Source organism: Juglans microcarpa x Juglans regia, chromosome 8D (assembly GCF_004785595.1).
Source record: "Juglans microcarpa x Juglans regia isolate MS1-56 chromosome 8D, Jm3101_v1.0, whole genome shotgun sequence".
Lineage (NCBI taxonomy): Eukaryota > Viridiplantae > Streptophyta > Magnoliopsida > Fagales > Juglandaceae > Juglans > Juglans microcarpa x Juglans regia.
The window spans coordinates 7,601,929-7,674,017 of record NC_054608.1 but is presented as its reverse complement, the minus strand read 5'-3'; the positions used below and the strand labels follow the sequence as shown (position 1 = coordinate 7,674,017).

Below are 72,089 nucleotides of genomic sequence, written 5' to 3'. Positions count from 1 at the left end.
TTCACGCCTCCCCCCCCCCCCCTAAAAAAAAATCATTTCTTCTTTTCATCACTTTTCCCCAATTCTTCGTGAGAAACCCTAAGCGCCGTGAGCCGTAATACCCCCTCCATCTCCTCCGTCGCATCAAGCTCGCAGCCGATTGGTACCCTCTCTCTCTCTCTCTCTCTCTCTCTCTTGACTGGCAGTCGTAGCCCCTAAAGCCGATTGTTTGGAATATTTGATCTTGAATTCTTGATGTATTTGTTATTTATTTTGTATTTGTTTAGAACTTGAATGTTGATGTATTTGTTGTTAACTTGTTATGGTTTTTTATCTTGATGTATTTGTTTTAATTTGTACTTGTATTTGTTGAATCTAAAAACTAGGGGTGATTTCTTCACAAAAACAATATTGTAGATAATTTGTTTTGATCCCACTAGAGGAGAAGATGAAGAACATAGAAATGATTGTATGAAATGCTTGTAACGAGGAATGCAATGACTGTAATAAATGAGATGAATAAACGGAATGAATATTCTTGTGTTTCTGTTGTGGTGTTGAATGTGCTGCATCCGTGTATTAAAGAAACCAAAGAAATGTAAGGAAATGTTTCTATCTTGATTGGTTGTAATGATGGATGTAATATATTGTAAAGGAATAATGTATGGAGAAGGAATGGGGATGCATGGGAAGTGTTTGATAAAAAGCTCAAACCCTGGCTAATTTGTACTTGTATTTGTTTTTATCTTATTTTCACTACATGGGTATAACAGTTATGATCTCATTTGAACATAGCCACTGGAATTTATTCTTAAACATAATAGTATAATAGTTTTGAACAGAGCCACTGGAATTTATTCTTGAAAAGAGCCACTTTGTATCCTTAACTTATAATTTCATGTAAAATTACTTCATATGTTGGCAATTGAGTTGAATTGATCTCATTTGAACAAAGCCCAATGGAATTTATTTAGATACTGAATTCTCATTTATTTTGATTTCATTTGAATAGAACCCAATGTAGTCTTCTACAAATGATGTACAAGAGTCAACACAACACATGCCTCCACCCCCACCCCCATCCAATGTAAGTAATAAATCGTTTGGAGGGTCACAAAGTGGTAGAGTTAGGTCAATGGTTTGTGATTATTGTGGTGCTTCGTATACATGTGATACGAAGACCAACGGTACGAAGTCCATGAAGTATCACATTGAGAAGTAATGTAACTAATGTCCGTTTAAGAAGATGGATAAGTCCTAGACGACTCTAGGTTGGAAGGTGGAGGGAGGAAGTGGTAATGGGGGACTTGTACCCATTTCATTTAGTGTTGATGCTTGTCGACAAGTCTTAGCAGAGATGATTATTGTTAATGAGTTGCCTTTTAGGCATGCTAAAGGGGAGGATTTCAGGAAGTTTATGCTCATGGGTTGCCCTAAGTGGGTAGGAATTTTATCCCGTATGACGGTTGCCAAGGACTATTTTAGTTTGTTTTTGAAGGAAAAATAAAAGTTGAGAAATGCTTCGAGGGCAGCAAATTTCCCTCACCACGGATACATGGGCATCTATGCAAAATCTAAACTATATGTGCCTCACAGCACACTTTATCGATGATGACTGGAAATTAAACAAGAGGATTCTTTCATTTTCTTTGGTTGAAAATCACAGGGGTGATACACTTGGTAAGGGCATAGAGATGTGTTTGCATGATTGGGGGGGGGACCAAAAATACTTGTACTCACTCTTGATAATGCAAGTTCTAATAATAGAGATGTTTTGTGTTTGAAAAAAAAAAAAACCAAGTATAGGAGATACATGATCTTGGAACATGAATTCTTGCATGTTCGATGTTGTGCCCACATTTTGAACTTAATCATTTGCGAGGGGTTGAAAGAATATGATGCGTTTATTGTGAAGGTGAGGGGTGTTGTGAAGTATGTTAAATCCTCTCCTCAAAGGTGGACTATATTTAAAAAATATGTGGTGTTGGAAGATATTCAATCCAAAAGTCAAGTTTGCCTAGATGTACCGATTAGGTGAAACTCCACCTATCTTATGTTGGAAAGGGCTTCAAGATTTAGAAAGGCTTTTGATCGGTTGGAGGAAGATGATCCGTGCTTCCTTGGTAGTATTGGAGATGACGATGATGACAATGTCGATGATGAAGATGTGGTGAATAGGAGAAAGTCAAAGAAGTTAGGGCCTCCCAATGCATCCGATTGGGATAAGATAAAGTTGTTTGTGAGGTTTGTTCAATTATTTCATGATACAACTTTACACTCCTCGGGAGGTGAATATGTAACTTGCAGTATTTTTTTTTCCGGAGTTGGTTAGTATTAAAGATGCTATTAACATGGAGTGTGAAGAATGAAACTCCGTGGTGGGATTAATGGCTACAAATATGAAGAAAATATTTGAAAAGTATTGGGAGAACTTAGAAAATCAGAATATGTTGCTGTTTGTTGGGGTTCTTCTCGATCCTTGCTACAAGATGCGATATTTTGATTTTGGGTTGGGACAAATATATGCACATAATCAATAAAAAAAATTGATTTTAGTTGGAGGGTGAAAAATGCATTTATCTGCATGTATAAGGCATACAGGGAAATGAAGGAGAGAGTTCTCCTTAGAGTCGGCGTGCAAGTTCCCTAGATGAAGATGTAAATCCTTTGACTAACAAAATTACGAGTAGAAAGGCACATTTGATGGCTCAATTTAAGCAACAGTTATAGTCAGAAGACAGTTTGTAAAGTAAATCAGAGGTTGATAGATATCTAGCTGAAAGATGCGAGGATCAAAAGGATAGTTTTGACCTTCTAAATTGGTGGAAGGTGAATTCAGTTAAATATCGTGTACTTTCAAAGGTTGCATGCGATGTACTTGCAATACCGGTATCTACTATGGCCTCTGAATCTACATTTAGCACTGCGGGTCGTGTACTTGACCCTTTCCGAAGTAGTTTAAATGCGATGAGTGTTGAAGGTCTCATATGTGCACAAAATTGGCTTCATTCTTCTTCTACTCCAATAAGCCTTAGGACTTTAATGGATGAATTGGAGGAATTTGAGAAGCAGTTGGATATGGGTATGTAATGCATTTACTTTTGATATCTTTTGTATTTTATTTTGTTTTGTCTTCTATGTTATGTACTTTATTTAACTTGTTTTGTATCAAATTTTTATGGATAGAACTTGTTGGAAACTTTGCTGATTTTATAGAGGCATCAAATACAATGTCTACCGGCCCTTCACCCAATGCTGATTAAAGACTAAAGATGTGAGAAGATTGTTGGCTAGTAGAAGAAATAAAGACTGGTCTAAAACTTGATTGAGAAATGGTGATTGTTTAAGTAGATTTTTCTGTTAGACTTGGAAGTTTTGGCAATGAGTGAAACTTTGGCTTTGGCTTCCCTCTGCGTCCATACTTTAGTAGATGTGCACCTTTTTTAAGTGCTGCAATGGCTTGTGTTTAAAAAAAACAAAAACAAAATTAGGTAATTGGGGAAGAGCATATTCCTCAAATTCTCCATCACATGGACAGCAGCAAAAAACACCCATCTTTATGCTTTTTCTAATAAATACCAAAGTAGTGATTGTTAAACAACAAAACCAACCAATTGGGAAAATCATGATTTAAAACAAATTATGAGAAGTTGAGAACATATCACAGAACAAAGTCGAGAAATCAATGAAAGCAGCATTTCCTCAAAATACAAACCCCAAACCAAACCAAACATACATATCCCTCCATTTTTTTTTTTTTTTTTTTGGTATTTTGCTTATTTGTTATAAATTTACTATAGGAAGTTACCATGGATTTTAGTATCTTATTTCATTCAAATTCAAGAGGAGTAATCAAGTACAACTATTTGTTTCATTCAAATCCTGATGCAGAGAGTATTCTCATATTCAAATTCTGTATCTTTTTCATTCCCCTCTTCATTCCCACCACGAATTCTCTCTTTCTCTATTGTTTCTAATTGTATTTGTAGTTTTTCTAAAGCTAGAGAATCTTGAAAGCCTTTATTTGCAGGGTTCAAATAATTGCCTAAAGAAGCAAATGAATGATTGAGAATGAGCACTGAATTTAGAGGTTAGCAAGGCTGCTGGTGCATATATTGCATGCATATATTAGTTTAGACTTCAGATTTATATAATAATTGGATGCATATATTGCATGATCTCATTAATTGTTTCTTTTTGTTTTATTAAAAGCTGACATGATCTCATATATTATTTACTTTTATTTTGTATAGAACCATAAATAATAAAAGGTTTTCCCATAAGTTTATAACAACCCAGTTTTTACATGCATAAGTTCATAATAGCTTTAAGCCTTTAACCTCTTGTTTTTTTATAGGTAAACTGTAAACGTTGAAGACTTAAGTGATGGAGACTTGGAGTAAGTTGTGATTGTTCAGCTGTGCTCTTACAGACTTACAGTGATGGAGTAGGGCTGCAGACTGCAATGCATTGTTATTTGTTTCTTTAATATGACTAATGTAGTAATGTTTAACTAATGTTTTTTATATTTGTATTAATATGACTTTTCGGTTTATATATTTTTGTGTTTTTTTATTGATGTAATCATGTAAATATGCCTTTATTTTTTTTCTTTTTTTATTCAGACTTTGAAATTTGGATAAATTGGAGGATTAGTTATTAGTTATTAGAGATTTTATTGATTAGGGATTGTTTTAAATTTCTTTCTCTCTATTTTTTTTAATTTCATTACTATGAATCATAGTCTCGTTTCAGTTGTTTGGAAGAATATAGAAAATTTATATTATTTTGTAGTTAATCCTTTTTATTCAAGTTTATTGTATATAGATAATTTTCTTTTTATAATTATTTTTATTTTCCTTTCAAGTTCTTTTTTGGTATTTTTGGACTTAAAATTAGATAAAATGTCAGTGGGTTGAAAAGTTAAAATGACTGTTGGGTTGAAAAATATAGGATTTAGGATTGGGCTATTGGCCCATTTGGTACTATGGGGGACCGAATGGACCAATCGAGACCGGACCGGACCAAAAGGGACCAGACCAGTCTGGTCCCAATGTCTATTCGGTCTGGTCCACGGTGGAAAAACCTTGGACCGAATAGGTTCGGTGTGGTCCACAAAACCCCCTAGGGACCGACTAGACCGGACCGAAATCACCATGACAGGAAATATTTTTCTTTTCTTATTCGGATACAATGAGTAATGCAGAAAAATGATTGAGATTGTTTCCAATGTTCCATAACAAAATATGCAAGTTTTTCAAAAAATTAACTTTAGTCCGTTTTTAGGCAAACTCTATCACTAAGAACACCACTTACCTGACTCTTGCACTGCATTGTCTAAGCCTTGAACTTGAACTCTAGTAATATCAACACCAAAATTAGAAAATATTCACTGACATATTACCAACCTATATAAGCACAAAACAAATCCAACTAACAGAATTTACACGATCCTAACAGTAGAATAATGCAAGCCCATAAACAACTGAGTTCGTAAACAATCCATAATTAGCAATTTATTCATCATAGTACCTTGGACTTCTAAAATCACTAACGCAAGTTCCAATAAACAATGCATTAATATTTTAGTCCATCCTTCTCAAATTCACTTCACCATTCACAATACACAAGTCCACTAAACAACTCACACGTTCAAAATCAATTACTCTCACTTTATCAAACAATTAACTAGCCTACATTGGCCATGACATGTCCAACAACCAAACAGCCACACATCAACTCAACCAGCCATAAGCTAACCCGGCCCGAACAGCCGCACATCCTTCATACATTCCACTGTCCACCTCACACAATCAAGAGACTTTCCAAAAGAGCAACCCAACAAGAAATAACAACCTACAAGTTCTATCATTCAAACATAACATGATAAAATTCCCGCAATCACCAATCATTCATACCACATACGTAGCAGTGCAAAAATGCGCCTAATACTATGGGAATCTTATGTAATCTCGTGTAGTGGCCCGTTGTATTAGAGAGAGAAGCGACGTTTTCCAGGGATGTAACTACTACCCTGTGATCCAGCAACAACACCAATATTTGAGTTTTGAATTTAGGGATATCACATGATGGAACAAACTCAAATTGAACAAGCGAAAGGGAAAAATTACTTTCGTAGTGCACGACGGCCGAAATCGAAACAAAGACAAGGGAGAGAAACAAGAGAGAGAAAGAGAGGGAGAGAGAGACATGGACAAAGACAACGGGGCTTACCGGCATGATGAGGGGCAACCTATGGCGGCGCCTAGACAATAGTGATGCACAACAGGGAGGAGGGAGGGAGCGATCTGTGAGAGAGAGAATTTGTGAGAGAGAAATCAGAGAGGGTGTGAGAGTGTGTGAACAGAGAATGAGTGAGCTCGTGTTTTAGCAAGATGTAAGAAGAGCTTGCCAAACAAAAGTTACACATCTGGTCTATATGCCAACTGAAAGATAAGAAGCGATATAAGTCAGAGAGCCCGGTCAAGGCCAATGATTCTGCTCTAAAATGAGTCAGTGGGCTTCTGCAGAGTACTCGACCTATGAGCAAAACTCATCCACGAAGCAACCCATGCATGGGAAAAGCGAATGGTAGGGGCAGATGGGACTTGCCGCCCTGACACCTCCCCGATGACACCCTACTCCCGTGAACTTGCTTAGGCAGGTGAGTGAAAAATTTGGAGAACCCTTGATCTCCTGACAGCAAGCATAAAAGGTCTTAATAGGGAACGTTCACAGGGTAAAGTGAGTCAAGGAGTTACGCCGCATTAAAGGCACAATTACCCGAACTCCACACCGTATTAATGATGCTGCCCCATAAGCTACGCCGCATTAAAATATTCTGACAAATGAATGGTAGAAAGGACATAAGTTCCTCAAAATCAGGGATGAGTTATCTCCCCACCCAAAACCTAGTATAAAAGCCAACCCCCAAGTACGAAGAACTCTCTCTGATGCCTTTAAATTCAAGCACAAACTACTAGGGAGCTATACTGACTTTAGCATCGGAGACTCCCTGCCACCACCAAGGCCTTCATTCTCTGTGCTTGCTTAAAGTGTGTATTTGATAGCCTAAAGACCCGAGTTTCTAGAATCCAGCCCAAAGGCGTACAAAACATGACGTTAATAGTGGCGCCGTCTATAGGATCTCTATAAATGAAGGGGAAAGAAACCCAGAGGGAGAAATAGAGAGAGTGTTGACCTGGGGGAGAAGAAACAATAGGGTGCTTTGGGCTTAACTCACAAAGCGCACTATTTTGGTGCTTTTGTTTTCCTAATATCAGAGGGCTGGGTTTGGGTTTTGGGGCTTTGAGATTGGGCTGAGTCATGACATGGTAAATGCTCATAAATTTATTACTTCAAACTTATTATAAATCCGTTAGTAAATATTTATGACAATTTCGAGTTTTGTTTAAGAGAAATTTTATTCTCAAGCCTTTCTGTAGAGCATATCTAGTAAAATGCTTATATGACATAATTTGATTTAGAAGATAAATTTTAAATTTTACAAATCAAATTATACCATACATTTAAATAAGGTGGATATAAGTGTGCTCTACACACCGTTTTGAGAATAGAATAACTCTTTATTTTATTGTAAACATGTATTAAAAAAAAGTACGTATATACTTAATCCATTCCAGCCAAGTCAAATTGATGAAAATTGATTTGTGACTTGATAGTTTCTTACCTTTCCTAATTCTTGTTGGTTTGTGAATTCCGGCCTAATAAAATATGTGTTTTTTTCTTGCATTTTATTTTTCAAGCTTTTAATTTGATTGTGGAGGTGTCATTCCTTGAGATACATGATTCTTGTTTGAGAATTAGCATTTGGCAATTTAGAGTTGGAGTATGGGGACTTGGGATGAAGTTTATAATCTAGATGGGTAGGCGACATCAAGTTGAACAAAAATATGAGAATGGCGGCTGGATAATGGGAAATGGGTTCTTTTGGACAATGGTTAATTTGTAGTTTTTAATATTATAGTTTTGTAACTTACTATTTTTTATGTCGTGGATTTTACTTAGTAACTTAGTGCTATATATAGACTATAGTTCTTTATTTGTTTGTATTTCTTCTTATCATAATTGTTATATTGTTTTTTTTAGTGTTTGTATTTCTTTTAATGTAGATGTTTTGTAGTCATCATAGGTAAATAGGTATATAATGTTTAAATTCTTTCCATTATAAGTTTGAATCATCAACATGTGCAACAAACCAAGTTTAAAAAAAAAAAAAAAAAAGGATGTTGAATTCATGTTCTTGACAAGCCTTAAAATTGGAAACATGTCCAGTCCAAGAGGGCATGGACTAGACAGTTGTTGCCCAGAGTGTCTACAAATTCAGTATCAACAATGTTATAAAAAATAGTGCAATCGATGCATGATTTTAATATACCTCTAATTGTACCATTAACTAGTATGTAGTGTATAGAAGTACGTCTCACATATAGCTTTGGCCTCCCTTGGAGCTTTTCAAGAGGGACTTGAACTATAACGCCTATGATAGAATCAAATGGTGAGAGCATATTTCAACCAAAAGTGTGAGACTTGAGATGTGCCACCTATTATAGAATAACTTTTAGAGTATGAGTGTAGGTGGTGTCTGGAATTTCACGTTACTCTTTTTAATGACCCTAACATGGTTCAATTGTACTATCTCTTGGAGTAGGGTCCTGATGTAGATTGGACCTCTCTTGAGGCATTACAAATGCTAAGGCCAAAAATTAGAACAAATAGTTAGTGAACCCAAACCATCTTTTGTATGTACATTCCTTTTATCTCATGTCAAATCTATATACAAGGAAATTGGATAGGACATTTTCAAAGCTCCCAATTGGCAACCAAGATTACTTGTAGAAGAAATTCAGTACTAAAAACGATCTGATACTCAATTCTCAAGCAAAGAGATTTATAGCTTTGCTCTATACCAATATTCTCTTCTTCTTCTTTTCTGAAGAAAAAAGGGAAAGATTCGATTATTTGTGCCAGATTGGTGCTTAGAGTGTCTACAAAGCCAGCATCCAAGTGCTATAAATAGCTTTGCATAAATTAAGGTCTTTCAAGCTTCTGGTCTTGCTAGCTGTCTCGGGTATCTATCAAGCATCCATTGAACCGCAAGCTACAGCAACGTCTTTCACGTGGTGACCATGATCAGTCAAGAAAATAGTAAACAGGCATACAACTAGATGTGTAATAAAAATGTAAATTTACATTAAATTTTATTTAATTTTAATAGTTCTGAATTTAAGAAATAATAATAATTACTTGATAAAAAGTTGTAGAGTAGTTGTCTACTTAATTATCACCTCTCTTTAAATGAAAAATGACATCTTTAATCTTATTTTTTTATCATATAAAATAATTAGACATATAAAATCATTTAAAATATGTCATATAGTAAGTGTACGTAAATGAATAAAAATATCAAAATTCCAAAGGACTGGAAATAATTTTAAATGTTAGGATAGCTAGGTATACTTTTATGAAAACTCTATTTATCATTCACACACACCACATACTATACTTATTTTTATTTTTTTATGTTTTTCTCTTACTAAATTTGTGGTATATGGATGATGAGCTCAATAATTCAATAAGTTTAAGAAGAATAAAACCAAAAAAGAATTTTTAAAATTTTTAAAAACTAACAAAAGTGTAGTATGTGGTGTGTGAAGATGATGAGTAGCAAAACTCATACTCTTATAGATCACATTTTTATGCGGATCGTGGCTGCTAAAGCTAAAATGACTATCTTTTATTTATTTATTATCGACATAGTACTTTAACCCTTTATTTTGTTTCGCTTTAAATTTCAAATTGTTTAGGGTATATTCCAAATTGTTTTGGCAATGAGTTTTGCTATGTATAGTCATTTTTACGTACTCGTTATGCACTCTACTGATGTGATTAATCTAAATAATTATTTTATATTAAAAAAATGATGCAGCCAATTACTTTATTGAAGTACACAAAAGTGATTGTACATAAAGTTTTTGTTTGACAATTTCATCTCGAAATTATGTCACAATGGCATCTATTGTAATTTTTGTAATTCTTCTTCATTTTTGTAGTTTCTAAGTTTCCTAATCTCAGCTCAACGTCTACAAATAGCAGCTCCCTTTCTCCCCTAGTACATGATCTCTCACTCTCGGTGTCCAGTCCTTCACTCCGTGAACGTGGCATGCATGTAGCTAGCAGTCTGTTTTAGGCAACCAGAGCTTAACAAAAGGGGAAATCAAAGTATGTTTGCTAATTTTCTATTATTTTAGCTCAGTGTTTATATTTAGCTCATACATTCGCATTTTAGCTAAATCAGTGTTGGGTTTTGATCTTAACTTTCATAATTTGTTTCTTTTTTTTATTTATTATTATTGATCCGGAGATATTTTTTGTTGAGATACGATGCAGATCTATATATTTTGGTTGTATTAAAGGGATTTATTATGTATCAGCTACTATTTACTCAAACACTCGCTTTTTCATAGAGTATAAGGTATTTTTCATAGGGTGTGGGGTGTGGGGTTGTGAATAATGACTAATGAGAAAATTTTTCTGTATTAAATCCACTAGTAATTATTGATCTTATCGTGTACGTGCCATTTGCATGTTGTCTTTTCCTATTCTTTTTGCAAATCGATGTGTATAATATATATATTTTAAAAAAATAAATTTATAAATTGATATGACTTGAGGTGATACGTTAGATTATAAAATTATTTTTAATATAAAGTAAATTTACGGTATCATATGAAATCTGTAACGTCCTAATGGAAGGCCTAAACTACATGACCTATACTACAAAAGGATTAATCAATGATACAATTGGAGCCTTATTAGAATCTTATAAAGAGCAAGAATTTCTCATTCTCAAACAACGTATAATCCCATACACACCTACTTTTATCCTTATCATATGGGATATCACAAAATCATATTAGTTCGTATTTACTTTTGTAGGATCTTTTTGTGACCATAACACTTGTCTTCTTATATGCTTCCTTACTCTCCGTATTGGTATATATGTTTATGAGCTATTTCCGATGTACAAATTAAGTTGTTGGAAGGACTCTCCACAAAATCCACAAGTTTTAAGGCCGATTGGAACACTCCGTAGCGCAATGAGCAGTCACCAAATTACAATTTGGTAACATGGCCTCATGCATAAGCTCTCGCCATCCCTTCTATTTTACGTGACGTACCTAGGGGGAAAAAAAAGAAAGATAAAAAGGCTGTTGAAAGACCTGTTAGATACTCCAACACAGTCACTGTCACTACGGAAAATTAGAAAATAGAGATGTCTCTCACGCACAACATAATGCAGGTGGCGTCATTATAGATTGACTAATATATAACTGAGATCAGAATCACTTCCTCAATCTTCTTATTGTTTCCTAGATTGTTAAAGGAAGTGATATTAACAATGAATGGTCTGATGTGATGAGTGATCCGAATTAGATGCTGAGTCCTGATAATCTGGTCATGTTACTGCGTGAAATAGCGCAACGACATGTGAATCAGTCTCACATGCAAGTTAATTAGGCCATTGCTAGGCGAGTCCCATGCATGCGCTAATCATTAATTAACAGGAGTGGTAACCAAGGAAAGGTAATACGACAATACAAGGATATTCACTTACAAATATTTGATTAAACGGTACGTTTTCCTGGTATATTTGATTAGTCACTGCACTGATTTCTACCTTTGACTTGAAGAGGATCTGCTTGCTTTCTCTCCCAAAACCCCTGTTGATACAATTATAGTTAAGATCTTCTATAGACGTTCTTTTCATGATTTTAGCTAAAAAAAAGTCGAGATATGGAGTGCATGTTATCTCCTTTTTTAAGTACTGTTCAAGTCTTATAACATTAAATGACTAGTTTCATATGTCTGTTTCTGTTCCATCTGTTTCATTTTAGATCGAACAACAATTCCAAGTAATTTTTCATCCTTGATCCTAAAAAATCTACTTTTTATGTTTTTAAATCCTCCAATGTTTTTCAATTGAATAAATCTGATGTCCCAGTGAAAAAAAGTTGTGTTTCTCACTAGTTGGCAGCTGTAATTTCCTTTTAAGGCTGTCTCGAGGAAAGAAAGTTGAAAGTTGTCAAGTAGAAAGAACTGCAGCACGACCTTCCATTCGTTTGGTTCATTTTTCAAACCAGAAGTGAGTAGAGGGAGGAAAAGTAACGAAAAGGAGATATGGTCGAGGTCATTCCGATCAGGCTGCAGAAGACATGGGAAATATGGAATGTCAGGGGAGTCATTCTCTTCAGCCTTTTACTACAAATCGTACTGTTTTTGGGTGCTCCCATGAGAAAACGCACAGGAAATAGGCTCTACATCCTGATCATGTGGGCATCATACTTTCTAGCCGACTGGGCAGCTAGTTTCACTATCGGGCTCATCACCAGCAGCAGGAACTCATCTAAGATTGTTGAAAGGAGTGACCTTCTTGCATTTTGGGCACCGTTCTTGTTGTTACATCTTGGTGGGCCGGACACCATAACTGCTTTTGCCCTGGAGGATAATGAGCTCTGGCTCAGGCACTTCCTCACCCTGATATTCCAGGTTTTCGCCTCTTTTTATGTCTTCCTGGAAACACTACCAAGCAACAAGCTATGGCTCCCGACTTCCCTCATTTTCCTGGCAGGAGTCATCAAATACAGTGAACGGACACGTTCTTTATATCGTGCAAGCTGGGGTACATTCCGAGAAACCATGCTTACAGAACCAGATCCTGGACCAGAGTACGCGAAGCTCATGGAGGCATTCTCTTCAAAGAAAGTAGCCAGACTTCCTACAACAATGTCACAAACAGTAGATGCTGATATTAGAGCATCCAAGTCCGCCTTCTATTCTTCTCAACCGAGAGAGAATCAGGATTTAGATGAGTTTGAGGTGGTGAAATATGGTTACCACTTCTTCAAAATCTTCAAGGGACTCATTGTTGATCTCATTAGCCACAATGATCGAAATGAGAGCAGAGTATTTTTTCATGGGAGAAGTCCTGAAGATACGCTTAAAGTGTTGGAGGTTGAACTCAACTTCATCTACGAAGTTCTCTATACCAAGTTCGTTGTGATACATGATCGAATAGGATACCTTTTGCGCTCTGTAAGCTCGCTTTCGGTTTTGGCGTCCCTTGGGGTCTTCTTTTTTGTAGACTGCAAGCATGGTTTAGATAAGTTTGATATTGGAGTTACCTACACCCTGCTGCTCGGTGCCGTGAGCCTGGAGGCAATAGCACTCTTCAACCTCATTTTCTCTGATTGGACAATGGCTAATTTTCTCGACAAGAGGAATATAAATCCAAGCGTCCAGGCCATCTTCGAAAAATATCTCAAAATTAGAAGGTCAAGGTGGTCTCCAACCAAGGATAAGCTGCTTGGAACCGAGTCAAGGAGTACATCAGTATTACTTCGCAGGTGGTCTGAATCCGTGGCAGGATTTAATTTGATAACATACTGCCTCAAGCAACTTCCGAAAAAATCCAATGAAGAAAATGCAGATCAGTGCTACCTTGGCATTTTTAAGAAGACTACTCATTTGTTGCATCATATACGGAAATGTTGTCGCAAAAAAGTGGTTGAACCGTTGGGTGCTAAGGATTTTCTAGATGAGTGGAGATATGCGTCCAAAAACCCCTTCACAAAAAATCTATGGGAATTTATCTTTGAAGAACTGTTGGAGAAATCTAAAGAAGCAGATAAACCAGAAAATATCAAGACGGTAAGTTCAGCTAGAGGTGCTTACGTTCTCGAAGAATACAAAATCGAGCACGGAGGGGAAGAAGTACTTTTTGAAACACTTAAAAAAGATTATATTGAAAATGTTACCTATGATGAGAGCCTTCTGCTTTGGCACATTGCTACTGAACTCTGCTATCATGGAAGTGAAGTCGATCCCCAGACAAAAGCTCAACCTGATGAACACAAAGTCGGCCATCATGGAAGTCAAGTCGGTCACGATAAAAAAGACTCTGATCCTGAAATAGTAGCTCAAACGGTATCTAAACATCGTCGACTGATCAGTAAGCTCGTTTCAGATTACATGCTATATCTTTTAGTGATGAAACCTACTATGATGTCTGCTGTGGCAGGTATTGGGCAAATTAGATATAGAGATACATGTGCTGAGGCTAAAAGATTCTTTCGCAATAAGGGACTAGGACCAAAGATGGTAAAGGATGCTTGTGAAAAGCTCCTTGATGTGAATACAGATGTTAAACCTGTTCATGTGAAGGGAGATAGAAGCAAATCTGTATTGTTTGATGCATGCATGCTGGCCAAAGAGCTGCAAAAATTAGAGGAGGAGAAGAAATGGGAGGTAATCAGCAAAGTGTGGGTGGAGATGTTGTCATACGCGTCAAATCATTGCCGACCAGATGCTCATTCTCAGCAAGTAAGTAGAGGTGGACAGCTTATCAATCTTGTTTGGTTGCTGATGGCTCATTTTGGCCTGGTTGAGCAGTTCGTATTCACTGCCGGTTTCGGCCCTGCAAAATTGATTGTGGAAAAGTAGTAACTTTTTCGTTATTCATGCTATATATGTTTATGATTGGATCGAATTTGATGTATTTTTTTCGATATATCTCTAGTCTCCTTGGCTTGGCCGAAAATCAATTGAATTGGGATATATATATCCAATCTCCTTCCGATAGGAAAATTCAGCTTTACTCATTGACCTTTTTCATACAAAGAACATGAAGTAATTATCGGTATATCAAGAAAGAAAAACTTTAAAGACGTTATAATTTCAAAAATTTGAAGAGAAAAACTACCACGCTTGTATTTTGTTTTTCTTAATTACGAAAAGCAAATGGTTACATCATGTATGAGATTCTCAAACACTACTTGTTTCTTGTATACCAAAATAGAAGGTCCGTGGCATTTGCCACAGAGATGAGCAAATGGTAAAGGTCCCCTCTGTAACGTCCCATACCAAGATGGATCTTGGTTGGAGAATTACCTGTCACGTATAAATCAGTCTCCCAACACATCTAAAATCTCCAAAGATTTTGAAAAACAATAAACAATCTCATATTTTCCAATTAGACACATAATAATTACCACAAAGTCATTACTATGATAACAACATAAACCAAGGGGTCCACAATCTCCCAATAGTCTCAATATAATAAAATGATAAATTTTTAAGTCTTATTAAACCAAATACATAAACCTATCTCATAGACATCAAAAATCCTTCTGTTAACAGTAATACTCTAAGGTACTCGACACTCTAATATCATCAGATTAGCCTTGCTCACATTTTCTTTTTTCTATTCCTAATTCTCAGCTGAACCCTCCACATAGTCTGAAAAATATTTTAAAAATAAGGGGGTAAGTTATCAACAACTCAGTAAGCAAAACACATACACTAGTGTATAGAGCATGAGCTTTTTCACAAATTTTGATATGCAGGAAACAAAAATATTTTATTTTCATATGCAGATCTTAAAACATATTAACAATATTTTAGAGTAACATTTCAATCTTTTTCAAATTTCAAAAACCAACTGTTCATATTAAAAAAAACGTTTTGACATAACATAACTAAACATCTTCTTCTTATCATATCATATCGTATCGTATCGTATCATGTCATAACATATACTATGTTTAACTCCTGTGGTAGGGTTGTGCTATCTCCGACGGCCAAACTAGACAGTATTATATTGTGAAATTTTTTTATTCATTCTCAGAGCTCCAAGTGTACACACAGGAAAGAACACATAAAAGACCACATTGTTTCCAAAGTGGGTGCACTCATATCATATCATATCATATCATATCATATCGTGTTGGTATCAACCATATCACGTAAGCCAGTATCATCATATCTAAATCAGAGAAAAAAAAACAAATAAGTCATGCCAAAGGTTTTTCAGATGAATATCATATCAAACCACGTGCTGAACATATTCATATCATTTTCATATGATCAAAAACAGATCCAAAACATTTTCATATCATATGTACAAAATTCTCAGATTTCATATTCGCTCTTTTGCACATTTCATAAACATGTTAAATATTGCTCATTTCTACATTATTCATGTCAAAAAATATTTTTCTCTTTTATACAAATTTCATGAGTGAATGCAGAACACATAACTGAGATTGTTTTCACATTTTCTTTTAAAACATAACATGCACATTTTACAAACCAATCTCAACTCATTTTCCTTTTTATGCAAATCTAGCATAGGAACCCCGCTTATCTAACTCTTGCAGTATATTCTCTACATTCTGGAACTATAATTTAGCTGTGTCATGATAACCTATATTATAAAATATTTGTTCACAAGCTAATACTCTCACTTGCACTTAGCTTAGCTAATAAAAATTTCCCACCTTCATAAGAATAGAATAGAACAAGCTCTTATCTAGTCAAGAACATCATATAACCAACAACACTATCCACATGTTACTTGTAAACTAACAACAACATAATAAATCCAAAACAGTTTATCATCAACAATTATAGACATCATATAACCCAACAACAACCAAAACAATCACCCCACAAACCTGAGTATCCATTTAACGTATTGCACGCCCAATACCATTAATTCAAAATCAAGACCAATCCAACACAATAAGCCCACATGCCACATTCCACGCCAACTACACATCAACCATCACAACCAACTCCATATCTAACTCAACCCGCAACAACCATTGTTAATCTATCAATTAACGTTCAAACCCAACAATGGCCAAATAAAAACAAATCCAAACAGTTCAAACAAATCATACCCATCAATCCAATCTACCACCTAGCAATCCACAATACAACATTTCAGCAGACCACTCCCTAAATGACTCAAATAGCCAACAATTTCACCCGACTAGCAACATACAAGAATTCAACACCATTCATAGATTCTACCATTGCAACATGACCCAATAAAAGTTCTAGCAACTTCCAAACATTTTATCATACACAAAACAATGTCAAAGTGTGTCTAATAATGAATGAGGACTTTACCTTGCAGCACTTATAATCGAGATCGCACTATGCCACCCAAGACTACAAGTTTGATTTTTTGATCAAGTGCTAGAATTTCAAAAACTAGAAATAAAAATATAATTAAACTTAAAGCAACCCTTCGTCACCTCTAACAGTCAATATACAGTCCAATTAACCACGTCAAGCCAGCCCATCAATATATAAGCCCCAAAGCTAAACGATGTAAAATGCAAAGCGGAAGCTTAAATTACGATACCTAGAAGTCATGCGAACGAATTTGAATACGATGTGATGCTATCTAGGTCGTTGGCAATGAACTGTGTTACCACATTACTAATGTCAAAAATCCAACTTCATATAGTGAACATCATACCGATTTGGCTAAAATTTAACAACATTTGAGAGGGATTCTTACCAATGCGATGAAGAAAACTCGAATTGATAGTGGGCAACGGCAATGAACTATGGAAATGGAGATGCTCTAAAATGATGCATTTGTACAACAATATAATGTGTGTGAAACTGAGATAAAATAAGGAGAAAACTTTTAGAAAGTTGCAGATGCGGCAACGAGAGTTACCAATGTGATGGCATGCAGAGGTGTACGGTTCCTGTAAGCAAGGAGAGATGAGAGTACTCCACGAATGTGCTACTGTGACCACAAATCGAAGATGAGAGGGGAAAAAAAGAGAAGATGAAAAGGGAGAGAGATATGTGAATCTCAGAGAGAGAGAGAAGTTCGTGAGAATTTCTTCGGCTTGAGAAGTTCTCAATGGCACCAATCTTAAAATCCATCAAAATCACAACACCAAAGCCACACTAAAATCACAAGAGAGCGAGAGAGAGGACGTGAGAGGGATTCTGTTGTGATTGAGATAGAAAGTGAGAAAGTAATCCAAAATATAAAATAACAGGGGAGAAACTGACGTGATCCTAGGATTCGAGGAGAGGTATTTTCGAATGAGGGGAAAAAATGAAAAATCTAAGAGGAAGGGGAAAGAAACTATCAGGTGAAGGAAAAGATGATTACTAGAAGGGAAAGACTTTACCTGCCTAAACGCGTCGTTTGGCTCCTTAGATGGGAACTAGGTCTGGGCTTGGGCCTAGGAAGCGAGCCTGGGCCTTACATCCTCCTCCCTTATAAAAATCTTGTCCTCGAAATTTGTTACAAGTTATCAAAACTCCCATTGAATAGTCGTGGTTGCTTATCTCGAATTTCTTCCTCAAATTCTCAAGAACCTTCATTAGTAGCATGATGATTTTACAATACCTTAACTAGAGGGATAGTTCGAGTCCGTAACACCTGTTCTTTCCTTTCCAAAATCTGTACTGGCTCTTCCACATAAGTCATATTGTCCTGAATCTGAAATGGCTCCTAGTTAATAATGTGAATGGGATTAGGTATGTACTTCCTCAACATGAAAACATGAAATACATTATGGATCCTCGCAAGTGCCAGTGAAAGTGCTACCCTATATGCCAATGGTCCAATCCAATGAAGAATCTCAAAGGGCCTGATATATCTAGGGCTCAGCTTGCCCTTCTTTCCAAATCTCATAACTCCTTTCATTGGTGCTATCTTAAAAAATACTTTATTTCCAATCACAAACTCTAACTGACGGCGACGATTATCAGCATAACTCTTTTGTTGGCTCTGAGCTATTTTCATTCTAACCCAATTGATATCTATCTTTTCTGTAGTCTTCTAGATAATCTCTGGTCTCAAAATTTTCCTTTCCCCATTTCATCCCAATACAAGGGAGATCTGCACCTTCTGTCATACAATGCCTCGTAAGGTGTCGTTCTAATACTAGCCTGACAACTATTATTATATGTAGTCTTCTAGATAATCTCTGGTCTCAAAATTTTCCTTTCCCCATTTCATCCCAATACAAGGGAGATCTGCACCTTCTATCATACAATGCCTCGTAAGGTGTCGTTCTAATACTAGCCTGACAACTATTATTATATGTAGTCTTCTAGATAATCTCTGGTCTCAAAATTTTCCTTTCCCCCATTTCATCCCAATACAAGGGAGATCTGCACCTTCTGTCATACAATGCCTCGTAAGGTGTCGTTCTAATACTAGCCTGACAACTATTATTATAAGCAAATTCAACCAATGGTAGATGTCGTATTCAAGTCCCCTTGAAGTCCATCACACATGCTCTTAGCATGTCTTCTAAGATTTGAATAGTCCCTTCTGACTGTCCGTCAGTCTAAGGGTGAAAAGCAATACTAAAATTTAACCTAGTACCCATGGGCTCCTAAAATATATCATGCACCCTCGCAAGTGCCGATGGAAGTGCTACCCTGTATGCCAATGGTCCAATCAAATCAAGAATCTCAAAGGGTCCGATATATCTAGGGCTTTGCTTGCCCTTTTTCCAAATCTCAGAACTTCTTTCATTGGTGCTATCCTAAAAAATATTTTATTTCCAACCTCAAACTCTAACTAGGAACGACGATTATCAGCATAACTCTTTTTTCAACTCTAAGCTGTTTTCATTCTAGACCGAATGATATCTATCTTCTCTGTCTGTGGTCTTCTAGATAATCTCTAGTCCCAAAATTTTCCTTTCACCTCACCCACTTCATCCCAATACAAGAGAGATCTGCACCTTCTGTCATACAATGCCTCATAAGGTGCCATTCCAATACTAGCCTGATAACTATTATTATAAGTAAACTCGACCAACAGTAGATGCCGTATCCATGTCCTCTTAAATTCCATCACACATGCTCTTAGCATGTCTTCTAAGATTTGAATAGTCAGTTTTGACTGTCCATCCGTCTAAGGGTGAAAAGTAATACTGAAATTTAACCTAGTACCCATGGCCTCCTATAGGCTTCACCAAAACCTTGAAGAGAAATCAAGATCTCTATCTCATACAATAGATACCGGTACCCCATGCAATTTTACTATCTCCTACACATATAACTCAACTAATTTCTCCAACTTATAAGAAATTTTAATGGGTACAAAATGAGCCATCTTTGTCAAGCGATTCACGATCACCCATATTGCATTATGTCTACTCAATGTCCTTGGTAGGCCTGTCACAAACTCCATGGAGATATGCTCCCACTTCGACTCTCGAATCTGAAGTGGTTGTAACAATCATGCTAGTCTTTGATGTTCTGCCTTCTCATGTTGACAAGTTAGGCACTGTTCCACAAATTTGAAAATTTCTCTTTTTATACCATTCCACCAAAAAGACTCTCTCAAGTCCCGATACATCTTGGTACTCTCTGGGTTGACTATGTAGAAAAAACAGTGTGCTTCTTCTAGAATTACCCTTTTTAGTTCATCATTAGCCGGCACACACAATTTGCCTCTAAACCTTAACACACCATCATTAGAAATGCTAAACTCAAATTTAGTCCCTTTCCTGACTTCTTCTACCAAACTCACGAAACCAAAATCCTCTTTTTGGGTGCCCTTAATTCGGTCTACTAAGGCTGGTTGAACAACTGGCCACAAAAGCCTGTTGGTCGCTAGTGATAACCTCAATACCTACTCTTTCTAAGTCTATTAACAAATGGTGTTGAGTGGTAATAGCTACAACTATTGGTCCCATTGACTTCCTACTTAGTGCATAATCTACAACATTAGCTTTTCCTGGGTGATAGTTAATGGTACAATCATAGTCCTTGATCAATTCGAACTATCTCCTCTGCCTCATGTTTAATTCATTTTGAGTGAAAACGTATTTTAAACTCTTGTGATTTGTATAAATTTTGCTCTTTTCTTTATACAGATAATGTTTTCAAATCTAAAATGCAAAAAAGACCGCTGCTAACTCTAGATCATGAGTGGGGTAATTCTGTTCATATACTTTCAGTTCGTGTGAGGCGTATGCTAAAACCTTCTCGTGCTACATTAACACGCATACCAAACCCCAGTCTTGATGCATTGCTATAAACCACAAATCCTCTTCTGACATGGGAACTGTTAACATCGGGGCTATCACTAGTTTCTGTTTCAACTCTTGGAAGCTTTCCTCACATTTTTCTGTCCACTTAAACTTATTATTGTTTCTAGTGAGGGTAGTGAGAGGGACTGCTATTTTGGAGAACTCATCAATGAATCGATGGTAATATGTCGCCAACCCTAAAAAGCTTCTAACCTTGTGTACATTGACATTCTTCTGTGCCGATCAATTAACTACTGCTTCCACTTTCCCCGGGTCTACTAAAATACCTTTTTTAGAAACCACATGTCCCAAAAACGTGATTGATTCTAGCCAGAAATCACACTTCTTTAGCTTAGCAAACAATTTTTTTATCTTTGAGTGTCCCGAGTACTAATCTCAGATGCTCTTGATGCTCATTGTTGCTCTTGGAAAATATCAGTATGTCATCTATGAATACCACCACAAATTTATACAAGAAGTCGTGAAACACCCTGTTCATCAAGTCCATGAATACCGTTGGGGCATTAGTTAGGTCAAAAGGCATGACCAGAAACTCGTAATGGCCATATCTAGTCCTAAAAACTGTCTTGGCCATGTCTTCTACCTGATCTTTAGTTGATGGCATCTAGGTCAAAAATCAATCTTAGAAAATATCAAAGCCCCTTGAAGCTGATCAAATAAATCTTCTATGCAGGGTAGTGGATATTTATTCTTTATAGTCACCTGATTAAGTTCCCTGTAATCAATACACATTCTTATTGATCCATCTTTCCTTTTCACAAAATGAACAGGAGCTCCCCAAGATGAAACCCTTGTCTAGCAAATCTTGCAACTGCTATTTGAGTTCAACTAGCTTAGATGGCACCATCTGGTAAGGGACTTTCGAAAGCAATGTCATGCCTGGGACTAACTCAATGGCAAACTCTACTTCCCGCTTGGGTGGTAGTCCAGACAAGTCTTCAGGGAATACCTTCGGATATTCTCTCACGATAGGGATCTCCTCTAACTTTAACTCCTCTTTTGGTACCTCTACCACACAGGCTAAGAATCCCCGACAACCATCACGCAATAACTTCCCAACTTGAATGGCAGATATCATCGGTTGGTGTAACAGCACCCTCGACCCTGCAAACCGAAATTCATCTCCTTCTGGGGGTTTAAATATCACTTCCCTTTTAAAACAATCGATGCTAGTATGGTAGGAAGCCAGCCAGTCCATGCCCAATATTACATCAAATCCAACCATGTGAAATACTATTAGATTAGCTAGCATTAGTCTCCCTTCAATAGATAATGGGCACCCTGGTAGAATTTTATCATAAATTATTGAATTCTAGTTGGGGTCGAGACAACTTACTTGTACTTCAGCTTTTCACTTTCTAAAGTACAAAGCTTAGAAAAGTCGACATAAACAAAGGAATGTGTAGCTCCAGAATTAAACAATATAGTAGCGTTATTGGAAAACAAGGAAAGAGTACCTATGAATTACATTCAGCATCATTCATGAATTAAATAACCATAGACTTATCAACGAACAACAAGTTAATTTCTTAGAGGAGAAAGATGAATGAATACGTACTGGTGATCACGTCATTTCTATTCTCACCATAAAGGTCACCAATTCTGGAAACAAGTATTCTACAAGACTAAGTATGACTATAACATCAGACCCTAAATCTTTACCTACAACCTCGAACACTTTGGTATAGTTCTCCAATCTTTCATAAACTAAGTCCTCAAATATCCTATAATTAACTTCCTATAATGTATTTGTGAAAACTGTACACAGTAGCATAATCATCTTCTCCAAATTCCAAAATCTTAAAATCCACAGATATCCTACACCTCATATAATATAGTCTGTAGAACAGTAAACCTGGCTCTAATACCAACTGTAACACCTTGTACCCGGATGGGTAGGAGAATTACTACCTGTCATTTATAAACTTTTCTTCCAACATATCTAAAATATCCAAAGATTTCAAAAAAACAATAAACAATCTCATATCTTCCAATTAGGCACATACTAATCTCCACAAAGTCATCACTACAATAACAACATAAACCAAGGGGTCCACAATCTCCCAATAGTCTCAACACAATAAATTGATAAATCTTTAAGTCTTATAAAACCCAAGTACATAAACATATCTAATAAACATCAGAAATCCTACTATTAGCCTTGCTCACATTTTATATTCCTGGTCCTCAACTGAACCCTCAACATCATCTAAAAAATATTTTGAAAATCAGAGCGTGAGTTATTAATCAATCAGTAAGCAAAACACATATATTAGTGTGTACAGCATGAGCTTTTTCCTAAAGTTCAATATGAAGGAAACAAAAATATTTCATTTTCATATGCAAATCTCAAAATATATTAACAACATTTTAGAGCGATATTTCAATCTTTTTCATATTTCAAAAACCAATTGTTCATATTAAAAAAAGAAAAATTACTTTAGCATAACATAACTAAACATCTTCTTCTGATCATATCTTATTGTATCGTATTGCATCATATCATAACATATACCATATTTAATCCTCGTGGTAGGGTTGTGCTATACCCGGTGGCCAAACCAACCAGCATCATATTGTGAAACATTCCCTTATTCATTTTCGGAGCCCCGAGTGTGCACACAAGAGAGAACACATAAAAAACCACTTTGTTTTCGAAGTAGGTGCACTCATATCATATCATATCATGTTAGTACCAACCATTTCACATGAACAAATATCATCACATTAGAACCAAAATCAAAATCAGAGAAAAAAAAGTCATGTCAAAAGTTTTTCAGATAAATATCATATCAAACCATGTGCTGAACATATTCATATCATTTTTATATGATCAAAAATAGATCCAAAATATTTTCATATAATATGTACAAAATTCTCAGATTTCATATTCGCTCTTTTGCACATTTCAAAAACATGTCAAATATTACTCATGTCTACACTATTCATGTCAAAAAGCATTTTTCTTTTACATACAGATTTCATGAATGAATGCAGAACACATAACTAAGGTTGTTTTCATATTTTTCTTTTAAAACATAACATGCACATTTTACAAACTAACACCAGTTCAATTCCTTTTTATGCAAATGTAGCATAGGAATCCCGCTTACCTGACTCTTGCAGTATATTCTATACATTCTGGAACTATAATTTAGTTGTGTCATAATAACCTATATTATAAAATATTTGTTCACATGTTATTACTCACACTAGCACTTAGCTTAGCTAACAAAAATTCTCCACCTTCATAAGAATAGAATAGAACAAGCTCTTAACTAATCAAGAACATAAAATAACCAACAAGACTATCCACATGTTACTTGTAAACTAACAACAACATAATAAATCCAAAACAATTTATCATCGACTCTTATAGACAACATATAACCCAACAACAACCAAAACAATCATCCCTCAAACATGACTATCCATTTAACGTATTAAACGTCCATTACCATTAATTCAACATCGCGACCATTTCAACACAATAAGCCCACATGCCACATTCCACGCCAACCCCACATAAACCATCTCAACCAACTCTATATCCAACTCAACCCGCAACAACCATTGTTAATCTATTGATTAACATTCAAACCCGACAATGGCCAAATAAAAACAAATTCAAAAAGTTCAAACAAATCATACCCATCAATCCAATCTGCCACCTACCAATCCACAATGCAACATTTCAACAGACCAGTCACTAAATGACTCAAAACAACTGACAATTTCACCCGGCCAACAACATACAAGAATTCAACACCATTCATAGATCCTACCATTTAACATAACCCAAAAAAATTTCCAACAACTTCCAAACATTTTACCATACACAAAACAATGCCAAAGTGTGTCTAATAATGAATGAGGATTTTACCTAGCAGCACTTACATTCGAGATCGCACTATGCCACCCAAGACTACAAGTCTGAATTTTTTATCAAGTGTTTGAATTTCAAAAGAAATTTCAAAAACTAAAAAATAAAATATAGTTAAACTTAAAACAACCCTTCGTCACCTTCAACAGTCAATATACAGTCCAATTTACCACCTCAAGCCAGCCCATCAATATATAAGCCCCAAAACTAAATGAAGTAAAATGCAAAGCAGAAGCTTGAATTACCATACCTAGAAGTCATGCGAACGAATTCGAATACAACGTGATGTTGTCTAGTTCGTTGGCAATGAACTGTGTTACCATATTACTAATGTAAAAAATTCGACTTCATATAGTGAATATCATACCAATTTGGCTAAAATTTAACAACATTCAGGAGGGACTCTTACCAATGCGTTGAAGAAAACTCGAATTGATAGTGGGCAGCGGCAATGAACTACCGAAATGGAGATGCTTTCAAATGATGCATTTGTACAACAATTTCATGTGTGAAACTGAGATAAAATAAGGAGAAAACTTTTAAAAAGCTGCAGACTGAGGCAACGAGATTTACCAATGTGGTGGCGGGCAGTGGTGTACGGTGGCTGTAAGCAAGGAGAGATGAGAGTACTCCACAAACATACTACTGTGACCACAAATCGGAGATGAGAGGGGAAAAACAGAGAAGATGAAAAGGAGAGGGATATGTGAATCTGAGAGAGAGAGAGAGAGAGAGAAGAGAGTGAGCTTACCGGCGTGAGATGTTCTCGTTGGCACCAATCTTAAAATCCACCAAAATCGCAACACCAAAGCCACATGGAAATCGCAGGAGAGCGAGAGAGTGGACGTGAGAGGGCTTCTGTTGTGAGTGAGATAGAAAGTGAGAAAAGAATTCAAAATACAAAATAACAAGGGAGAAACCGACGTGATCATGGAATTAGGGGAGAGGGATTTTCGGATGAGGGGAAAAACTGAAAAATCTAAGGGGGAAGAAACCGTCGGGTGAAGGAAAAGAGAACCATAAGGAAAAGGCCTTTCCTGTCTAAACGACGTCATTTGACTCCTTAGATGGGAGTTGGGTTTGGGCTTAGGCCTGGGCCTGGTATCCAAAAACCCTTCATAAAAAAATTATTGGATTTTATCTCTAGCGAACTGTTGCAAAAATCTAAAGAAGCTGATGAACCAAAAAAAATCAAGACGATAAGTTCAGCTAGAGGTGCTTATGTTCTTGGACAACTCAAGGGGGATCCCCTATGATGACAGATTATGAAACAATTTATGAAACACTAATAATAGGTTATATTGAAAGCGTTGGAATGAAAAGCGAAATATAAAGTGTTCGTACAAAAATTACTTTTCCTTCAAACAATAAAATAAAAAAATAAATTTAACTCATCATCATAATTATCATCATCTCATGATGTGACATTAGATAATTGAAAACTATTTATTATATTTCACTTGTGAACCTATCATCAAATATCACATCATGGGATGATGAGAAGATGCTGAAAAAATAAATTATAAATATATTTTTTCAAAATAAAATCATTTGAATGGTAAGTCAACTTGTCGCTAAATTTATTAATATTTGATCTTGCCAATTTTTTATTCGACCGTAACTAATATCTCTTCGAATGGTTATTTCTTTTATGATCGAACGGTTTAGTACACGTTCGAAAAATAATTTTATTGGGAATGAAACTTTTCATCCCTAAATATTCCATTTGAGCAAAATATTAATTATTCAAATGGTAAACAATTTTTCTCAATATTTAGGGATAAAATTTAAATTTTGTCCTTAGAATTTATTTTTTGAAACAATTTTTATTTCGTTCCAAAAACTTTTTTTTGTTGTAGTCAAGAGGGGGTGATCAGTCCACTGCTCCCCCGGCAATTTTGTTTAAAAAAAAAAAAAAAAATCGTTTCCCATCGTTTACTTTTAGGAGTTTATTCATGACCCCTGAGTCTTAAAATAATTAATTCCTTAACTAGCCACTTAATTTTGGTTTCTTAAATTCAAAATCTAACCTTAGTTTTATATAAAAACTGAACTTTTCTTAAAACTATATATTTTATACAAAAAAGTCATAGCATGTAATTTTTTTTTCCTAGTTTTGCGTACATCGACTGATTTATTCACAAGATGTATTATGCAAATCAACGACAAAATCGAGTAATATAAATAAATAAGTAAAATCCCATGAGCTCATTTTTAACTGGACACATCCAATAAAAAAATCACTAGGAGTAAGCTTAAGGCTTGATTTGTTTTCATAAATTATCTCATCTCAACAAATATTTTTTAATTTTTAATTTTTGACTTTTTTTTTCTAATCATTACATCATCATATAATTTTTTTAAACTTCTAAACAAAACACAAAAAATAATTCAAATTTTTCAAGTTTCAAAATAAAAATCAGATTAAAAATTTATATTCTAACAATATTTTAACTTTATAATATTTTTATTCAACTTTTATCACATCTTATATGTGTAATTAAATGTGGCCAAACTCTTTTTCGTCACTCGAGATTCCATTTCTTAATTCGAAGTCCGCATTTTTCCAAAATCAGAAAACAAATAAGATTTTGAGATCCATTCCTAGAAATCTCTTATCTCTAGCTTGTGGTTTATGGTGGTTTTTTATTACTATAAAGGAGGATCATATATCTCTAAATTGGTTATAATAATATTAGCTCTCATATATAGATGAATTCCCAAATACGAAACTATCTAAAACCAAAGTAATCTAAATGAAATTGATATGATTTTAAGTTGATGTTGTTGCTATATGCTTATAACCAAACCAATCTTCATTGACCAATCTAAGATTCTAAATAGATCAATTTCATTTGTCTTCCCGGATTTAAGTGCCAAATTCAAAAAGTAATCATCTTCTTCAAATTTCAAAAAAAAAAAAATAAGATTAAAAAATTATATTCAAAATGCAATATTTTAGTTTTATAATATTTTTTTTCTTTTTCTCTCTCTTTTTCAAAAACTCAATAAACATCTTAACACAAACTATTTCTCTATTATTCACAAATTTATCATTTTATATCATTCCCCAAACATCTCCTTAGAATTCTCCGAACTCTAATAAATCAAGATCCGCATTTATTGGCACATGTTCTATGTTAGTATTTAGCACACACGGATTGGGCTAATCCAATACTAGTTTTTTTAACATTCATTATTATATGTAGTTAAATATTCACGATGTTATGCGATATTGATGCATATCTTATATATTTGAACTCGCTGCTTTTCTTTATTTCTTAATTGCATATATATATATATATATGTTTGTTTTTTGGGTCGCTCTACAGGCATAGCTAGCTGGGAGCTCCCGCTAGTGTACTTTTTATATATATATATATATATATATTTTATATACATTCTTTTAACATTTTTAAATATTTTTAAAAAATAAAAAAAAAATCACAACAATATTAAAAAACACTTCTTTAATTACAAAGTAAAAATAAAAAATAAAAGAATTCCAGTGGGAACGCCCCGGCGAGAATAATAGTATTTTCTTTTTTTTTTTTTTTTATGCCTGAGTGTTTTTTTTTTTTTAGATACGATGGCACAAAAAGAATTCCAATGGGAGCCCCAAGTGGGAAAACTAGTATTTTCCTTTTTTTTATGCCTGAGTGATTTTTTTTTTTTTTTTTTTAAGATACGATGGCCATTACAAAAATCAATATCTATGTAAACTGTCGATTCATTCTACATAAATACTTTATAAGAAATTTAAGAATTTTCTATATTACAACGAGAAAGGGTAGATTAGGGCTTGTTTGGAAAAATTTACATTTCAAAATTCTCATTTTATCTCATTCTCAAACATCACTCAAACATAAAAAATTTCAAACTAATCATTACAACTTTTTTAAAATAATTACTATTACTTTCCTAAACATTAAAACAAAAAATAAAAGACAATTTAACTTTTTTAAATCTCTAAACAAAAATATTATTAAAAAACTATATTCTAAAAATATTTCAACTTTATAATTTTTTTTATTTAACTTTTTCTCTCTCAATTCCTAAAATCCTATAAAACATTAACTCAATTATATCACTACTATTCACAAAATTCTCATCTCATCTCACTTCCAAGTTCACTACAAGGAAAAAGGCTTTTAGCGGCGTTTTTACATTTCTCGCAAAAGAAAACAATGCAAATAGTCCCTTTTGGCGACAGATTTGAAGTCGCCGTTGAATAATACCGAGCAGACATGAACATAGCGCGAGTGAACAGTGAAAATATTTATCGCGACGCCATATTACTTATTACGTCGATATGTTTTCGTCGCAATAGACTTACATCTTTTTCCATTGGCAGTGTTCTTAGTGAAAGAGAATTTATTATGGCGATTTTTGAAAAAACGCCACAATAAAAGTGAGAGAATTTATTACGGCGAGTTTTGAAAAAACGCCACAATAAAACTTACATATATTTTCTTCCCTTGCGGTTTCCCGTGCTGCTCATTCTCTCGTTGCTTCCCACCATCATCTTCCTCCCTCTGTTATTTTCCTTTCGATGTTCCCTTCCCAAATCGAAGACGCCTTCTACCAATTTGTATCCTGAAGGTTTGTTCCCCGAATCATAAGGTAACCGTCAGAAAATCTCGAGCCCTATCTCGTTAATTCCTTCCATTGTCTTCAATCTGTAAAAAATTCGTATGGTTGATGGCTTGTTTTCTCGAAATTGTTGTTTTATCTTAATTACACTCTATTCGGCACAGCTTTCCATCAAATATTTTCATGCCAAGACTGGTCCGGAAGGATCCCACCATTAGCCAAGATGGAAAGCAGAGCTCGATTTGTGGGAGGAGCGAGAAAGCTGAATATGACAGTTAGATCCTGCATTAAGGTATTTTTTTCCCGAAAATTCAACATTGAATATTTAGATCCAATATATTGTCGATACTCTTGATGTATCCACGAATTGTTTCCTGCATGAAGTTAATCACCAAACTATAACGTCATTAGATACCTGTTGTGAAATTCTTGTGATGTAATGAAGAAGGGATGAGTTTGTAGAGTTGGGTTGCTGTAGAGTTGGGTTTGCGACATTATGTTTATCAATTTTGCTAATTTTTCTATCGGTTGTGATACATTATATACATCTCCTCATTAATTTTCCCATCTAATTACACCCGTAGACAGATCAATTACATGCATGCATGTGTGGAATTAATTTCGTGGCCTCACTTTTCAAGGAGTGATTAATTGATGTACTCAGTAGTTACCCAGACCAAAGCATAAAAGTAACTAATCCTATACATTAGCTCATTTACTAACAATAGGCAATCCTCTCAAGAACTGAAACTATTGTTCCAAGCAAAACTTAGCTCATTTACTAACAATGAGCTATCACTCTCAAGAATTAACATGATTGACCAAATTAAATAGTCATGCATATCGAAGCAGTTCCTTTTCTACTGAGAAAATGAAGCAGTTTTGGACGAACTCAAATGGCAGGGCATGATAAACACTAGAAAAAAATGATTAAGAATATAATCTAATTCATCAAGTTCAATTATCTCAACCATGGATGCAATATTTTGGGGGAAAAACTGCAGTAGATATAGGCTATTGAATATCAATTTAGCACACTGGAGAAAACACGAAATGCAACCGGATGCCAAGTGATACCAATAAATGCAGGAAAAGATAAGCATTTTTCCCACTAAACATAGAGCCCAACCAAAACCCATATCATTTGTCTATTCAAGGGAATGATATGGAACAAAAAAGTTCATCAAAGGAGGCAAAACAAAACCAAAAGACATACAAGAAGAAAAAGAAGAAGGGTTAAGTGAGTATGGAAGGGAATGTTAGAAATGGAACTTACCAAGCAACGGCGGAAGTAAGGGTGAGCTTTGATACTAGGGTTTAGCACTGGGGGAAGGGGGGGTTTTGGATAAGAGACGCCGAGAGTGTTTTGTAGATGTCGTAGCGAAAGTAGTAGTAGTACGTATACCTTATAAAGTAAAGTCAAATTATCTCTCTCCTCAAAACACACATGGAGATGAAGGCCCTTTGAGTTTGGAGAATAAACAAATTGTGCAGAGATCCTGAAGCTTCCAGTGAGTCTGGGTCGTTGGATGTAAAAGAGGAGCAGTTTTGTCTGTCCTACGTTGGATCATTCTAATGTAACCTTTTATTCTTTTTTCTTTTCTTTTCTTTTCTTTTTTTTTTTTTTTTTTTTTTTTGGCCTGTTTTAATGAGATTTTCCCTTGGAACTTAAAATGTTGTTGATAATTTTGGTTGGTGAAGTGCTGAGAGTGAGTTGCTCCTTCTTTCTTGATGTCAAGTAAACATACTTAGTTTAACCATAGGTGAAAGGCTGGCCTACTAATTGGGTTAGGGCTGGTCGACTTGGACTTGGACATGATCTAATATGGGCTTTACTCTTAGGACATGTTAGAGTTGGGCTGAGATGGGAATAAAAAGGTGTAACAGTTTTGAATTTATTATAATGTCTATTTCTTTTTTTGAAAAAAAAAAAAGGTACATATTACTTTGGGAACACACAAATTAATGGTACAAGGCAAATTACTTTCCACTTAATTTATCAACCACTTTTAGCATTAGTAAATACCCATTAATTATTGATCATCAATAAATTATATATATGGAGCCAAGCCAGCTCTTCGATGATCTTGTGTTAGCTAGATAGGGCCTTTGGTACTATATTTTTCTGTACGTGTACGTGTCGGCGCCATGATCATCACACACACACACTACTTATTAGTGATCATTGGAGTTTAATTTCCAGTGCAGCAACTTCCTGCATGCATGCATGGATTAATACTTCCACCTAATTAAAGTTGTTATGGCTGCTGGTTTGTGAGTATATATTATAGTATACTATATATTTGTTATGGCTGCTTTGCGTTCCCCCAAAAAAAAAATGAACCGAAAAGTTTGATATCCGACTTAACTTGTGATCAGATAAATTAAATGTATATATATATATATATATATATATATAGCTAGCCTACTTTAGTTTAATTTATAAGATTACAGATATATGGGCTATACTTATCTTTATATCAATCAAATAACTTATTACTTATCACAAAAACAAAAAAAAAAAAAAAAAGATCACAGATATATAGAATATATATTTATTCTTTTGAAGCCATGCACTCAGTAAAATTTTACTTTTTAGGAATCTCCTTCATTAATTAATATTTGAAAATTACCAGCTATGCGCTTCGATCGATCGATCGATGCATTTCCAGCATTACAAGTATATATACAATATACATGAAATTAACAAAAGCCTTTGATTACCATCAAATATTCAAAGGGTACTGCATGCATGGATTAATACGACTTAGGAAGAGCACGTTTTACATTCCGCTCAAAATTACTTTGCAGTTATCACTATAACAATGGGCAGAGAGGATTCAGAGGTAAACCTGCCAGCCCTTAGAGGATGCTATTGTTGATTAAATTGATTATCTTGTTTAGAGATCAGTGGGTTGAAAACTTAATGATCATCTTAGCTTATCTTTAGAATGAGATTTTTTAAATTAAACTTGATGGGTTATAAGCTTCTATCTATGAGGGGAGATGTTAGAGTACTTTTGGAGAGGCAATGCGAGTATGAGAAGACATTGTACAGCCTAATGTTAGGAATGTCGCAAGGAGAGTCTCAGAGAGAGACTCAGGGAGCTGCTTAGGACAGCAATGAAGACATAAATACTTTTGTGGAGGCTTTTTGTGTAGTTTTTTTGAAGTGAAATGCCCATGTGTAATTATGTTTAGGGGCATCACAGATTTTTTGGGGGATGAAACAGGGTGTTCATGGGCAGTCAGTGCATGAAGCAGTTAGAAGATATAGTATGTGGTTGTAAGTAGTGTTAACATTTTGGATGCATGAATTGGGATGAAAATTTTGTAAGTAGTGTCATCTGGTATGGGCCATGATCTTTGTAGTTAGAAGATATGTATAATCTGGTCATATGGTATGTGCCATAAAGAATCCGAAATCAGGTGATGAACTATTTTTTTTAATATTATTATTTATAGGTAAAATCAGGTGACTTTACGGAATAGTTTGTAAGTAGAAATCCTAAGAATTGGCATACTAACACTCTGTTCCCATGTTTCTACTTACACTTACAGGTACAGGCAGTGCTTGCATAGTGGTTTTCTTACAAAGATGACACTAGGCTCTTGGTGGACTACACATGCAGCTAAGATGTTGTGGAGACAAGGTTATACATTTAATACAGTAATGCTTTTAGCATTTTTCATTTATATCAATGCCTAGCTCACTTTCAGTTTTACCTTATATGAGATTCATCTTAAGAGAACATTTAACTACATATGAAGAGTAAAATTGCTGCCAGTACATTTGGAAAATTATCAGTAATTAGATGTATGGGAATGAATACTATAACAAAGCATGGAATGGGGATTGCTCTGTAAGGGTTGTGTGAAGCACGATGTGTTTCTGTTATTGTAGAGTAATGAATAATGAAAGTTTAAGTGGGTTATGGCTAATTATGGGTTGATGAGAAAGAAATGTGATGCATGCTGAATATGTTTAAAATAGTTTTATACATCTTTTTCTTGAGTCAAATTGAATGGCAGTGTGTTTCTCCCAAAAGGCAGGTATATAGTTGATTGAGAGAGTATAACTTGATTGGGTTACATGATAGTATTCCGGTGGCTTTCCTTCTAACTGCTTGTTTGTCTTACTAGGTGGTTGTTTCAATAGGAGCCTATATTGCTTGCTGCTTTTGTTGATCATCTTAGCTAGGCCAGAGCTAAGATGTTGTAGGTAAGCCTCGGTTTGATGTAGAAGATGTAATTCAACAACAAGATGCATGGTGGTAGATCATTTTTTGCTGTGATGGAGTGTTGTTCAAGTGATGATTTTCCTGCCTCACCCAACCCTGCTGTCATATTAATTTGCTTACTGTCCAGGTTTATGTAACTTTGGATTCAGTGGCAAACTTAGTATTAATGTGTTGTATTTGGTCAGTGGCTAGTATAGTTGGCTTAACATTGACTGTCTAGAAAAGTAATGTAGTGGTGGATGTATGACAGTTGATGAAAATGCATTTTGTTAGGAACCTTGTTGGGACAATTGTGCTACACATGATACACTACTGGCACCAGTTTATGAAACTCCTACCTTTCATAAAGTGATATAATATCACACAACAAGGTTCCTAACAAAATGCATTTTCAGAAGCATGAATGAATGCTATTGAGGAAAATAAACATTATATAATAGATCTATACGTTGGTTTACATATCCAGAATTGCCAGAAATAAAATGTGAATATTGGACAGTTGCAGCGAAATGGGAATGTGGTTGGGAAAAAGTCATGACTACTGCAAGAATCTGGAGGTGGCGTGCATTAAAAATCGACGGGAATAAATACCTTTTTCCAGCGAGAATCCAAAAGCGTTGGTACTAGGCCATAACGCCAACTCATATACATACGACATTTCTAGCGACAATAACCAATGCAAAAAAATTTTATTCTCATCGATTCTATGGAACGCTGCAAAAGGGTACTTTAATATCGGCGATAAAGCTTTTTTCCAGCGACAATAACCACCGCCACAAATTTTTTTTTCCCATCGATTCTTCCATACGCTGCAAAAATGTCCTTTAATTGCAACAATCTATTCTAGTCGATATAAGGTATTTGCAACGCAATGCAACACCTGGTGGAGAACTTTTTTCCAACGCCTACATGCATATTTGCAATAGAGATGAAAACGTCACAAAAAAATTTTCCAACGACAATAACCAATGCAAAAAAAAATTTCATTCCAATAGATGCCTTGAAAAGCTGCAAAAATATCCTTTAATTGCAGCGATTTATTTTTTATTTTATTTTTTTTCAGCGATTTATTAACGATGATATAAGGTATTTGCAATGCAATGCATCACCTGGTGGAGGCCTTTTTTCCAGCTCCTACATGCATATTTGCGACAGATAAGGAATCGCTGCAAATATTTTTTTTTTGCAGCGTTTCTTGTGCTTTTAGCGGCGAATTTGTTGCGTTGGAAAAGATTGAATTCCTTGTAGGGAAAACTTGTCCTAAAACTTTTCTAAACTTTCAAACAGAACAAAAAAATAATAATTTAATTTTTTCAAATTTTAAAATAAAAATAATATTAAAAATTTTATTATAATATTTTATAATATTTTTTTTCAATTTTCATATCATTCTATCTCATCTCATCTGTGATCATTGCTTGGTTATACAGAAGAGATGAGAAAATATTAGAGTTGAAAGTTGAATAAAATATTATTAGAATATAATTTTTTTAATATAATTTTTATTTTAAAATTTAAAAAGTATTTATGATTTATTATATTTTGTATAGTAGTTTGAAAAAACTATAATGATTATATGAGATTCTCATCTACCAAACCAAACCAGGCCTAAGACTACATGTTGAACAATTCATTAAACCGCAAGTAGTGACATCAATTATAACGAGGTGATCAGTTAAATTATGATTGCACACGCCACTTGAAAAGGAATTAAAATAATAAACTTTTTGTCTCTCTTTTTTCAAAATTAAAAAAATATCCAATTTAAACTATCTCACTACTAGTCACAAACTATCATACTGCTATTTATAAAATTATCATCTCATCTCATTTTCCAAACAAGTATCGAGAATGAAGTTCTGTTAATATATTGTTTGACTAATTAAAACAAGTACTGCACGGGGTATTTGTTAAAAATAAAATAAAAATAATGGGGGGAAATAGGGCCATATTCCTCAATTGTATATATATCCAACCCATATATGAAGAAATCTAATATGGTTAATTAATTCAAAGTCCCTGATTTGCAACAAGATTTGTAGGAAAAATCACTAAAATAGCTACGAAACCCAATTCTCAAGAAAATAAAAGTTATATTCTGATATTTTCTTTTAAAGGAAAGATTCAAAATAAATGCAAGGGTACGTAAGACATTGGTGCTTGGAGTGTCAACAGAGTTAATTAGCAGCCAAGTCTTCTGCCTTTCCATAAACAAGTTAATTCTACGTTTGGATTGAAAGATGGATTCATTTCATCTCAACATCTAAATATTATAAATGTAAATATTTTTTAATTTCAAATTTTTAAATTTTTCATCTAATCATTAAACTTTTCTAAACTTTCAAACCAAACACATAAAATAATTCAACTTTTTAAAATTTTAATATAAAAAAATATTAAAAATTATATTATAATATTTTTATTCAATTTTCAAATCATTTCATCTCAATTCATTTGTGTAACCAAATGCACGGTACATGAGATAAGAAAATATAAAAATTAAAAGTTGAATAAAATATTATTAGAATATTATTTCTTAGTATTATTTTTATTTTAAAATTTGAAAAAGTTAAATTATTTATTATATTTTATGTGCTAGTTTAAAAAAATTTTAGTGATTACATGAGATGCTCCTCTACCAAACCAAATCAAGTCTAAGACTACGTGTTGAATAATCCATTAAACCGCAAGTACTAACAACAATAATAACAAGGTGATTGGTTAAATTATGGCTGCACACGTTACTTAAAAAGGAATGAAAATAATCAATTTTTTCTCTTTTCTTTCCTAAAATTTCAAAAATACTCGACTTAAATTATTTTATTACTATTTAAAAATTATCTTATTGTTATTCACAAAATTCACACCTCACCTCACTTCCAAAACGAGTCCTAGTGCCAAGGGAAGTGTACAACAAACCTTGAGAATGAAATCATGTCCATACATTGCCCGACTAATTAAAATAAATACTGCATGGGTTTTTTGTTAAAAATAATAGGGGCGAATAGGGCCATATTCCTCAATTGTATATATATATATATATATATATCCGACCCATTTATAAGAAATCTAATACGGTAAATTAATTCAAAGCCCCTAATTTGCAACAAGATTTGGAGGAAAATGTCACTAAAATAGCCACGAAACCCAATTCTCAAGAAAATAAAAGTTATATTTTGATCTTTTCTTTTAAAGGAAAGATTCAAAATAAATGCATGGTGTGTAAGACATTGATGCTTGGAGTGTCAACAGAGTTAATTAACAGCCAAGTCTTCTGCCTTTGCATAAACTAGTTAATTCTATGTTTGGATTGAAAGTTGGTCTCATCTCATCTCTTCCCAAACTTGTCCCTTTTTCTAAATTATGAATCAAAATAAATAAAAAAATATTTCAAATTTTTCAAATTTTAAATTAAAAATAATATTATAAATTATGTTAAACAATTTTAATAATAGTTTTATTCAATTTTTATATAATTTTTTCTCAACTCATCACTATAACCAAACGAGGCCATCATTTTATTACACAAATGAGATGAGAAAATATTAAAATCGAAAGTTGAATAAAATATTATTAGAATATAATTTTTATTTTAAAATTTAAAAAAATTAAATTATTTATTATATTTTCTATAATAGTTTAAAAAAATTATAATAATTACATTATATGCTAATCTACCAAACTAAACCAGGCCTAAGATTGCATGTTGAATTATCCATTAAACCCAAGTACTGAGCATTAATAACGAGGTGATTAGTTAAATTATGACTGCACACGCCACTTAAAAAGGAATGAAAATAATCAACTTTTCTCTCTTATTTTTTAAAACTTTAAAAATACTCAATTTGAATTATTTTACTACTATTTAAAAAATATCTTATTACTATTAATAAAATTTACACTTCATCTCATTCCCAAAACAAATTCTAGTACTAAGGGAAGTGTACAACAAACATTGAGAATTAACTTATGTCAATACATTGTGTGAGTAATTAAAATAAGTACTGCACAGGGTTTTAGTTGAAAAAATAAAAATAATGGAGGCAAATAAAGGGCCAGGTTCCTCAATTGTATATATATATCCTACACTCCATAAAATATTAACTTAAACTATCTCAATACTATTCATAAACTATCTTATAACTGTTCACAATATTTTAATCCCATCTCACTCCACAAGCTTGTCCTAAAACATTTCTAAACTTTTAAACAAAACACAAAATTAATTCAACTTTTTTAAATTTCAATATCAAAATTATATTATAAGGTTTTATAATATTTTTATTTAATTTTTATATCATTATATCTTATCTCATCTGTGTAACCAATTTGATTTATACAAATCAATTAAATTAAGACATTACAAGCCACCTAAAAAGGAATGAAAATAATCAATTTTTTCTCTCTCCTTTCCCAAACCGCAAAACATACTCAATTTAAACTATCTCACTACTATTCAAAAATTATCTTACTACTATTCACAAAATTATCACCTCATCTCACTCTCAAAATGAGCCCTAGTGCCAAGGGAAGTGTACAACAAACATTCAGAATGAAATTATGTCATACATTGTCTGAGTAATTAAAATAAGAACAGCACGGGGTTTTGAAATATTTGTGGGAGCAGCCACTGTTTCGCTACATCCGGTGCACACCTGACATGGGAAGCAAATGCACCGTTTCATTGAGTGAGTTGAGTGTGAGACGGATCCGAGAGAGAACTGATGGATGAGAGAGAGAGGTGATGAGAGAGAGATAGTCGAGGAGAGAGAGAGACGATGAGGAATGAGACAGAGATCTGATGAGACAGAGATCTAATGAGAGAGAGAGTCTAGGCTAGAGAGACGATGAGAGAGAGAGTCAAGATGAGAGAGAGAGACAATGAGGGATGAGAGAGAGATCTAATGAGAGAGAGAATCGAGGAGAGAGAGAGCCGAGATGAGAACGAGTCGATGAGAGAGAGATCCGGCGAGAGAGAGAGAGAGAGAGACGATGAGGGATGAGAGAGAGAGTCGAGGAGAGAGAGAGTTGATGAAAGAGAGAGAGCCGAGATGACAGAGAGAAGTTGGAGAGAGAGATAATGAGAGAGAGAGCTGATGAGAGAGAGGGGGTAGAAGGTCTGGTGCGTTTTGCAAAAAAAAAGTAGACACGTAAGTTGTGCTACGAATCAGCCATGAACAGTGGCTGATCCATAGCACAGTTCTTTTTGTTATTGCATTGAATCTAAAAATCTAAGGCATAAGATTTTGTTCTGTTTGATTTTTAGACCTATTCAGAGAAATAATAGTGGCCTACCACCGTTTCATTGATTTTTGTCCTTGTTTTTAGCTCTACCACATAATATGATAGTGGCCTATGTTTTTGTTAGTGATGTTGTTTCAGTATGCTTATGCCTAAGGTTTTTGTCTATATTATTATTGTAATGAAATGCTTCTAAAAATATCATTGCCATTTTTTAGAATTGTCTGTCTTTGCATTTTAAAATCGGCTCATGTTTACAAACTAGTATATATTCGCTATTTATTGAGTTGTTGATAACTCACTCAATTATCTCCATTATTTTTCACATGACTATGAGATTTTTGCTTAGTATCAATAATAAAAAGCACGAGCAGGATTAATTGAGCATAGAGGAATAAGTGCCTAAAAGGTAAAAGTGGGTTTACATATTGAATAAGTGCCAAAGGGTGCAATAGACTATTGGAGGCATGTTATTTAGGATATTAGTTATTATGCTTCATAATAGTATTTTTAGATATTGACGTATTATTTGGGATCTTGTGGAGTTTTCTTATTTTAAATGTTGGAAGAGTTCATTGACGTATCTGTGGATGAACATATGTTTTGTAATAAATGAGTTTTACATGTTATAAAGTCTCTCCCTTTTATCTTTTGGAGTTTATATTTGTATTCTTGGAAATGTGATTTTAAGTGGCAAAACTTACTCCTTAACCCTTTGGTACGGGTGTTTCATTATCAGCTTGGGTGCAAAGGCCATTGTAATCTCTAATTTTGAGCAAGCATCATTCTGTACATCAGCATTATGGATGAGGTTACCCCAATAATACATTTTTTGTGCCTAATTTGGGCAATAAACATGCGATAACAACCAAGACTACGATAATATACCAATATATTCCTCGTGTTAGGATAAGAATTAACATGGCTGATCTGAGAAGCTAATCCCACTTATTTTTTTTAAAGGAAATAACATCTTTTATTGAAAAACCTTCATGAAATGAAGGAATGAATACAAGAAGGGTAATCTTCCATATCAACCACATCCTTCACCAACTCTAAAGAGCTTTGAGCTAACATGTGAGAAGCCCCATTAGCAGTTCTTCTAATATGATTAACAGACCAACTGTCAAAAGTAGAGAGGTGTTGTTTAACATTAGAGATGATCATCCCTACACTAGTCCACGGTAGGGATTTTTGAGTGATACTCTTGACAACTTGGAGTGAATCCGCTTCTAAAATAATATTTTCCTCATACCAAGTTCAAAAGCAAAAATTGCTGCCAGTAAAGCTCCCATTGATTCTAACAATAGAGGATCATTGGAGTCATCTCTCTGCATTCTCTTAGTAGCCATAACATTTCTCTCATGATCTCTAATTCCAAAACAAATACTGCCACTAGACTGGTTGAAGCTAATCCCACTTACTAAAGGGACATGTACAACAAACAGTTAGAATGAAATTCTATCCAATACATTGTTGGACTGAACTAGCTATGATATTTGTTTAAAAAAGAGTTTTTCTACTCAGCAGCCCTGCACTACAAAAAAGTTTTCGTAAAGGACTTGGTTCAACAACAACAAAGACCACTTCAGAATTCTATTAATAATTTTTCTGTACAATTATCGTATCTAAAAGAATCCTAAAAAATAAGTACAAAATATACAAAGAAGAAAATGAAATAATTACAATAAACTGGAATGGTAAAATGGTGGAATTTTGCACATGTCACGGGAGGATCTACGAAAGCTGTCAGTTGGCTACTGATTATGCGGAATTGCTATCAAGGTGTTGCTGATTTACTACTACGTTAACATCCCCCTGCAAGCGAATGGGGGGCTCGGAAACCATGAGCTTGTCTCGCAGGAGGCAAAACCGAGAGGATGAAAGACCTTTGGTGAAGAGGTCAGCTAACTGATCAACGGTGGAAATGAAACAAATGGAAACATCTCGGCTTTGAACCTTCTCACATATGAAATGAATATCAACTTCAACATGCTTAGTGCGAGCATGAAACACTGGATTCGAAGTAAGAGAGATAGCTCCAAGATTATCACAATGAATAATAGGAGGAAAAGATAAGGAGATACGTAAATCTTTAAGAACCATTCGAATCTAGTAAACTTTAGTTGTGGTCATTGCAAGAGCACGATATTCAGCCTCTATACTCGATCTGGAAACAACCGATTGCTTCTTAGCACACCACGAGACCAAGCAAGGACCAAGAAAGACTCCATAGCTGGTAGTAGGATCGTCGGCCCAATTCAGAGTCGGTAAAAGCATGTCAGTCAAGACAACCACGTGTATAGTACAACCCATGATCTATCGTGCCCTTCAAGTAGTGTAAAACACGCTTGGCTGATGACCAATGTGTAGTGGTGGGAGAATGAAGATGCTGGCATAACTGATTCACAGAGTAGGCAATTTCAGGACGAGTGAGGGTGCAATATTAGAGAGCCCCCATAATTTGACGATACTCTATGATATCTTCAAGAGGATCCCCCGAGGTAGAGGAGAGTTTGCCACCTGCAACACATGGAGCAGTGTAGGGCTTAGCTCCAAGCATTTTAGCACGATGTAGCACATCAAGGATGTACTTACTTTGTCGAAGGTGGAGGCCATGAGAGTCCCGAACCACTTGGATGCCAAGAAAGAAAGTAAGAAGACCCAAATCCTTCAATGCAAACTCTGTGTGAAGTTTAGCAATTAAGGAGGAAATAAAAGAATCACTAGAACTCGTGATTAGTATATCATCAACATAAATTAAAATATAAATGAGAACACCACCATGTTGATAAGTAAAAAGTGAATGATCCACCTGAGACCCAATAAAGCCACGATCCACAAGAGACTGAGATAATCGTTTGAACCAAGCTCGAGGAGCTTGCTTGAGTCCATAAAGGGCCTTGTTGAGTTTACACACATAACCAGAAAAATTAGGATCAACGTAGCCACGAGGTTGTTCAATAAAGACTTCTTCATCAATGGTGCCATGGAGAAAGGCATTAGAAACATCCAATTGGCGTATGGGCCAGTCAAAGTGAACGGCAATGGCTAAGACAAGTCAAACCGTGGTAGGTTTGATAACGGGACTGAACGTCTCTGAATAATCAATTCCATGAACTTGTTTAAAACCTTTGGTGACCAACCTAGCCTTACAACAATCAAGGCTCCCATCCTCTTTTGTTTCATTTTGTATACCCACTTAGTGTCAATGATGTGTTGGTCAAGGGGACGAGGACAAAGAGTCCAAGTGTGGTTTTTAATTAACGCAGCATACTCCGGATCCATGGCAGCTCTCCACTCTTCAGAAATTATGGCTTGGAAAAAAGTTTTTGGTTCAGATAAAGAGATGGTGGTGTTAAGGGCAAGGGGTGGATATTTTGTTGAGTAAAGGGAGGTGTAGTTAGGAAAGGACTTTGGGCGTAGGGAGCCCGTTTGGGAAAGTGTGATCATGCGTGTATGATTTTCTGGAGGAAGGAATGAGTTAGTATCGGGTAAGGAAATCTCAAGGGAGGTATTCGATGTGGTAGGAATATTGTGAGGGATAGCGTGAGAGGGAGATGAGGAAGAATTGGTAAAGGGCAAAATTATAGGAGCGTTGAAAGTTGAGTGAGGTTGGGAATTAATGTAGGCCGAATTAGGGGAATTATTTTCGGATGGAGAGAAAATTTTGTATAAAGATGGAATGTCCGTGGAGGATGATATAATGGGGATTATGGGAGGATTGAGTGGAACATTTAATATGAATTGAGCCGAAGAGTGGGAGGAATTGTCGGTTGTAGGGGCTGTGGGGTTTTGGTTAGATTGGATTTGGAGAGATTCGGTTAAGGGAATAGAGATTTGATTGGAGGATGGGATTTGAGTGGTAAAGGAATTATTATTTGGATGAGAAATGGAAGGTGACGTGAGATGATTAGGTGAAGAAGATAATATATGGTCGGTCAAGGAAGGAGAGTTTGAATTGGAATTTTGAGGATCATTGACCAAAGAAATTTAATTCGGTTTAATGGGAGAAGGTGCTGTGACCGAGTCGGATAGAAGAAAATTTTCGGTGAGAGGATGTCGTTGGGAAGAGCTGGAGGTTCGTGAGGTGTCTACCTGTCTTTGTGCAGGAAATAATTTCTCATCAAAAACCACATATCGGGACAAATAGACCTTTTTAGATAGGGGTGGGCAGCGAGGCCCCGCACCCTGCTAACCCGCCCCGTTTGCCCCGCCCCCGCCCCGCATGGGCGGGGGTTTCGGCCCACTCAAGCGGGGTGAGGGGGCCCCCGCCCGCACCCCAGGGAAGCTGCAGAGGCGGGGGACGGAGGGGCTCCGCTTTTCCCCCGCCCCGCTTTATATATATATATATAAATTAAAATTATATAATATATATATAAAAAAAAAATCCATAAGTAAAGTGAAACGGCGCCGTTTTGTCCATGAAAAAACGGTGTCGTTTCACTCAGGGACTTGGTAAGCCTCAACTAAAAGTGAAACGGCGCCGTTTCACTTTTAGTTAAGGTTCCCCCCCTCCCCGCATATGTCTCTCTTCCCATTCCAGACCTTCTCGAACTCTCGTCTCTCTCTCTCCTCTCTCACTCTCTCTGAATCTCTCGCACTCTCTCACTTCTCAGTCTCGCAGTGCCAGTCTCTCTCTCTCTCTCATTCGAATCTCTGTCTCGCACGAGTCCACGACTGCACGAGCAGCACCACTGCCGCCACTTCTCCGTCTACCTCTCTCACTTCGAATTCGCCGCCACTCAAAGGTAAGAAATCCGAAACCCATTCTTTTTTTTTTTTAGTTTTGGATTGGAGATTGGAGGAAGGTTGGGTTGAATCGGAGATGAAGAATGGGAAAATTGTGAAATTGTGTGCTGTGGAGAAATTTGTGTATGTGTTTGATTCATGTGTTTGTTTGTACTTTGTGTGTTTGTTTTTTTTTTTTTTTTTTTTTTTTTTTTGTAGATTGGAACCTAAATTTCAAGAATGGGTTTCGGATTGGAACCCTAAATCATTTTAGGGTTCCAATCTGAAACCCTAAATTGAGTTAGGGGTTTCAATTGAAACCCCTTAATTGAAAATTAAGGGGTTTGAAACCCCTTTGTTTTTTAAAAAAAAAAAAAATTGATAAATTTGAAATTCACATTAAAAGATCCATAAACTAATATGATTGTACCACTTCATTAAAAAGTATTTTCAATCTTACATAATTATTTTACTATTTAAACATAATAATACACCTACAGCTTTTTTATAATTATTTTACTATTTAAAAGTCCATAAACTAATATGATTGATTACTTATCCAAATAAAAAAAACTAATATGATTGTACAACTTCATTAAAAAGTATTTTCAATCTTACATAATTACTCTTTATTTTAAATAGAACTATAAAATAGTTGTAAACAATTTGTAGGTTTATCTTTAATGGCCCAAAAAACGCATATTATAAAATTGTTATATATGAATATGGCTTGTTTACGTGAAGAAATATAAGTCTATTAACTATTAAGTTTATTTAGAAACCAATGTTAATGGAAATAATAATGTGATTGATAAGTGCATGTTTGGAATTATGTCGTGAGTTGATTGATTTTATTATTTTTTTATTGTATTGTGGAATTAGGAATATCTTCTCAAAGGGATTTCACTGATAGCCCTCCCACCCCTCCCAGTACCCCTGCCCCAGAGCCTAACCATACTTCAACTCTTGGGAGTGGGAATATATCTTGCCCCACCCCTAAGCCCACACAAAGCAAGAAAACTGTTTCCGTAGTTTGGTCTCATGTTACCAAACTAGAGGGTGGCGACCCCAATAACCCCCAAGCTAAATGTAATTATTGTGAAAAAATATATGGATGTCACTATAAGAAACATGGTACATCCCAGTTAAAGATCCATTTAGAGGAACAATGCAAGAAGAGTCCAATATTAAGATCCTTACTGGAGAAAAGTCAATCAAGACTAGAAATTGGACTGAAAAAAATGGTAGATGAGAGTAGTGGGGGTCCAACGTTGAAGAGGTTTACAAAGTATAATGCTGATGAGTGTAGAAGGAAGTTAGCTCGTATGGTTATCATAGGCGAACCACCTTTTCAGTTTGTGGATGGGAGAGGGTTCCAAGAATTTGTCCAAGAATTGGAACCTAGATTTACGCTTCCTTCTCGACACAATGTGGCAAAGGATATTAAAAAGATGTACTGGAAAGATAAAGATGTTTTGAGGGGCCAATTGGCGGGTTTGGTAGTTTGCCTCACTACCGATACTTGGACTTCTATCCAAAATTTTAATTATGTCTTTGACTGTCCATTTCATTGATTCTGATTAGATTCTTCATAAAAAGATTATTAAGTTTTGTCAAATAACTGATCACAAGGGTGAGACAGTTGGGAAGGCCTTAAAGGCCTCAATAAAGGAGTGGGGGTTGACACGGGTTTTGACAGTTTCGGTTGACAATGCCTCGTCTAATGATGTCGCATTGGGATATCTGAAGACTTATCTTAAAGAGGCAAATAAAGCATTCTTGGGTGGTGAATATTTGCATGTTAGATGTTCTGCACATATTTTGAATCTAATTGTGACTAAGGGGTTAAAAGATGTTGATAACTCAGTTGCACAAGTTAGACTGGCTGTGAAATTTGTGGGGTCTTCTCCTTCTAGATTGGAGAAATTCAAGATTGCTTCGAAGAATGTGGGCATAACATCAAAAAATGGTCTTTGTACTGATGTTCCTACCAGATAAAACTCAACCTTCTTGATGTTGGAGGCGGCCCAAGATTATAAAAAAGCCTTTCAATTATTGGGTGATGAAGATATTCAATATGTCAAATACTTTGATGAGCATGGGGGTTTAGGATTGCCTAATGATGATGATTGGGAGGTAGTTGCTACATTTGTTGATTTTCTCTAGCTTTTTTATGATGTCACGTTGAAGTTATCTGCTTCTTTACACCCTACATCTTATGAATTTTGTCAACAAATATGTAGGGTGAAAGATAAATTAGACGACATGTGTAGGGGTTCCAATCTAAGGATGAGGGGGATGGCATTGACCATGAGGGTCAAATTTGACAAGTATTGGGGAGATTTAACTAGACTAAATATTTTGCTATATGTGGCTACTATTTTTTATCCCCGTCTAAAAATTTCAGGCATGTTATATTGTTTGGGACTTGCTTATGATCAGGCATGGACTGATCTTATTGGTAAAATGGCCCGAGATACCCTTTATAGATTTTATGATGAGTTTAATGCAATTAAGGGTGGTACTGCATCTACTACACCTACATATATCCCAACACCTCCTCCAGACACCGGGGCAACAAAGAAGCGTAGATTGGCATGGACTAAGACCCTTGCACATAATCCCACACAGTCCATCAATCTACGGAGGTGGTTTTAGAGTTAGACAATTATTTATCAACGGATCTTATTCAAGATGATGATGATTTTGACATATTAGGATGGTGGAAGGCAGCATCAAAGAAATATCCCATCCTTTCTGAGATTGCCCGTTGTATGTTGGACATCCCTATTAGCACTGTTGCCTCGGAGTCTGCCTTTAGTACTGGAAGGTACATATTAGATCCTTTCCGTAGTTCATTGTCTCCTACAACTGTGGAGGCATTGATATGCACAGAGTTGGACGATGGGAAAAGATATTTATGTTCCGAATGTTTTAGATTTTAAAGAGATCGACGAAGAGGGTGGTGATCAGTCTGGATCTGGACCATCTGGTAATTATTATTTTTATTTTATTATTTTGATTTATTTATATTCATTTCAATTTCATCAGTATTAATTTTAGTATTGATTGTTGTAGCAACACATGAGACGACTCAGACGATGTCTACCTCCACTGCAATATGAGTATGTGCTCAAGCCTCAAAAGAGTCAAAGACTACCCATCCAGCCGCCCCAAATGTCACAGTCAAAAACCCAAACAGCTCGCCTCTTTTTTTTAGATTATTAATTTCTTAGAATATTGAATTTTGAATCAGATGTATGTATTATGTATTTGATTTGTAATTTTGTAATGTTGATACAATATCCCTTGGACACTTTTCTCTTTGTAATTTTGTAATTGTTTAGACTTTCCATTTTATTTTTGCAATAGCTTAGTTATTATTATTATTTATTAGTTTATTAGGTAGTAGACTTGTAATCTATAGTAGTACTTCATTAGTCTTAATTATATAAAATTGTGTATGTATATATTATCTTTATTCATGATTCATGTAACTTTTTTTTTTAAACTCTTTTTTTTTTCAAAAAGAAAAACTTCTATTTTTATGGGCCCAAAATGGCCCAGAAGCTATTTCTGGGCCATTTTAGGCCCATTTCAACGATTTTTTTGGCCCATAAGTCTCTTCTGGGCCTTTGGCCCAGTAGGGTGCCGGGGGGTGAGGGGGGCAGATGGAGGACCCCCTCCACCCGCACCCCGTCATCCGGAACGGGGTCCCCCGCCCCCGCACTCCAGGGGTGAGGGGCGGATTACCAATGCTCTTAGCCAGTCGTTTGGCAGCTTTCCATTGGGATTTTGAAAACTGGTAGTTGGTGAGCACAGTAGTAGGGCACGTTTGGCATCTAAAGGCCGGAATGCGATGGATTAGACATTTCTAATCTAGTAGATGAAGAAAAAGAGAAAAGCAGAGAAACAAATTGAAAAAACTACTATCTAGGGGCTAAGGAAGATGAGAAAAAGAAGTTGAGCTCTTCACTCCCCTCTAGCAAAGATTTAGGGTGGAGGTTGGTTAAAGAAGTCATCAAGGCTCGCGTTTAGATAGGTTGTGCGTGCACATATTTGCAACACGTGAAATGTTGAAAAGGACAAAGCTATTTCAACCGATAAAGCTTATCGACAAAAGTGACCAATTGTGTTTTTTTTCTTTTTATTTAACGGTTAAAGAAATAACTATTGATGAATTGGTGTTTTTTCTATTCTTTAATAATATTTAAAAATGTATCAAAAATGGTTGAAATAAAAATAATAAAAAATGCACTTCAGTCCAAATTATTTGTACCGGTAGCATGACTCTCTAGAAAATTTCACATTAAGCTTGAGAGCAGTTTGAGTGCATCTTATAGCATTAGTATTGGATTATGTAAATGTAAATATAAAATTTGCATAATATGACATGATTTTGCATTTAGCTATTCTACTTAAAACTTATTCTCATATTGAATTATCCATATATTAGTCAAAATAATAATAAAATATTAGAAATTTAATAATATTTTTTTTTTCAATTTATTTTTTATTCTATTAATTTTTTTTTCATAGATTAAGAGTTATATGAAAATATTAATATTATACAATGACACCGGAAAGCAGTGATATTTATTTATTTTTGATTTTACCATAACTATGCTGGAAATTATCTGAAAAGCATCATAACATAGCTAGAATAATGCTAAACCTGCAGAAAATGCCCTGAACCGGAAAGCACATGCCTGTATCGGTCATAAATTTACTGAGCTGGAAAAGAAAGAAGTAACGGAGTTGAAAGAAAAAGAAGAGAGAAAAAATGGAGAAAGCAAGAATCTTGTATATTCAGACAAAAGAAATAGTTTTTTAATATTTTTGGTTGAGTTACAGTGATTGTCAAATATGACCGCAAGAGATAATTTACTGTAGTTGAAAGTCATCTCGTTTACATTTAGATAATTCAATGCAGGTCAGTTTCATCTTCTGTTAACCAAATTATCCATTTTATTTGCATTTGTCAGAATTCAATGCCAATGCTCTTATATTAGTAGGGATATCCTTCAATTGGTGAAGAGTTGGGTGGGATAGAGCCTCTATGACACAGAGCGAGTCACCTTCCACCAAGACTTTTTTTAATCCAAAATTGTTTACAGTTACTATTAAAGCCAAGGCCCAAGATAGCAGCTTCCACCTTTGCCATTGATGGTTCCACAATAAAAAGTATTTTTGTTCCTGCCTGTAAGAGTTCTCCCTGAGGGTGGCTTCCATAGGTCATAGGTGAGTACCCTTGTTTGATATAAGAGTATTGAAGATCAGCATGGTTGCATCAGGTATGAGATTCTCAAACACTACCTTGTTTCTTCTATACCAACGGATGTTCATGGCATTTGATACAAAGATGAGGAAATGGTGGAGCTCCTTTGGCTGGCAGGTTCAGTGTAGAATTGGGGAGTAAAATAATGCTTATTGCTTAGGCCAAGGGGATACTCTCTCTAGACTGCTCTTGCAAAGTGGAAACCTAAGACTGGGTCTGTGAGTCTCAGGCACAGATGGACAAATGACACAACTTTTGAGATCGGGGCTCAAGTTCTCGTGGGCCGGTAGTATGTCCCAAACAACTTTCCACATAAGCATTTTCAGCAAAATTGAATTTTCAAACAGATTTCCAAGGAGCTGGTTGAAGGGGACCATGATTTTGCAGCTTTGTGTTGATAACTATGATGAGTATGCGAGCTCTACTTCTTTGAGATCCCACTATCATCCAAACATTTCTTTAACTGTATATAAAAGCATAACTATACCTATAATCATTTAAAAAATTAAAAAAAAAAAATAGAAGTTTGATAAAAGGGCAAAAACACTATAAGCATGATAAACTACCACAAAATCCACTATCTTTAGCTTTCCTACTCTTTTCATCACCCAACCAAAAGTCTTTCAACGGCTAAAGGGAAGGAAGAAAACAAAAGAATCCCATTTTGTATAAGGTAGCTATAGCATATAACCCACTAATCTTCTCCTTCTTCTAAACAATTACACAAATGCAGGCCTCTGCGTTTGAAAATATGTAAACTCACCCCCAAAATCTGCTCTAGATCTTGGGACTTTGGGCCAGTGGGGCTAGGATGATTCCAGGACATGAGCTGCAGTTGCCTCCGTGAGAGAGTTGGAGTGATTGTGTTCACCCTCGTAGGTCACAACCAGCATCGTTGGATCATCCAGAGCACGCTCCACATGTTTGCGCGCAGGGCAGCCCCTCAAGCTACTACACTTGTAATATCCCCTGAAATTTTCATCCATTAAAATACATTGAAAATGGAAGCTTTTTCCCAAGAAAACTGCACCCAGAACATCTAAAATACCACTAGTATAGTACAATCAAGTGATATGAATGAGGTACTGTTTGGAAGAGAAGCAAGAAAAACAGAAACAGAGGATTGTGATTGAAGACTGCATACTACGAATAAACACACACCTTGGATGGGGAGAACCTTTAATGGGTTTCTGGCCGTATTTCCTCCAGGAATAATCATCAGGTGGAATATCCGCCATCTTTGGGCTAATTGCAGGGACTCTGATAACTCTCTTCACTTTGGATTTCCTGCTTAAGCATATGAGATTAATGGTATCGGTTCGTGAAAATAAAGGCGAAAACGCATCTTTTTGTAGTAGTAAACCACGTACAATCATAGAAGAGCAAGAAACCAACCTTTTCTTGGAACAGTGGCATCGTGCAGGAGATGAGCCACACTTGAGAACGGCCGCATCGTCCATGGAGTTACACCTCCTCTTCAAGGAGCAGAAAGACAGAGGTGGCTTCCCCGCCGACGACACCTGAGACATGTGCGTAATATGGAACCCGGACGACAAGGAAGGCTGCAAGCTCTCGGTATCCCCTGTCAAAGTCGACACGAAAGAATTCGCAGCAGAAATCGGCGGTGATGGCGAGAAGGTGATACTTGTAACGGCATCCTTCCTCTCCACGGACCCAATATTCTTTGCCCCCATATGTGGGGGCAAATGGGAGTGATTATTCGGCAGAGGAGGTAGGCGAACAACCGGTGTAGGAGTGGGACAGTAAACCTTAAAAGCAGAAACAGGCTCTGTTTTCAGATGCTGAGACTGCAGGTGCTTTGTTTCTTCGTTCAGCTGTACTGGTAAATCAGAAGCAGGAGCAAGAGAAACAGGAGCCCTTCGGAACCGAGCGTGGCCTATTCTTCTTCTATCCAGTAAAGATATCACCTTCTGGAACTTGTCCACCGTGACATCCGCTACAGCACCCAGCTCCATGGAAGCTTTGTTACTAGTACTGGTGGAATCAGCTGTTGCTTGTCCCTGTTGGTATTGTTCTTGAGAAATCAATCTCATCAGCTTCTCGACGCTCTGAATCCCAGCAGACGCAGCTTCCTTCACAGCAAGAGCGTCCTCTTCAATCTTCCCCGAAAAACCATCACCCCCGCCACATCCCATCATCAGCTCCACAGCCATTGCACTAAGAACAGAAGACCACCATAGCAAGGAAAGATATAAACACAATACAGATTCGATTGGATCGTTAAAGAAGAAGAACAAATGATGACGAGGAAAGCAAAAAAGCGGTAAAGGGTGGAGACTGGAGAATGGAGATTAAAAAAAAAATAGAGCAGAGAGTGGGATTCGAGTCAAACTGATACCTTCCCCAATGCAGCAAAGGCCAAAAAAGGGTTACTGACCCGTCGATCATCTTCTTCATCATTCTGCAGTCAAACTTACCCACTAATCCTGTGATTCCACGTGGCCGAAACATTGACCATCTTCTGTTGGAGACCGTGTAAAATGATAAGGTCAAAAGGTTCCGATTAGCCGTTGGATCGACGACTCGGTAAAATCGGTAAGAGAGAGAGAGAGAGTTGGAGACAGTGAAGCAGAGTTGACCTTTAACAGCTTTTAATGCAAAAGTCATTTGGGGGGTGGGGTTTAAGAGGTGGGCGATGTGGGACAGGTGCGGTCCATCCTTTACCGGACACCGGAAGCTGCGGCAAAGGCTCCACAGGACCCAGCACCTTTGGATCATGACCAGATCTATTTCTGCACCATCCGATAAAATCACATGACTCCAAAATTTGAGTCACATGATTGATGGATTTCTGGATGCTCTCTCACAAGGGGGACCTTCTGCACATTTTATATCAGTGTTAAATAATGTGCTAATCACTTCCCAAAATTGACATCACAATGACTAAACAAATCATGATTTTGCAGAGAATAAGCTGTTTTGTCAAACATCTTAAAATTTTCTTTCTTTTCTTCAGCCTGAAACTACTTCATTCACATTCTAATGGTGCTGGTTCACATTCCTGTTATATAATGAGAAATGATGATATATATAAATTTTAAATGTATAAATTTCATCTAAATTTTTTATAAAAAGATGGATTACATGATAGAAAAGTGTGAAAATTTTATTTTTTCTTATGGGACCTACATTTTTACAAAATGCTTATTTAAGATTTGTACATTTAAGACTTGTATATAGCATTACTCTTATATAATTATATAACATTACTCTTATATAATTATGAAGAAGAGTAATGTAAGTTACAAGTTTGAAAAATTCTTCTCATCACTTATTATTTATCATCTCATATCATACACTTTATGAAAAATAATCACACATCTTATAAAAAACACTCACACATCCTATAAAAAATTATAGGTGTAGATTAATTATGAAAGAAAATAGTGACTGATGTATAGTAAATCTGAACAAGTTTTAAAGGTATAAATTTCTTATAATTTTTTTGTAAAAATGTAGGCTCTATCGGAATAAAGTGATTTTTTTATTTTTTTATTGTGAAATTTACTCTTTTATTAAAAAAGAAATCTTGCGCAAAACTCTTATGTCTCGCGATTTTACAAATTAGGGCCTAAACTAAATTTGTTAGAATTTATCTTTTAAGAAAATTTTAGTTATATATATATATATATATATATATATATAATATATATTCTTTGGTCCGGCTTATAAATTAATAAATTCTGAATATTAGAATATTTAGGATTTATTTGAGTTTGTATTAGAACAATATTATCATTAACCAATAATGATAATGACAAGAATTAAGAAAATTAATTGCTAATCAATCGAAACTGTTCTTATATATGGCCTCATGCATGGAGGACTCCGTCGGTGCGAAGATTCCCCATGCAAAAGTCAAAAAAACACCAAGATAAAAAATTCCATATATATGACAGCTTGATGTGAAACAACGATAAGCAAAATCTATAACTTCTGCTTAAATAACGTGCTGAGATGTTCAATTTAAGTTTTCATTTTCTTTTACACAGCTTAACTATCACGTGTAATAATCAGTATTCTCACTCCTTCGACTAGTATTGGTTTGTTTTCACATATAATGATACGAGATGTGTTAAAATTAAAATTAAAAGTTAAATAAAATATTATTAAAATATTATTTTTTAATATTATTATTATTTTAAAATTTAAAAAAATTAAATTATTTATCTTATTTTATGTAAAAATTTAATAAAGTTGTACATAATGATTAGATAAGAGTAGTTGTAAAATCAAACGAGGCGGCTACGTGTGGATATTGAGACGAATTGAATTGAATTGTGAATAGTAATATTTTATAATCTCTGCATTGAGATAGGTTTTATAACCTTTTTAATATGAATTTAACTTTTTTTATGAAAAGTTAAAAAAATAATGATTCATATTAATAATTAGTTTGAGATGAATTAAATTTGGTTCATCAACCAAACGTACACAACCTAAAACTTCGTATTAACTAAAATTAAGTTGATCGATGCTATGAGAGTACTATTGACATGCATCGATCCCATAATTGGACGAATTAAGATTTGCGTAGATCACTAGCTACAATACAACTTAATTTGATGAGATTGAGTACTGGCGACGTACATATGACATTGAGTAACTTCGAGATATTTTGAATTTGATGAGAGTAAATTTTAATTTGAATTTTACTCACCCAAACAGTAATTTAATAGTGTAATGCCGTGCTCTTGAGGCTTTTTTTTTTTTTTTTGGCACGCGTGTATCACTTCACACGTTTTTTCTGAATAAAATGTGAACATGACAAAGGATTGATGCATGGGATGCATGGAAAATTAGATTAGTAGAGTGGGCGGGCACAAACTAGAGTTGACGTGTGAGAATCATGTACTGAAATACCCATGCGGTTTTGTTCCAAATTGATATTTTTATCCAATGAATTCTAGCTATATATAGTTGCTTGACAACCGGCCGGCCGGCCATTGTGAATTCTAGATATTTTATAAATTATCTCAATTTATCTCATCTCATCTTTCAATTTAAACGAGACCTAACAATAATAATAAAACATTCGTGATAATATTTTTGTAATTTCCTGTTGAGAAAGGAAAAGAAAAAAACAATACTAGTAATGACTAGTTTGTTTTATCATGATGTCAATTGTTATGTGCAATAGATATCGACAATAAATAAATAAATAAATATACCAAACAACTTCACCTTGGGTGAATGCCGAATGTTAAAAAGGAATTACATTACACAGGTGATATTTTATTTAGATATATATTGTTCTTCGCCTTTGTTAAACCAAGAGAATAACAGAGTGTGCCCAAAGTGTTTGAGAAAAAGCATCAAAGAAGACTAGAGTCTGAACAAGTATTCTGTGTATATTTCTTAACTTCCTTAATACAATAACACTCAATTTATAGAAGAAATATTTACAGGAGAATCTTTCTAGAAGAGTCTACAACATTCTATTGAGAAGAATTAGTTTATCATTTTGTTGAGAGACAGCTACAGAAGGAGTGGAGGTGACTTTCTATTGCGCATGTGCAGCGGAATTGGAGAACGTGGCTTGTGAGGTAGTATCCTCTAAGGCAAGTCTATGTGTTCTAATATTCCCCCGCGTTTCAAGCAGCACCGGTAGAATGGTGAGGCTTGAACGTAGAAGGGCAAATCGTGCCGAGGAGAGAGGCTTTGTGAAAATATCTGCAATTTGTTCCTTATTTGGGACAAAGGAGACAATGAGAGTTTTGTTAGCAACACGATCACGGACAAAATGATAATCAAGATCCACAAGTTTAGTCCGTGAATGTAAAACAGGATTGGCCGAAAGATAAGTTGCACCAATATTATCACATAACAAGTGTGGTGCTTCAAAAATAAAAATTCCCAATTCTTTAAATAAAGCTTGTATCCACAAAAGTTCACAAGCAGTATTTGCAACGGATTTATATTCTGCTTCAGTCGTAGATCTAACTATTGTTGGTTGTTTCTTAGAGTCCCAAGACACTAAATGTGACCCAAAGTAAACACAGAAACCACCCGTCGATTTTCGATCATCCAGACAACCAGCCCAGCCCAATCAGCATCGGAAAATGCTATTAGTTTATGAGATGAGGCAGAAGAGAAAAATAAGCCAAAGGAGATTGTGAGTTTGAGGTAACGCAGTATGCGTTTGACAGCTTGCCAATGAGAGTTACGAGGGTTGTGCATGTACTAGCAAATTTTATTGACTGCAAATGAGATATCCGGACGAGTGAAGGAAAGGTACTGGAGACTACCAACAACACTTCGGTAGAGGTGAGGATCCTCAAATGATGACCCATTAAGAATGGACAGTTTATCAGAAGTGGACATAGGTGTTGACACGGTTTTGGACTCATGCATATTAGTCTTCTTCAAGAGATCAAAGATATAACGAGACTGAGATAAGAATAGGCCTTTGGCCGTGCGATAAATATGAATCCCTAAGAAGAAGTTAAGAGAACCGAGGTCTTTTACAGGGAAAGATATGGACAGAGAGTGAATAAAATCAGTAATAAGAGAAGAATCTGAGGTAGTAACAATTATGTCATCAACATAAATTAGAACATAAACAGAAGCAATACCAGATGAAAAAATGAAAAGTGATGAATCAGAAATGGAGGCATAAAAACCGAGTGCCAATAATCTTGAACTAAGTTTGGCAAACCAAGCCCTAGGGGCTTGTTCAAGCCATAGATTGATTTTTTTAATTTACAGACAAAATGAGGGAGATCAGAATGAACAAACCCAGTTGGTTGCTGCATGAAGACATCTTCCTCCAAGTCCCCGTGTAAGAATGCGTTTTGTTTATCCAACTGATGAAGAGGCCATTTTCGAGACACTGCAATAGAGATCAAAAGCCGAATGATAACTGGCTTAACTACAGGACTGAAGGTCTCTGAGTAGTCTAGTCCAACTTGTTGATGAAACCCTTTGGCGACAAGGCGAGCCTTGCGCCGCTCAATGGTCCCATCGGCAAGACGTTTGGTCTTAAGGACCCATTTTGAACCAAGAAGGTTTTGACTGGGATGGGGAGGAACGAGAGTCCAAGTATCATTTCGGAGAAGTGCTTCAAATTCACTAGCCATGGCAATACGCCAAACAGAAAATTTAGAAGCCTCCGTGTAGGAGGTGGGCTCGTCGGGAATGGATGAATGGGTGGTAAGCGAGGCACTGTGCTTCGGAGGAGGCCATGGGATGGTGCCATCTTGGCGTTGAAGAGGACGGGTGATGAGAGCTTTGGATCGAGTAGTCATTGAATGAAGATTTGTGGAAGACATGATGGAGGACGAGGAAATAGCAGGATGAATTGCAGGAGACGGCACTGCAGTGTTTTCGGGAGAAGAAGATGAATCTGAAGTATGATTAGGGTTTAATGTTATGGGCTCATGGGTTGGATTATTGGAGGGTAGATTGGGAGAAGGGACCGTGAGGAGAGATGGGCTGGGCTGGAAGAAGTTGTGATTATTTTGAGAGGGGGCCCGAGCAGGTAAGGAGAGAGGTAAAGGTGTGAGCAGAGATGTAGTGAGCGTTGAAGAGAAATCCTGAGAAGGAGGAGAACCGGATGATGCAAACGAAAAAAGATTTTCGTTGAAGCGCACATCTCGTGAAATATAAACTCGGCCAGATGGAATATGTAAGCAATTATAGCCTTTGTGATCAAGAGTATATCCTAAAAAGACACAAAGTTGAGATCGCATGTCTAATTTGTAATGATTAAAAGGACGAAGATTAGGCCAACAAGCCGAGCCAAAGACACGTAAAAAATTATAATCAGGTGGAGAATTAAAGAGAGCTTGAAATGGAGAAATATGATGAAGAATGGGAGTTGGCATTCGATTAATAAGAAAAACAGTTGTTTGGAAAGCGTCAGCTCAATATTTGGTAGGTGCTGAGGACTGAGCTAAAAGAGAGAGACCAGTTTCCACAATATGGCGATGATGTCATTCAACGCTACCATTTTGTGCATGAGAATAAGGACAAGTGATTCTATGTGAAATGCCAAGATTTTGCAAGATACCATGAAAGGGACGAAACTCACCCCCCAATCAGATTGGACAGCAATAATGTTTTTAGCAAAGGTATTACGCACATATTTAACAAAGTTTAGAAAATGAGGAGAAACATCAGACTTTGCATGTAGCGGAAAAAACCAAACATATTTTGTAAAGTCATCAACAATGGAAAAATAAAATCTAAAACCACTAGAGGATAACACAGGCGCAGGTCCCCATACATCTAAAAATAACAATTAAAAAGGAGAATTTGATTGAGAAGGTGAGAGTGGGTGAGGAAGAGCATGGGATTTGGCTTGAAGACATGCCGAGCAGGGAGACGTGGAGGACGTGGCTGTGACTGGAAGATTGTGATGACGTATGGTAAAGGTAGTGATCCGAGTATATGGGTGACCAAGGCGAGCATGCCAAGTGTTTGGTGAGGTCCTTTCGCCAATGAAGGCATGTCGTGAGGAAAGAGTGACATTCTCGTCATTAGTTGGAAGGACGTACAAGCCATTCTTAACGGGACCTTGAAGAAGTACCTCCTGGGAATGCAAATCCTTCACAAGAAAACCAGACGAATTAAATTCAAAGAAAACTGAATTATCCAAACAAAATTGTCTAACAGATAATAAATTCCTAGAGATTAAGGGAACATAAAGTAATTGACGGAGAAGAAAATTGCCATAAGGTGTCGGAAGTAAGCCAGAGCCAGTATTTTGAATACCAAGGGATGATCCAGCTCCAATAGTTACTTGGTCTGGTCCTTGATAGGGAGTGGACTCCATAATAAGTTTAGAAAAGTCAGAAGTGAAGTGAGTCGAGGCAGCAATATCAGGAAACCAATTAGGAGAAGCAGTGGACGTATGTGAAAAATTAGTAAAGTTGGCTGAAAGAGAAGGAGGAGGAGGAGACTGATATGCATGATCAAATCGATGATAACAAGAGATGACCGTATGACCAACACGATTACAAAGCTGACATGTGGGTCGGTTGGTCTGAGTCGAGGAAAAGAAATTCGAAGGGGACGAAGCAAAGTTTCGACCACCCCTTCCATGTCGAAAGCCACTGCCACGGCTTCGGTTAGAAGAGGACCCTCGAGTAGTGGCTAAGTTAGCAGTAAGGGAATTGGTAGAGAGTAGTGACAAAGTTTGGTGAGCTAGACGAGATTCATGATTGACCAAAAAACTGTAAACCTGAGAAATAGAGAGAGGATCGGGTCGCGTAGTGATGGACGACACTACGGACTCAAAGTCAGAGCCTAAACCAGTTAAAAAATAAATGATGAATTCGGACTCAGGAAGAGGATGACCAGTGGCATTTAGAGAAGCAGAGAGAGCTTTGGCTTTGTGAAAATAAGTTGAGATGGAATCGGATCCTTTTTTGAGAGTTGCAAGCTGGAATTTCGTGTGCATGAGGTGGGCTTTGGATTGAGCAGAGTAGAGATCATGAAGGGTTTTCCATATTTGCTGGGAAGTGGAGCAATCAAGAATGTGAGAGAGAACGGTCTCGGTGAGGGAAGAATAAATTGCAGACATGATGAGTTGATCTTGAGTACGCCAGGCAGTATAGTTTGGATTGGGAGCATTGTCAATGGTGGAGGGAGGCATGGGTGTGGATCCATCGACATAGCCAAACAATTGGTTGTCGTGGAGGAAGGTAGTGATTTGGGCGTGCCAGAGTAAGTAGTTATCTGTAGATAGTTTAATGGTGATGAGCTGTGCAGCTGAGTTGGTGACAGAGGGATTCGGAGAGGGGGATTTGGGTGGTGCCATGATGATCGGAGAAAGAAAAGTGGGCGTTGGCCCTATTCAGGCTCTTGATACCATGTTAAACCAAGTGAATAACAGAGTGCACCCAAGGTGTTTGAGAAAAAGCATCAAAGAAGACTAGAGTCTGAACAAGTATTCTGTGTATATTTCTTAACTTCCTTAATACAGTAACACTCAATTTATAGAAGAAATATTTACAGGAGAATCTTTCTACAAGAGTCTACAACATTCTATTGAGAAGAATTGATTTTATCATTCTGTTGAGAGGCAGCTACGAAAGGAATGGAGGTGACTTTCTGTTGTGAATGTGCAGCGGATGTGGAGAATGTGGCTTGTGAGGTAGTTTCCTCTAAGGCAGGTGCATGCGTTCTAATAGCCTTGAACTTTTTTTATCCTTAATCGTAACACTTGTGATGAGAAGGGCATACATGTCATGTTATCATTAAAATATAGAAGATAATAATTAGAAGGCCAGTAATGTATTAGGTATATACTACAAGTCTCAAATAGACAAGTTATACATACCTTTTATAAAAAAGTGAGTTTCACTAAAAAATAATGATTTTTTTATACTTTTTTTAGATAAGATTCACTTTTTTATAAAAATTTGTACAGAATTATCTATTTAAAATTTGTACAAATTATTTTTTTAATTTAAAAATGAATAATAAGCTGGTAGTAAAAAAATTATAATAGAATAAATCTATTTACAAATTATATATTTACAATTAATTATTAGCTTGTAAATTAATATACCTAAGATTTACATTGGTCGTAGCTAAATGTAGTACACATTTTTTTTTTTTAAACAATCCAGTCATGTCATATAGCTTTTAGATATGATCAGTCTGGTTTTTGGTGTATTTAATTTTCACCATCTCAAGATCAGTACGTTCTGGCCGCTTAAGTTTATTACCCTAAAAAGTATGCAAGCTGCGGCCTATAGATACGATCGATAGATAATACGAATCACGATCCCCCATATTCTTGCTGGCCCATAACTTTCTGCTGCATCTTCTTCTTCTTCTTTTTTTTTTTTCTAATTCAATATTATAAAATTATAGCCTTTCTGGACTCATGTAATGATCCATGCATCTTCAATCATTTCCCATAGATTTATTCCCAGGAAAATCGAAAACCCTGGGTTCCAATCCATATATCATCTCTTCATGGATTACTATTATATATAGCTCATTAACTGTCAACCACTGGTATATGCAATATGGGAGCTCAAGCCCTGCAAGCGATAACAAATGAGTGGACGTGATCAGTACGAAAAGAACAAACGCAAGAAGTGATGAAAAGTTGAGATAGGGTGGGACCATCTTTCCTACAAGTTGTCCACGAGACCGGAAGAATACATTTCAGAATCTTCAAAGCTCATAAAGAAAATGGCCAGAGATCAGAACTTTGGGGTATGGGAAAGAGAGTTCCACGTGCTCCCTAACTAATTTTGTTCCATTGTTTTTATCTCAGTTTGGTCATCATCCATGCTTCTCATGTGTGGCTAGCAGCTCCTTTTGTCCGTTCTAAATACAACAGGCCAGAGAGGCTTGAATTAAAGATTTTGGAAGATTGTGAATTATTGTGAGAGAGGTCACGATCTCATGCAGTCTGCTAGGATTATGGGGCTGTGCGTCGGATCCAGCCAATGTGTGCCAACTCGACGGCTGCATGTGTCTATGATCCCGCGTGGCATGCATGGGGGGCGACCTGGCCATAATTAATATCCATTTCATGAGGAGATTCAATTCTTTTTTGGCCCCCACAGGCTTCCTTTTAAGAGTGATCTGCTACATGTGGAATCATGCCTCTTCCATCCATCTTTTTAGGACCCCCTGATCTGCATCTTCTTGATTAGACTCTTTCCTTGCCTTTTACTATATTACTAACGTGTCATGCCACGTCCAAGCTGTTAACTGGTCAAATGTGAGACGTGGCAGTGCCGGCACAAAATCATGTTATTCATAAAGTAAATATGATTTCTTTTTCCCTGTTGCAGGGGATAGAGATCATGATCTCTTGACTACTTTCGTAGCAAAAACTCTTTTGACATGCATCAATTTGTATGATCATCAATGGATCGAATCTAGGTTATAAGCATGGATGGAAGAGTCAAAGTGGGACATTAATCATACCATTTTGAGCTTTGATATACATTCATGATCTATGAAACACTATGGCCTATCATTCACATATGAGTGAACTAATTATAATGATTAAACACTATGTGAAAATGATGATGATAATTAAAAAATTGATGAATTATATTTCTCATATATAATCTAAACCAAATGCATGGCCTCAGGATCATCAACACATACTGAAAAAAAATAAGTATTTATGACAGATTATTTGTGACGATAAAGACTATTTATTGACAGAAAATAATCATTTTCACTAGAAATATCTAGTCACACAAATAATCAACTTTCTTATAGTACCTCAGTATATATAGTTCCATATTTGTTTCTTAAACTTTAGAAGTGAAAAATATTTACTTGAAAAATCTATGTGGATCATTTTGTTTAAAAATAACGATTGAGATTTAAACAATTCAACATATATTTTAGAAAAACTCAAGCAATCCGAGGAAAAGGTTGAATTTCGGCTGTAAGCTAGCTGTTTTTCGACCTACAATTCTATACATATTCACATGAACGTGTGATAATATAAGCATGTATGAGATAGAGTTTGGTGTGTTATACTTTCAAAATTTCGAGTCATAGGGCTCGATCTTAATATCTACAGAAAATAAAATGAAGAAAACAACAAAATAACAATTACCAATGCCATTATTTTAGCCAGACGTGACGATTGAGGACGGAATGACTGGTAGCTAGTGACCCTAATATACGACAGATTTGGGTTATAAAAATCAAGTGTGATAGTGCTGGTAGGTATTGACTTTACGTTGTAGAATAATGGGTATAAACGCCGGCCGAAATCAAGATTGATTGTGCACTAAGTTTTCGAAATGTAATTACATGGAATTATGAGTGAGGTGAAGTTCGTACGTACACTTTCGAGCAAAAATAAAAAAAAAAAATCTTCAAATCAATCACTATTTATTATCTCATACTTCATATCTTATAAATAATATTATTATAGATGTAAGTTGGTACGAGAGTGAATAGTAATTAATGAGTAGAATTCTCCGATCCAATACATACATCTTTCTTCAAACATATTTAGAATAATACTTTTTTTTATTAAATTTTGTATTTTTTAATATAATTAATAATTAATTCACTAAGAGAAGCAAGAATATTATATAATAGATGTAATTTGATTTTGATAAAATAGGAGACAATGCCCTGTCTCTCAAACAGGGAAGAAATCCCATCAAGGTGTTGTGCATGCATGTTAGGCAGTGATTGGGCTCTACATGTGTCAATAAAAAGAATTGAGGAAAATGGCAAGAAAAGTGAGAAAAATCTGTAGGAAAACGTTGGAAACAATGTTCCAACTGGCCAAAATATGGTAATGCTCCAAAATCCGAACAAAAAAGAGACTTGTACCAAAAGCTAGGGAAGGTGTGATAGCTCTCGTATATATTAAATACAAACAAATATGTGTTAAGTAGTGTTTGGGATCACATATTACTCAGGAATAGATTGAGAAGTTATTATTTTTTATAATAAAGTTCTATGAACGGATCTCTAATTATATTATTGACTAATTTTTTTAGAATATAATCCATATATGACTTAAGCCTATCTCAACTAAAGTATGGAATTTAAGCCATGCCACCAATACTAAATTGGCCCGATAAGAACGTTAAAAATTTAAAAGATCGATAGGTAATAAATGAGATCCGTATTATTTAGAATAAAGAATTTATTACTCTTTATAATCATTTCAATGCATCTTGGTTGAGAGAGAACTTATTGCTGGAGTTTCAATTGTACCGGTAACTAGTCTAGATTGGCTAGTCCATTTGCTTGGTATACGTGTTGGGGTTGGTGGTGGGTCCAAAAGAGGTGGTTCTAGACTCCAATGACCTAAGGAACAAAGAAAGAGAAAAAAAGAGTAATACAAAAAGAAAAGAAGACGAAAAAGAAGAAGGGAAATTTGAGATGAGAAAGAAGAGGAAGGTAAAAGCTCCGTCGAGGAAGATGGATTGTCACTTCCATTGAGTTTTTTGGTGGGGGAAGCTTTTTCTAGGGAGATATCAGCTAGCAATCTGGCGTTTCTTTTCATGGATTGAAAACATGATGAACCCTTTGTAAAAGGGAGAATACACCACACATTACTTTGCCGTACGTCAGCACTTTGTCCCTTCTTAATTAAAGATAGCATGCAAATAATGTTGTGGCCCACATCTTGGCTGTTTTTTCAAAGTTCGATGTGTTCGTTCTTTAACTTGCATCGACAAATAATCAAAGTTTCAAACCTATAAACAATCAAGAATGAAAATGATAATTAAATAGATATTTCTTTAATATTTTGATTGTTTTTTAGGGTAAAATTGTTAAATATATAAGAGAGTTTTTGAAGTATTTCTAACATCTTTCGTGTTTGCTTAAATGACAAAATAGCTTTGAATATTGACATTCATGATGTTCTTAATTAATTATTTTATTGATGGTCAAAAACTTATTTTTCCATACATTGCATAATCCTATTAATGGTGTGCAAAATGGATGGGAGGAATTAGAATTTTAAGAATTACGTTGAAACGCATCATTTAGGATGAGATCCATTATAGTTATAAAAAGAATAAAAAGGTAAATACTTTTTAATATTAAGAACTCGTTTGGATAGTGAGATGAGTTGAGATGAGATGGTTTTAGATAAGTTAAATAAAATATTATTTTTTAATATTATTATTATTTTGTAATCTAAAAAAATTTGAATTATTTATTATATTTTGTATAAAAATTTAAAAATTTTGTAATGATAAAATAATATGAGATAGATTGAGAGTGTTTCTGTATCTAAACATAACCAAATTCATGACTGAACATGATTCCATATCAATGATATTATTAATATGATTGACGAGTAATATACAGACTTGTAAATAAGATTTTACACGGATGATTGCATTTTCAAAACAAAACTTAATAATAAAAAAAAAATGTATATTATAACTTATGCTTGGGATTAAGATGTCAAAGGACAATATTTTTATAGATTGAAAGTCATATTAGATGTAATTTCATCGTATAAGTTTAAAACAGTAAAGAATTGATAATAGTTTTACATTAATTTTTTTAAATAACATATATACAAGAGTACATAATTCGAACAAAATAAATAACAAAAGAAACAAAAAATATTAAAACAGCCCAAACATCATCATCACCATCATCATCTCAATGGACCAAAGAAAGTGACAAATGGTTGAGAGAAGCTCTATAATATATATGGACTTAGGGATTGAACTTTTTGTATTTCTCTAATTAATTGCCCTTGGCTGGTAATTAAACAGGTTATCCCCTTCAATTGATTGGAATCATGGGTTCCACCTGATTAGACTTTTTATTTTTTTTCTTTTAATGTCTTAAGTAGGAGCGTGGGACAAGTCATCATTATTTTACAAATATTATATGAAAAATGTTAGTGAACCCTCAAAATTTACAGTTTATGATTAAAAAAGTAATTATTAATAAAATTATATATTTTTTTATTTTTTTAATAATTAAAAATATTAAAAAAATACTTTAAAAAATAGTAAAAAATAAAAAATTATAACTAACGGTACAATGCTGGCGGCCCGCTAGGCTGCTAGCACCATCTATATTATAAATAAAAAATGATAAACACACAATACTTTATATAACACTTTATACAATAATGTTTTAAAAGGAGGGATATTTTTGTAAAATATTTTATAAAACTAATATCATTTTATAAAAATATTCTTATTTTATAATGTGTTATAAAAAGTATTGTGTAAAGTGTTATGTGTTTATTATAAATTGTACTTAACCCACTTCTTCTAATTTTTAATTTTTTTTTTCTTTGACCAGGTGATACATCGTTAATTATTTTTTTTTTTTTCAATTTACACCCTATATTTGATAAAAACAAACCATTTTTTAGCCATACCTATTATTAAAATGGTGATTCTTGTGAAAGAGAGATACCACGTCTGCACAAATTTTTAAAACAAATATAAATTACAAGTTGATTTAATAAGTATTAGCCTAACAAAAATTTCACTAAAAATCTAATTTAAAGGAAAACAGATTGACACGTTAGCGTATAAAATTATTTTTATAAAGTTGTTGTGTAGACGAAGTAATTTACTAATTTAGTATAATGGCATCTTAAACTATCTCTATTATATAAATAGCTTTGAATTTTAAATTTAATTGTTTAATTTGATAACATCATCATCATCTATTATTTTTTAAATTAATAAATATTAACATGATGAAATATTGTGCTAATGAAATAATAAATGACGATGTATTAAAATTCCAAATGCTTGCAGCCAAAATCTTCAAAACTTGGACTTTTCTATTGATTTGTTACCCAAAATAAAAACTCCAAAAGTTTAGAAAAAGAAAAAAGAAAAAAGAAGAAGAGTAGTATTATTTTTTTAGTACTGCTACATGTACAAAATGATTTTATAAATTAATTTTATAAATTAACGTAATTTCATCTTATCTGTTAGTTCTATTTTATAATAAAAATAAATTTAAAATATGACTAATTACATTAAATCATATCAATTTTTGAAATTATTTTTATGTAATTTCTTTATGTTTAAAATATTTTCTTTATTTTTTATTCAGCCGCACAAATTAATGTGAAATATCTGAAGTAATTTTATGTACTAATTATCAAAGTAGAAAATTAAAAATTCAGTAAAAACAATCCAAGTGAGAATTTGTATATTTCTTGGTTAAAAAGATATAGAATAAAAGAAATTAAAGCGTCTCATTTCATCTCATTTTATTATTATAATTTTTTTAAATCTTCACATAAAATAAAATAAATAATTTAATTTTTTTAAATCTTAAAACAAAAATAATATTAAAAAATATATTCTAATAATATTTTATTTAATTTTTTAATTTTAATCTCATTTCATTTTATTTCAACTCATCTCCAAAAATAAACGAGCCTCGTAAAAAATAAAGAGGGAATAAAGAGTTTCCATCTTAGAAAGAAACAAGTAAGAGAAGAAAAAAGAGACGAAATAATTGAAAGTCTCTCCCCAACTTTCTGTGGGTCCCACTACAGAGACAAATGCACAGTCACGGTTACCCACTCCACCCACTAACCATCGAACAATGAAACACTACGTGGCAATCCCCAGTTCGCAGAAAAAAAACAAAAGGAAAAAGCAACTCACAGAACTTTAACCACGCTCTCAACCTATGCGTGAGTTATTTGGTAGCCCTTTTATTTCGATCTCCAATCGTCGGCCCAAACCAGCCCTGTTGGGTCACGTCTTTACTTAGCGCGTGAACCTACCTCCGACTCCCCGTTCCCAGTTCCGTGGGTTGCTTTGCTGCTCTCGTTTTCGTTTTCGTTTTCGCTTTCGTTCTCGTCCCTCATCGTAAATACCGTTGTACTTGTATCTTATTTGAATATTCAATCGACGGAATAACTATTAATCCGAATAAATACGTGCTATTTATTTGACTCATAAATAAATTATAGAATATAATTTTTAATTATTTAAGAACACATCATGGATGGCAGGAAAATAATCAAAAAAAAAATAGTGACTAATATTTAATTTGCATCCGTTGAAAATTAGAGATTAAATAGAGATGAAATATATATGCAGGTTTAACCGTTTGGATGTATAAAACATCTCAACCGTACAGGTCAGATGAGATACTTTGGATCTCGTTTATTTTCAGGAAACATCTCATCTCATCTCACTTCATCTTTACAACTTTTTCAAATCTCCACACAAAATAAAATAAATAATTCAACTTTTTCAAATTTTAAAACAAAAATAATATTAAAAAATATATTCTAATAATATTTTATTTAACTTTTTAACTTTAATCTCATTTCATCTCTAAAAACAAACGAGCCCGAGGCCTTATGTTTTATTTGGTTATACAAATGAGATAAGATGAGATGAAAAACTTATAAATATTAATGAGATAATTTGTAAATAGCAGTGAAATAGTTTAGATTAAGGTGTTTTATAGGATTTTGAGAAAAAAGAGAGAAAAATTGAATAAGAAAATTATAAAGTTGAAAAAGTGTTAAAATATAATTTTTATAACATTATTTTTGTTTCAGTATTTGAAAAAATTGAATTATTTTTATATTTTGGTTAGAAGTTTAGAAAAATTGTAATAATTAAGTAATTATTAGATAAAAAAGTTAAAAATTTAAAATTTAAAAAGTATTTGTATTTAAATGATGTTTAGATATTAAGATTATATGAGATGAGTTGAGACCGTCTATGAAAAACCACTTGCTCTTTCATTCTTCCCTCATGGACATCACTATTTATGTCATAGTCAAGTTTCACCGTATATAGTCGCAAAATTGTAACGAATAATCTAGTTTCATCTCTAATCACATAAATCTCTCCTGCAAGAACTTGATAAAAATCAAAGTTTAATTTGGAATATATCGTGGGTTTCGTTGTCGATGAGTTTAATGATCTCATGTTGATTTGTGAAGGGTTTGAGATATTTGAAGCGTATGGAGTTTCATGATCGTAGGGTATCTACCAAAATCCCTTGTTGACTGCCAAAATGTTGTTTTTGTTCATTTCTTCAAACTAATAGAACACAATAGATCACACCAAGGGAGGTTGGCCTTGACGACAAGCAGTCACAATCACCCTATTGACATGGTTCGATCTAAGGAAAATCATAGTATAACTCTCTAATTTGCTTACTCATATATTTTATTTTTTTTATTTTTTTTTTAATAATTAAAGAAGTGACTATTAATAAATTTATATTTATATTTTATTTTTTTAATAGTTAAGAATGTTTAAAAAATGTTTAAAAGAAAAAGTAAAAGAAAAAAGAAAAAAATCCATTTACATTGGTGTGCATATTTGGAGTGCACATGATCCGTCTGAATAGTGAGATGAGTTGAAATTATTTGTGATAATAATAAAATTATTAATTAAAATTAAATTAAATGAAATGAGATGGTTTCATCTCTAAGTATCCAAACGGTGTGCACCCATTGTCCCCTATCTAATCCTATTGACGATAAAACGGAGTATTGTTTACACTTCACACCCAAAAGATTAGTCCAAAGGAAAACTTCAAACACATCATAATTTGGTCATTTTAAGGTTTTCTTTTTCAAAATTACTGAATATATACTACAAAAGAAGAATTTAGATTAATTGAATATATCTATTTTATTTAAATAATAATATATGATTTGTATGAATTAAATTTATTTTTAAAATTAAATTATATCATATAAACATTTTATTAGATATGTTTCACACGCCGACTTGAAAATATAATTTTTTTTAGATTAATTATAAAGACATCACGAGATAAGATAAAAAAAATGTATATGCATCAAATTTACGAGAGTTAGGACTAGTCTGGATAATACTATTTATTATTTTATTATTATTATTTATTATTAATCACTATTATTTAATATTTTATTATTAATATTTATAAAATATTTAAAATCATGTCACTATTTAAACGCAACATTCATTACATTCTAGTGGAAAAATCACTGTTAAAAAATAAACAAGTGATCATTTCTCACTTATTTAACACAATTAGTTCATTTGTTTATTTATATAACACGACAGCTTCAATACGATATGATTCAATATTATGAACACAATTTTCAATAAAGTTTCATAAATAAAAAATTATTATCATCTTTAAAAAAAAAAATCATTATCTTCTAAAATATATAATATTTTAAGGCATTCCAAAATAACATCAGCCCACCGAATCTGATCCACATGCACTCTAACGTGTGTAAATGGTCAGCTGCAGCCTGCCCATTTTGTTTATTTATTTATTTATTTTTGTATTTAAATATAGAAATATATATTCCTTTCTCACTCCAAATTTGATTCCTCTAAATAATTAAAAAATCAATAAATAACTCCTCGGCCGCTCTTTTCCTTTATAAAGCCCATCTCTACCCCCTCCACTTTCTCAGGCACACATACTCGGAATCCATTGAGAATCCACACGAGAAGAAAAAGGTCATGGCTTTCTGTAGACCATCTTCAACCATGGTGATCGTCCTGTTTGTGGCGTTATTCACGCTGTCTTCGGCGTTGGATATGTCGATCATCGGTTACGACGAGAATCACGGCGACCGATCGAGTTGGAGGACCAACGAAGAAGTGATGGCGATATACGAGGGGTGGCTCGCAAAGCACGGAAGGGCCTACAACGCCATCGGGGAGAAGGAGAAGAGGTTCGAGATCTTCAAGGACAATCTCCAGTTCATCGACGAGCACAACGCCGATAAGAACCGGACCTACAAGCTCGGGTTGAACCGGTTCGCCGATCTGACCAACGAGGAGTACCGGACCACCTACCTAGGCGCCAAGTTCAGCTCCAAGAGAAGGCTTTCGAGGCCGAGCAGCGACCGGTACGAGCCACGTGTCGGCGATAAGTTACCAGAGTCCGTTGACTGGAGGAAGGAAGGTGCCGTCGTTGACGTCAAAGATCAAGGGAGCTGCGGTGAGTTTCAGAGTTTGCATAATATTCTTTTATATTTATAATATTTATAATTTTTTTTCTGTTCATAGTGTAGAAGGGTAATTTTGTCAATTTACGTGTATTTTTTCCAGTTCTCTTTTTTTCTTGATAAAGAATTAATAATAAGATTACTGGTTAGCGAAAAGTTTATCGGATCTCTTTTCGGTGATATTAATTTATTAATTTGATACAAGATTTATACTTCGTTTGGAAACACAACTAATCTCAACTCATTATTATAACTTTTTTAAATTTTAACACAAAATATAATAAACAATTTAACTTTTTCAAATCTCAAAACAATAATAATAATAATAATAATAATAAATAATATTCTAATAATATTTTATCAACTCAACTCATTTCAACATCCAAACGCACTTTTAATAATATGTATTCAAAAAATGAATTGATAAAAGAAAGGTTGAAAAGTATTTCATCTCATTTTATTATTATAATTTTTTTAAATTTTTATATAAAATATAATAAATAATTAATTTTTTTTAAATTATAAAATAATAATATTATTAAAAAATAATATTCTAACGATATTTATTTAATTTGCATTTTTATGTAAGACCATTTCATCTCATTCCATCTCTTAGTTGAAATCAGCCCTTCATCACTAATTCTTTCAAAAACTAGAAAGATTTGCCTTATTACGATACAAGATTTAATTATCTGTGTGCTAGCACGATAATTAATTGAAGAAGAAACTGTGAATTTATCCTGATACAACACTTCCATCATCCAATTATTCGAAAAGCTTGAAGGATAGAAGTTAATCATTTAACTGTTTTGTGAAACGAAATGAAGGGAGCTGCTGGGCGTTCTCCACGATTGCTGCTGTGGAAGGGATAAACAAGATAGTGACAGGCGATCTGATCTCTCTATCAGAGCAGGAGCTGGTTGACTGTGATACGTCGTATAATGAAGGTTGCAATGGTGGTCTTATGGATTATGGCTTCGAGTTTATAATCAACAACGGTGGCATTGACACCGAAGAAGATTATCCTTATTATGCTTCTGATGGCACTTGTGACACATACCGGGTAATTCTATTGTGAAACAACAACGTAAGAAATCCGAATAAAATGAAAGACATACTGTTATTTATATTTTTTCGTTCTTTTGTCTTTTGTTTTGTGTAGAAAAATGCCAGGGTGGTTACAATTGATGAGTACGAAGATGTTCCCGCAAACAATGAGAAAGCACTGCGAAAGGCAGTTGCTAATCAGCCCGTTAGCATTGCCATCGAAGGAGGGGGCAGGGAATTCCAGCTTTATGACTCGGTAAGATTTCTATCTCAATCCATTCGATCAGATTTATAGAGCTTGGTAAACGGTCAAATGGTAGGTAAATTTAGCTCTATTAATTTCAAAGTTCTGAATACCTTTCCATTGCTATTGCACTACTCTGGAAGTGTCTTTTTGTTATGATCTGATCGCATTCGTGCTAATGTCACTTGCCCAAGAATCAAATTATATAGAAACTTCCAAGATGCCAGGCACTTGGCACTGCATTAAGTAATTTTAATGGCATACCATGCTGTGATATGATGAAAGTACCACGCTATCAATATCTTGGGAGTATTTACAATTTTCCAACCACCAGAGTGGAACTTTTTTCCTTTTAGAAGGCAATCAATTGTCTTGCACTGGTTTGATATTGTCGTTATGATATTCTCTGTCAATCTTTTGAGGCTGGAATGCCATGAATAGCTTCCGAGTTGGCACGATGCCAATCTTTAATTAAATGGATTGTTTTGCCGCATTTCTTCAGGGTGTCTTCACTGGAAAATGTGGGACAGCACTGGACCATGGAGTTACTGCTGTTGGGTATGGCACTGACAATGGTGTTGATTACTGGATTGTGAAAAACTCATGGGGTGCAAGCTGGGGAGAGGCAGGCTATATCAGGATGGAGCGCAATCTAGATGGCACCTCAACCGGCAAATGCGGTATTGCAATGGAGGCCTCCTACCCTATCAAGAAAAGCCAAAATCCCCCAAACCCTGGCCCATCTCCACCGTCTCCCATAAAGCCCCCTACTGTTTGTAGCAGCTATTTCTCCTGTCCGGACAGCAACACCTGCTGCTGTACATACGAGTATTCAGGCTATTGCCTTGCATGGGGATGCTGCCCACTTGAGGGTGCCACTTGCTGTGATGACCATTACAGTTGCTGCCCGCATGATTATCCTGTCTGTAACACCAATGACGGGACCTGCATGATGGTAAGAGCAAGTCAACTTTGTTTCGTTGCATGTCCTTTAAAGGCCGGTTTGGATATTAAAAATCATTTCATCTCATCATTACATATTTCTTAAACTCTCACATAAAATATAATAAACAATTTAATTTTTTCAAATCGTAAAATAAAAATTATATTAAAAAAATTATATTTTAATAATATTTTATTTAATTTTTAACAAAACATCTCATCTCATTTGAACTGCGTAATCAAACGAGGCCTAAGTATCTATCACTCATTTTCCCTAGGTACTAAAAAACTTGAAGTCCTCTCTTTCTCCCCCTTTGCTAACGTATTTCCTACTTGCAACAGAGCAAGGACAACCCATTGGCAGTGAAGGCACTGAGGCGCACTCCTGCTAAACCTCACTGGGCCTTTGGAAGTGGTGGCAAGAGGAGCAGTGCTTAAGCGGATGCTCAAGCTGGAATTGTTTCAAGTTGAGGATGAAATAATTATGGCACAGTGGTGTTGATGTTCTCCTTGACTTTTATCCTACTTACTGTCCACTTTTCCATCATTATTAAGATACCAATCGGTGGACTGTCTTTTAAA

The 72,089-nt window shown here is 34.9% G+C and overlaps 3 protein-coding genes and 1 long non-coding RNA gene across 6 annotated transcripts in view; 3 read left to right on the top strand and 1 right to left on the bottom strand.

Moving 5' to 3' along the window:
• Positions 1–12,156: 12,156 nt before the first annotated feature.
• LOC121243655 lies at positions 12,157–14,592 on the top strand. 2 transcript variants are annotated; one of them, XM_041141778.1, is made up of 2 exons: positions 12,157–13,874; positions 13,953–14,592. In XM_041141778.1, the coding sequence occupies exons 1-2, from the start codon at positions 12,181–12,183 to the stop codon at positions 14,500–14,502; spliced, it is 2,244 nt and encodes a 747-aa protein (XP_040997712.1). In that variant the 5' UTR covers positions 12,157–12,180; the 3' UTR covers positions 14,503–14,592. The 2 variants fall into 2 exon arrangements, with proteins under 2 accessions (XP_040997712.1, XP_040997713.1); XM_041141779.1 differs by having other exon boundaries at positions 12,157–13,916; positions 14,004–14,592.
• A 33,338-nt stretch (positions 14,593–47,930) lies between these two features.
• On the top strand, positions 47,931–62,100 carry LOC121243471. The gene is made up of 3 exons (XR_005936145.1): positions 47,931–48,129; positions 48,522–48,532; positions 62,087–62,100. It is a non-coding gene; the product is annotated as an uncharacterized LOC121243471 (long non-coding RNA).
• LOC121243470 (probable WRKY transcription factor 7) lies at positions 49,413–51,504 on the bottom strand. Its single transcript, XM_041141584.1, has 4 exons — positions 51,221–51,504; positions 50,257–51,054; positions 50,023–50,148; positions 49,413–49,830 (listed from the first exon to the last, which is right to left on the bottom strand). The coding sequence occupies exons 1-4, from the start codon at positions 51,487–51,489 to the stop codon at positions 49,668–49,670; spliced, it is 1,356 nt and encodes a 451-aa protein (XP_040997518.1). The 5' UTR covers positions 51,490–51,504; the 3' UTR covers positions 49,413–49,667.
• A 6,553-nt stretch (positions 62,101–68,653) lies between the features above and the next one.
• Positions 68,654–72,089, top strand: part of LOC121242109 (low-temperature-induced cysteine proteinase-like) — a 3,589-nt gene continuing 153 nt past the window's right edge. Inside the window, exons 1-5 of one of the 2 annotated variants that reach the window (XM_041140021.1) lie at positions 68,654–69,267; positions 70,102–70,337; positions 70,437–70,577; positions 71,068–71,520; positions 71,850–72,089. The exon at positions 71,850–72,089 is cut by the window's right edge and continues 153 nt beyond it. In XM_041140021.1, the coding sequence (XP_040995955.1) occupies positions 68,784–69,267; positions 70,102–70,337; positions 70,437–70,577; positions 71,068–71,520; positions 71,850–71,945 (1,410 nt within the window). In that variant the 5' untranslated portion in view covers positions 68,654–68,783 and the 3' untranslated portion in view covers positions 71,946–72,089. Of the gene's footprint in view, positions 69,268–70,101; positions 70,338–70,436; positions 70,578–71,067; positions 71,559–71,800 lie in introns of both variants that reach the window. The other variant, XM_041140022.1, reaches the window with a different exon arrangement.

Excerpts from the sequence above, each read along its gene's own strand:
- LOC121243470 (XM_041141584.1), bottom strand. The coding sequence starts at position 51,489 with ATGACTTTTGCATTAAAAGCTGTTAAAGGTCAACTCTGCTTCACTGTC. Across the intron at positions 50,149-50,256 it reads TGCCACTGTTCCAAGAAAAG|GAAATCCAAAGTGAAGAGAG; the intron begins GTTGGTTTCTTG and ends ATGCTTAAGCAG. Across the intron at positions 49,831-50,022 it reads AAAGGTTCTCCCCATCCAAG|GGGATATTACAAGTGTAGTA; the intron begins GTGTGTGTTTAT and ends TGAAAATTTCAG.
- LOC121243655 (XM_041141778.1), top strand. The coding sequence starts at position 12,181 with ATGGTCGAGGTCATTCCGATCAGGCTGCAGAAGACATGGGAAATATGG. Across the intron at positions 13,875-13,952 it reads GAACTCTGCTATCATGGAAG|AAAAGACTCTGATCCTGAAA; the intron begins TGAAGTCGATCC and ends CGGTCACGATAA.